This window comes from Pyrus communis, chromosome 4, assembly GCF_041283825.1.
Source record: "Pyrus communis isolate YQ-2024b chromosome 4, ASM4128382v1, whole genome shotgun sequence".
NCBI lineage: Eukaryota > Viridiplantae > Streptophyta > Magnoliopsida > Rosales > Rosaceae > Pyrus > Pyrus communis.
In genome coordinates, this window is record NC_142568.1 from 1461515 (window position 1) to 1533603 (window position 72089).

General features: G+C 38.9%; 2 protein-coding genes, 3 long non-coding RNA genes and 2 pseudogenes across 8 annotated transcripts in view; 2 read left to right on the forward strand and 5 right to left on the reverse strand.

The window, feature by feature from the left end:
• Window positions 1-1883, reverse strand: part of LOC137722499 (receptor-like kinase TMK4) — a 3696-nt gene extending 1813 nt beyond the window's left edge. Inside the window, exon 1 of the mRNA XM_068461515.2 lies at window positions 1-1883. This exon is cut by the window's left edge and continues 510 nt beyond it. Within this exon, the coding sequence (XP_068317616.2) occupies window positions 1-1753 (1753 nt within the window). The 5' untranslated portion in view covers window positions 1754-1883.
• An 8233-nt stretch (window positions 1884-10116) lies between these two features.
• On the reverse strand, window positions 10117-11127 carry LOC137723542 (uncharacterized). Of its 2 annotated transcripts, XR_011066936.2 has the most exons (3): window positions 10811-11118; window positions 10610-10671; window positions 10117-10540 (listed from the first exon to the last, which is right to left on the reverse strand). It is a non-coding gene; the product is annotated as an uncharacterized LOC137723542 (long non-coding RNA). The 2 variants fall into 2 exon arrangements; XR_015961363.1 differs by having other exon boundaries at window positions 10117-10671; window positions 10811-11127.
• Window positions 11128-17277: 6150 nt separating this feature from the next.
• Window positions 17278-19315, reverse strand: LOC137722481 (phloretin 4'-O-glucosyltransferase pseudogene; annotated as a pseudogene). The gene has a single exon (XR_015961364.1). The product of XR_015961364.1 is annotated as a phloretin 4'-O-glucosyltransferase pseudogene (transcript).
• Window positions 19316-28315: 9000 nt separating this feature from the next.
• Window positions 28316-30330, forward strand: LOC148697268 (uncharacterized). The gene is made up of 3 exons (XR_015961228.1): window positions 28316-28840; window positions 29359-29425; window positions 30270-30330. It is a non-coding gene; the product is annotated as an uncharacterized LOC148697268 (long non-coding RNA).
• Window positions 30331-35198: 4868 nt separating this feature from the next.
• Window positions 35199-37549, forward strand: LOC148697269 (uncharacterized). Its single transcript, XR_015961198.1, has 3 exons — window positions 35199-36047; window positions 36578-36644; window positions 37489-37549. It is a non-coding gene; the product is annotated as an uncharacterized LOC148697269 (long non-coding RNA).
• Window positions 37550-48547: 10998 nt separating this feature from the next.
• On the reverse strand, window positions 48548-50365 carry LOC137722858 (phloretin 4'-O-glucosyltransferase). The gene has a single exon (XM_068461958.2). It carries the CDS (start codon window positions 50211-50213, stop codon window positions 48768-48770), a length of 1446 nt encoding a protein of 481 aa, XP_068318059.2. The 5' UTR covers window positions 50214-50365; the 3' UTR covers window positions 48548-48767.
• Window positions 50366-69588: 19223 nt separating this feature from the next.
• LOC137722482 (phloretin 4'-O-glucosyltransferase pseudogene) lies at window positions 69589-71292 on the reverse strand (annotated as a pseudogene). Its single transcript, XR_015961365.1, has one exon. The product of XR_015961365.1 is annotated as a phloretin 4'-O-glucosyltransferase pseudogene (transcript).
• Between the last annotated feature and the right edge of the window lie 797 nt (window positions 71293-72089).

A 72089-nucleotide genomic window follows, 5' to 3' on the forward strand; every position in this document is an offset into this window, starting at 1 on the left:
TGCCTAATATGTTGTCCTCGCTAAAATTGTTTGTCACTTGTCTTAGAACTTGGATCGAAATCGCAACATTTCCACCCTCAAAAACATGAAGGTCACCACTGCTCTGGCTTTGCAGTTCACTTGTAACTCCATTGTACCCATTTGCGCTACTCATAACATCACTCTTAGCAATTTCTATCCCAGTTAATGGATTAGCCACCCTTCCAAATTTCTTATGCTTTTTACTAGCATAACATTTGTAGGACACAAACAATACTACCACAACGAAAATAACAACGGCAATAACTATACCAGCAATCATACCAGGGGATACCGAAGGACCATTTGATGCCTGAGCCGGACTCCCACTAGGAGTAGTTCCATTAGAACCAGTACCCGACGGAGTACCTCCCCCACCTCCAGTGCTCGGAGTTGTCCCAATCAACACATTACCAGTTGTAACTAACTTCACCGTAGATGGAAATTTCGGAATTGCCCCACTTAGATTGTTGTTGGAAACATCAAGAAGCTGAAGCTGAGTCAAGCTTAACAAGCTATCCGGTATCGACCCAACCAAATTGTTACGACTCAACACCAAATTTTTCAAAGATGTCAGATTGGCAAAAGCAGGCGAAATGGTCCCATTGAAATGCTTGTTGTCAAAATTCACTGTGAAAACCTTTCCCTGTGGATCACAAACAATGAAGCTCCATCCACTGCAAGGCTTGTTTCCTGTCCAAGAATCAGCAAGCAAAACCGGGTATCCGAAAGCCCCTGCAACCTCAAGCAGCGTGGTGACCAGCGGATCACAAGTCCCTGGAGTCGTTTGACAAAAGCTATTACCATCAACTGTGGATTTCTCCACAGTGGACCCGAAAGCCGGCATTGGACCCTGCAGCTTGTTGTTGTCCAAAGAAACGTTCTTCAAAGAAGATATGGACATCAATGTGGCGGGCACAATGCCAGTAAACTGGTTATCGCGGAGCTGAAGATCGAACAAAGTTTCACACTTTGAGAGGTCTGGGATCGGACCAGTGAATTGGTTTTTTTGAAGCCAAACCTGGGACAACTGGGTCATGTTTGCTAAGACTTCAACGGTGCCAGACAACCCAAGTACCTGATTGTTAACCCAGAGATTCTGAATCCCAGATCCAGAAAACGTTTTGGACAAAGGACCAGTAAAGTTATTGTAAGAAAGCCTTAGGTTTTGCAAGTTCGGAAACGAATCGAACACATCAGGCAACGACCCATATAAATTCACATTACTTGCAGCAAAAGTGACCAAGCTGGAAGCTTCAGTGAGTTCCGAGGGGAAAACCCAAGAGTCGAGATTGATGTTCTGGCTCATGCTCAAAATCTGCAAGCTCGAGAGGCCCGTGAAGCAGCCGGCGGGAATGGAGGTGAAGTTGTTGGTGTCGAGGTAGACTTCTTGGAGGGAAGAGAGGTTGGCCAAAGAAGGAAAGGCGCCGGAAAGAGAGTTGCTCTGGAGAGAGAGGGTGGTGAGTTGAGAGAGAGAGTTGAGATTTGAAGGCAGAGAGCCGGAGAGACCTTTGGAGGCTAAGTTGATGGAGGTGACTCTCTTTGAAGTGTCGCAGTTGACACCGTCCCAGCTGCAGTAGGCGGTGCTTGTGGACCAGCCTTTGGGTGCGGGGCTGAGGCCTGCTGCGAGTTTTGACATGACGTCGGAGTCGTCGGCGGCGGTGGGGGCGGTGGCGACCAGGAGAAGGAGAGAGAGAGCAAGAATGAGAGCTTGTAGGATTTTCTGCTTACCCATTTCTGGGTTTCTAGAGAGAGAGAGAGAGGGGGGGGGGGCTGCTTTTTTGGTTTGGTGTTTCTGGTTTTGGTTTAGAGAGGGAGGCGTTTTGTGCAGGAAGACGACGAAAGGAAGGATGCTGCCTCTGATTGCTACGGCTGTTGAAGCCTTAGGTTTTCTTCTTTTTTTATTTTTTTACTTTTTATTTCTTTTATCAATCTTCTTTTCTTTTTTAAACTTGTATTATAGAATGTATATAAAAACCCATTTTCAATTAATCCCTTCAAGAATGAGAAATGTAGCCGCTTAGTAAATACAAGACGTTTTAGACTCGGGTCTCCTGGATGATGAATTTATAGCTAAATTATTCTTTTACTATTAAGAGCTTGTTTGGAAATATGTTAAGAAATGAATGAAAGTGTTTTTTTTTGGTAAAATGTTTTTTAAAATCAATTTTTAGTAAAAATTCTAGTATATTTCTTCAAAAAACATATATCTGGTGTTTCTTTCAAAAATACTTAAATTACTTTAAGAACTTAAAATTAATTTTACCAAAAACACTTTCAGTAATTTTAAAAATAACGTCCAAACGAGTCTAAAAGAAGAATGAGAAATATTATCGTATATTAAATAGCAATTTTCGTTCTTCCATTAATAATAAGCTCTAAAAAAATTGAAGCTTTTTGCTTTTAGAAAGGTAAAAAAAAAAGGAACAGAGAAAAAGGTTGATGTGGGTCATACATGTACATATTGTCCGTAGATGAGAAATCCACAGACGCAAACTGATCCACTCTGGACTTGAAGAGGCAGTGGGTCCCCCACGTGAGAATGAGCTGGTGCTTCACTGATAACGCGTGGACCTCCCACCGTTTCAGGTTCACCAAAACGGCAGAAAATACGATCCCTCCGTCATCACACCGGTGGTTTATTCTTTCCGAAGTTTCGCGTTAATTAACGCCATTTGCGGATTGCTCGTTTGAACTTCACGTAAACCCCAAGCTTCCCATTTTTTTGAGAATTCTTTTGGTGTGCTGAAAGTACAATCCTGTATAAAAACACAGGTCATAATATTAACCAAAAATACTTCATGGTGTAATTTCGTTGAACACTTATTAGACATTTGTCAATTCCTGCCAACATATGTCAAAAACTTATGTTAGCATATGTCAACAACTACTATTATTTATAAAGGTTTGTAGATGGTGAATGCAGAATACTATAGAGTAATATTAAAGAGTGCCAAGACTTGTCAAATAAGGTATTTTATCGAGCATATGATGCACCTAATAAAGTCGCACACAATAAAAGAGAAAAGGAAGCAAAATATGATAGAAATAGGAGGAGGTTGTAATTTAATTTGTCTAAATTATTTATAGAAGTCAAACATAATACACAAATAAAATACATGGGGTGTTTGAAGTGTTAGGGTCAAGAACAACCATAGACCTCATGCTAGCTCCGCCACTAATAGAAAGTGTAGGAATTTTAGTGAACCTCTTTCTAAGCCAACTTATTCTCTACACCCATATCTAAACTACATATTATTGAAACCCTCTTTGTCAACCAAAAGAGAGTCAAAAGACCTTTTTGTCTTCTATCACGACAAAAATGTTAAGGACAGTAACGTAATTTTAAAGAATAAAATTTTGATTTTTTTTAAACCTTACCTACAGTTGATTTGATCATCTCCATTTAAAAATAATAATAAAAATAAAAAATAAAACCTCTGTTTGGGCCCAAAATGACGATTTTGGGCCAAGCCCATAATCACTTTCGGTCCAATAAGAAAGGCGTTAGGAATTTCAGTATATTCTCACCAAGGGCCCCACCCAATAGGGATACGGTCGAGTCCTATTAGGAAATGGTTTCATTTGGATAAGGGTGAGTGGCCGAGTCCTAGTATAATAAGGAATCATCAAAGGCCAATGATCCTCTAAATAGGAAAAGATGTCAAGAATCAAGGGTTGAATTTGGGTGATAATAAAGCTAGATTCAGAATCCCACATGAACCAGGAATGACCGAAGCCCATTTGGATTTAATCAAGGAATTGAAGTCTGAGTAGGGTTCTACTTCGACTATGAGGAATCACTAATATAAATAGAGAGAAGAGTACATCATTCAAGTCTCCCCAAATCAACACACAAAATTATGCTGCTCAAACTCTCGCTCTATGCGAAACCTTTCAAACATCTTGAGATTTTTATTTCCCTTTTTTCCCACCAACATACCTTCAGTTTGGATAAACAGCATTATGTTGGCAACTGGCAACACCTTCAGTTTGGGTAAATAGCACTGGAGCTGTAGAATCAGCCGACCGAAGAGCATTTTCAATTTGGATAAATAACAATGCTTCGAGATCCACTGGTAATCTATCCAAGTCTCGGCCAGCAAGGAATCTCTGAATCATTGTTAGAAGAGGTCATCTCATCAACCTTCTTGGTGAAGTGAGGTGTTACTAAGTTACGACATTCAACACATTGAAAGCGAAATTTGATATTGAACTTCGCAGAACTAATAGCCTTGTCTTCAGGCTCTAGAACCCAAAGGCCGAGACATGTTCCTTCATCGGCTGCAGTCACAAGATTCAGAAGTCATTAGCGTGTTCAATGCCACATCAACATTCATTCACTCCTCGACCAAGCTCAGCCAACGAGTTAGCACACCCCACATTCAACCGAATGACATAGTTAGCTTATTAGTTATTTGGCCTGTGCGCCACGTAGGCTAAGTAGTTTTTAGGGGCAACAACCATCTCTCCCTCTCTCCCCACTCCCACCTTCTCTCTCACTCTCTTCCTCTTTCTTTCAATTTTAAAACCAAAGGAAAAAAAATTCACATACTTTATGTGTCGGCATATACTAGTTATTTTTATTTAAACTACCAATATCTTTTTAAACCCAATTTTACTACCTAAACTGCCCTCACAAATCAATTCAATATGTAAGTTTATAATTATCAAATCTGTTATACATTTTTAAACACTTTGATCATTTTATCTATTGGTCGAAATTATTCATCTTTTGACTTCTAAAAATTTATGAAATTGTTTTGATTTTCAAATTTTTCAAAACCATAATAAGAGAGAAATTAAGAGAATATATTGTAGCAACCTCCCAAATCAAAAAGGAGAAACTGAAAAATCTCCTGTATAACTTTAAAAATTTATGTGTTGCTAGTACATGTGATTGTGTAAATTCTGATAGATTTGATTCCAGTAAAGATCGGAACTTGAACCTCAGCTCCAGACCAGCCATTTCTTCCTTCAATTCAACTGAGTTCTTTGTTGAAAACCCATAAAACAAGATCACTGATCCATGCCCTTGATTCAATTCGAACCAAGCTCTGAAACCATTTTAGTGTGTATTTAAAATTTGAGTGGTTGTTAGCTAAAGAAAATCAAAGAGAATTTGATCTTCAAGTTGCAGAAGATGGGTTAAAAAAGAAAGTAGAAAGCAAAATCAAAAACGGTTTTCTAAATCTTCGTTAGATTTTCTGGCATTCAGTTAAACAAACACACGAAGTGTGTGTGAAATAGCCGTTGCTAGCTCACACCTCAGCTCAGGCTAGAGATGTGAGTTGCACATGGACAACTTAGGCCATCTCTAATCAACCCGGCCAAAAGTCTAGTGGGCTCCACCGGGTCAAAACCACCAAATCAGGCTAGCGGGTTGGTCATTTCTAGCTAGCCACCAGCACGATAAGCCCAACCCATTTGCACTCCAACAGTAACCTGACGTCAGCTAACCGTTGTTAGCTAACGGTTAGCTGACGTCAGGTTGACGTCAGGTAGCCGTTGGAATTTGAAATTTTTTTTTGGACGAATTTTTTCTATAAATACCTAAGCCATTCCTACACCATTTCTCACATACTTTTCACCATCCATACTATCTTACCTCATTTTATTTCAATTCTTCACATTCTATTCTCTTACCTCTTCCAATAATCTTTCCTTTAATTTTTTCAATAATTTTTAAATGGCCACATCTGCAATGAAAGGAAGGGCTTGGACCTGAAAAGAAGATGAAGCTTTTTGCAGGGCTTATAAATGGGTCTTGGAAGATAATGTCAAGGGTAGTTCTCAAACAACTGAAGGTGTTTGGACTCATACGTCCAAAAAGTACTATGAGTTCTACAAAGGCACCACTAGACCAAATCCCCGAAACCACGAGAGTTGTTATTCAAGATGGAAAAAAATTTCTTCAACCAAGTTTGAATAAATGGCATCAAGTCGTGGTAAGGGCTGAAAGTAGACATGAAAGCGGAGCCAATTACTACGACGAAGTAAGTGTTTCACAAGTTATTTTAAATATTTAATTATATTACATTTAATTTCATAAATTAATTTCCTTTAATTTTTGTAATTATATTCTCTAGGTACGCCAATCGGTGAAATTGTATATGGAGGACATGAAAAAACCCTTTGGTCATCACAGTTGTTGGGAAATTTGTAAAGGGTGAGTGTTATTTGAAGATCTACCTTAAGAAAGATTTGGTCCTACACTGGTGTTCGGAAATGTTTCCACAAATGTAGTTGGGGATGAACAAGGATCTCCTATCATTCAAGAAATAAGGGTAGAAAATCCGTTTCCGGGTCAATCTTCCATACCAAGAACTATGGGATGAAACAAGGCCCTAAAATTGAAGGAAAAGGGCAAGGCAAAGGAGGATTTAGCCATTCGAGAGGAAATGGCGTCCTCATTGCGATTAATGGCAGAGCAAAATGCCATTGCGGCGGAAGAAAGGAAGCATAGGCACGAAGAACGGGCAAAACAAATACAAGAAGAGATGGATGATAGGAACATGCAAAGGAACACTTTGGCGTACACTCCAATGAGTAAGGCATATTTTGATAGTAAAAAGAGAGAAATTATGGCCAGACGGGAGTTGTTTATATCCAACTATGCTCCTACAATGGGGGATGAAGATGATGATTATGGTCTTTAAATTTAAGTTATTGTAGTCTTTAATATTTAAGTTGTAGTTTTTAAATTTAAGTGGTTGTAGTCTTTAAATTGAAGTTGTAGTCTTTAAATTTAAGTTGTAGTTTTTTAATTTAAGTTGTTGAATCTTTAAATTGAAGTTGTTGAATCTCTAAATTTAAGTTGTTGTACTCTTTAATATTTGAGTCGTTAAATTGAAGTTAAACAATATTTAACAATATGAAACTTAAACAACATTAAGCAACACAATCTCCACCCTAGTACCACTTGGGGGAGTTTTTCAAACTTAAACAACATGAAATTTAAACAACATTAAACAAAACATTTAACAACGTAAAACTTAAACGCCTACTCCATTGTTCTTTTAGCCCAAAGATGTGCAACAAGATCCTATTGTAGGTACTTGTTTGTGGCACGCGAACGTATCATCCTATGACACCTCATGTACTCGTTTAAAGAGATATTACTAGTTCTTGGATCCAAAGATAAATTAAACCCATCATATATTTTCGCACGAGCCCTCCTTGACCTATTTGGATCTTCTTGGTCGTCATCAGACTCTCCATCAATATAACCATCTCGCTCATCCTCCACAATTATGTTGTGTAATATGATACACAACATCATGATGAAAGTTCAATTCATCTCGACTTCACCCTCTTGTCAGTTCCTTAATGATCTTTTATTGTGCTTGTAGAATACCACAAGCTCTCTCAACATCCTTCTAGTACGCCTCTTGGTGTAAGGTAAACCACCTTTAGGCGTCATCCACAAGGTTTGCAATTGCTTGGACAAGTGTCCCATTTTGGGTAGATGTCATCTGCCAAGTAATACCCCATATTGTATTGACGCTCATTGATGTAGTAGTCAAGTTGAGGTGATTTACCCTCCGTCAGGTTATTAAAGAGGGTGAACGCTCGAGTACTGTAGTGTCATTTTGGGATCCTGGAACTCCAAAGAAAGCATGTCAGATCCATGTGTTAAATGAGGCAACTGCCTCCAACACAATAGTTGGCTTTCTCAATCTTCCGCTATATCCTCCTTGCCATCTGGTGGGACAGTTCTTCCACTGCCAATGCATGCAATCTAATGACCCTATCATGTTGGAAATCCACGATCTTCAGTTTTACGAAAAAGCCGAGCCAAATCTGCTTGATTTGGTTCATGGAGATACTCCTCTTTGTAAATCTAAACAATTGTGTGACGGTATGTGACAGAATTCAGCAAGATTATCAAGGCATGTAAACTCAAACATACCATATGTATCATCCATCGCATCAATTGGGAAGACATAGTCAAGCATTCGAAGTGCAATAGTAACCTTTTGGTGAGGTGAGAAACGAGGGCGGCCTGCTCTATCCATCTTGTGTCGAAAGTATGGATTGACATGTTGGACATCATGAAGTAAACGCTTAAAGACATGATGCCTCATTTGGAAGCGATGTCTGAAATTCTCTTCTGTGTACACCGAGTTGGAGTTGAAGTAGTTCATCAAAGTCTGATAAGCAATCTCTCTATTTCATGGTTTGTAAGAGCGACCAACAACAGAGCCACCCCATTGAGGTTGTTCTTCAGTTTCCTCACAAGCCATGACCCCAGCCATTGCTACCATATATGTTGTGTTGCACCATGCTTCATCTTCTTCATTGAACTCCTCATCTTCTCGCCTCATTTGCGCCCATTTATCTTCCAATTCAAAATTGGATGAGGACCCCCAGTTGGAATGCAAAGAGGATCCAAAGTTAGAATTCATCACAAACTTGAATTGAGAGAGATATTGGAGAGGGCAAAGATGAAGATGTGTGAATTCTACCCCAATATCCAGCCAATTTATTAACATTGGAAGTTGAAGATAAGAAGTGTCACGTAGATAAGAATCCTATCTAAAATTTGCACAACCAATTACATCTTGACACGTGGCACTCAAAATCCTATCTGAAAAATTATTATGATTACATAAAGATAAGAAATTTGGAGAGTTACTCACTTTAGTGACATGTGTCACTCGAAGTCCTATCCGAAAAATTATTGAGATTACATAAAGATAAGAAATATGGAGAATTACTCATGTTAACGACACGTGTGACCCGAAATCCTGTTCGAAAAATTATTGAGATTATATAAAGATAAGAAATCCGGAGGCTTATTCATTTAGAGACAAGTGACAATCAAAATATGTTCAAAAACCTTATTTTAATATGGTAGTTTAATTTAATTAACCATATCAATTCAATTAAAATAATAATATATATATTAATTATGTTTGGCTTATGGCCCTTTGGCTCCCTCGGTTGGAAATGATTTTTTTGTCAAAGGACTACGTTTGGCCTATGACCCATTGGCCCCCTCGATTGGAGATGATATAAAATATGACCTGACATTGTTCATTAAAATATAATTTCTTATAGGGTTATAGGGCTAATATGACCATTTGGCCCTCCTTAGGTTAGAGATGGCCTTAAACACCTCAGCTGCTATGACAATACATCCAACGATTACAATTGTTTTAATCCTAGCCGTCTATTACAACTAAGAACAATTACAAAGTATGAACAACTTGAGCTAAGAAATCCAGAAAACCAAAATTCTTCGGCCTTCGATTCTTCATTCCATCTGCAACAATGCTTACACTTCAACAGTGATGATGTTGTCGTTGTCAGACATGGTTGAAGGCAATGGGCTGGGAAAAAATTGTAGGATCATTATGTCGTTAGACAGAGGGCTCTCATACCATGTAAAACTTAGAACACTTAGGAAATATTTCACTTGAATCACACACCATCAAACTGATGGAAGCTGTGTATTTATAATGTATAGATTACATCAGGATTACAACATGTTTTCAAAACCCTATTTACACGTTGGGTATCAACACATTTGAATTTCAAACACCATAGATAACAAACACACAGGTAACAAACATTTGAATTTAAAGAAGACCTAACAGACTTCATCTTGGATAAGGACTGATAACAAACAGGAGAGTTTGTTTTCAACTGGAAGTCTGACTTGGTCACATGTCTGTGTTATGAATGATCAGCCAAACATGATTTCGTATATTTCTTGCTTCTCTGGTGGCATTATATATACTAATAACAACAATCATTATCCTTCTGCATCTCCCAGATTTATTTCTGCATGTGTTCCTAAATCACTAGAGATATATGTTAGAGTGCATGTGCACTACTACGAAACTATTTATTAGCGTCGTTATGATAACCGACAAGAAACATATATTAGTGTCGGATTTTAAGTAAAATTCGACAGAAAATGGATGCAGTGGTGGATATAATAAGCGATTGAATTGCCAACGTCAGGAAATGAATTTTCCAACAAAAAATACTCTAAAACCGACATAAATTGTGTCGGATATAACCAACAGAGAATATATTAATAATAAATAAATAAGAGCATTTATATCGGCTAAAACCGACAGAAAATACTGAAACCAACAGAGAATTTATTAATATGAATAAATAAAAGCATTCTTGTCGAATAAAACTGACAGAAAATATATTAATAATAAAAAAAATTATAAACCACTTTCTGCATTTTCCATATTCACTGCACTTTCTGCATTTTCCATATCCCCTGCATTCACTGCATTTTCCATATTCAACCTATGTTTCAAATCCTTCATCCGACAACATGTTTGACAGGGAAGAATTTGTATGGGCACACCAAAACTGTCACGGTTACTAGAATTCAGACTAATAGATTTCCTCGTCGAAGCGAAGAGAAGGAGAAGGAAATGAAGAAACTAACATCTACAAATTTATACACAACAAAAATTTACTAACCACATATTTACATTTTATAAGCATCAGCTCCTGTATAGCCCATCGACTTCACTAGAGGAACTAACACCTACAAATTTATACACAAAATTTTTTTACTACCAATGTAAAATCACCAAGAAATAAACCCTATATTTACCTCACGATTCACGGCAAAAGTTGGGCAGTATCGACCGATCATATATGCCATTCGGTTTTCATCTGAAACCGCGAAATTGCACAAAACCCATTAAAAATTAAACAGAACCCATTAAATTTGAACAAAACCCACTAAAATTTGAACAAAACCCATTAAAATTGAGCCGAAATTGAATAAATATTTTAGACAGAGTGTACGGACAGAGTGATAAAGGCCCATCTTGCTCATGGGGACGATGTCGCCTGGCTTGTAAGCAACAGATATGCAGGGCAGCACGGAGAAAGAAATCAACAGAGGGAGCAGCATGAGTGAGAACCTCGACCCCCTTCCACTTCCCGTCATCTTGTAATTTCTATCGCTTTGACTCGATCTTCTGAAGTTGGAGACTGGAGATTATCGGTGATGCAGTCGACGGGCAGAAATGTGAAGGAATTCTTATTTCGGGTTTGACGTTTGGAGAAAAGGGGGAAGGAAGGGGGAAAAGGGAAGGCAGGAAGAGATCGAGGGGTTTTATTCTGAAAAATTTTATTACTGTTAGTTAAAACCAACAAAAATATTTTTTAAAATATAAACCAATAGAAAATTTTTACTACTGTCAGTTAGAAAAAAATGGCGGTAAAAATCCTCCCAAAATTTTAAATTCTCTCTCAAAATTTTTATTCCCCCACCTCACCCCCACCACAAAATTTTGTTACGATTTTAAAAAATAAAATAATAATTTTTTGGTTTAATAAATAAATAATATGTATTTAAATAGAATCCGTTTTTTAAAATTAAATAAATAATTGTTTGGTTTAATAGATAATAACCCATGTAAAATATGCAATAAAGAAACAAAAAAATAATTGTACAATGAAAATGTCATCACACAAACTAAATATTGTCCAATCAATACTTGAAAAACATAAATAAAAATTTAGCACAAATTACTTTTCCCACTTAAAAATTTAGGCAAATTTAACGGAGATATGCATTCTATGAAACTAGTTTCAATGATCTAATTGTCAAACTTGTTTGTAGATACTACAAGATCGCATACGTAAAAAATCACAAAAAAAAAAAAAAAACATTCAGAGATTAAGTAATGAAACAAAAGTTTTGGACGGTTATAAACGAAAAATCACAATTTAACGGTTATTTTAGCTCCAATTTTAATGATTTTTTTACAGCTACACTCCTCAATCCTATAAGAATGCAATGAATAAATTTGATCTTTAATTTAAAATATTTACACTAGTGGATACCACAAAATCTTATTTTATACTTAATGGAAGTATAACATTAACTCTTAAGTGTTTATTTAATCTACTGTTTTGATGCGATACACATTCTACGAAACTTTTTTTCAATGATCTAACCGTCAAATTTATTTGTACACACTTTAAGATCGCATACGGAAAAAATCACAAAAAACAAACATTCAGAGATTAGGTAACAGAGCAAAAGTTTTCGACGGTTATAAACGAAAAATCACAATTTAACGGTTATTTTAGCTCTGATTTCAATTATTTTTTACAGCTACACTCCTCGTCCCTATAAGAATGCAATGAATAAATTTGATCTTCAATTTAAAATATTTACACTAATGGATACCACAAAATCTTATTTTATACTTAATGGAAGTATAACATTAACTCTTAAGTGTTTATTTAATTTACCGTTTTGACGTGATACACATTCTACGAAACTTTTTTCAATGATCTAACCGTCAAACTTGTTTGTACACACTCCAAGATTGCACACGTCAAAAATCACAAAAAACAAACGTTCAGAGATTAGATAACAGACAAAAGTTTTCGACGGTTATAAATGAAAAATCACAATTTAACGGTTATTTTAGCTCCATTTTTGATGATTTTTTACTTTGTTCGTGTCGGTTATATCCGACTGGGTCATGAGTGAAATCTTTTTTTAAACCATGTGTTTATTTATTTATTTATTTTTAATTAATATAACATTTTAAAATAATAAAATAGTGAATTTCGGTTGGTTATACGAAACTTTTTTCAATGATCTAACCGTCAAACTTGTTTGTACACACTCCAAGATTGCACACGTCAAAAATCACAAAAAACAAACGTTCAGAGATTAGATAACAGACAAAAGTTTTCGACGGTTATAAATGAAAAATCACAATTTAACGGTTATTTTAGCTCCATTTTTGATGATTTTTTACTTTGTTCGTGTCGGTTATATCCGACTGGGTCATGAGTGAAATCTTTTTTTAAACCATGTGTTTATTTATTTATTTATTTTTAATCAATATAACATTTTAAAATAATAAAATAGTGAATTTCGGTTGGTTATAACCACCATAATACTAAAATAATAACCCCCAGATGTGTTTGATATCAATTACATTGCATCTAGATGTGAAAATGTAAAACCTTATCTCTAAACAGAAAATTTATTTATTTTTTTTATATTTTTAATTTTTAAGTTATCTGTAATCTTAATGTAGAAGCTGATACTTTAATTTTTTTGTATATTTTTTAAATTATCTATTATCTTAATCTAGACCATGAGAGTTGTACAAACTGTAAGTTCTCTGATTTAGTGAGTAATAAAGTAAAATTATACAAAGGATTTACACAGAAAAAGATTTTGGAGACTTGTATACTTTTAGGTTTGGATGACATATTGAAAAGGAGATTGAAAAGAAAACAACTTGTGAAAATGCGGTTATTTAAGATAAATTTAAGAAAAATATTTTATACTTTACATATCAAATTGTGTATGATCTCCAATTCGATATGTCTCAATGTTGTTTAATTTATATGATGAATGAAAAATATATCAAGATTGGCAACGTTGATCTTGAGTTTATATAGTAGTTTAGGAAATTGGAAGGTTTGGGGATGTAAATGAGAAATGGTCAAGGAGGGAAGCCAATCAAGAACAAAAAGAAAAAAGCGAAAAATGTGTATGATTATCGTTTGAAGGGAAATGACGGAAAGGACTATAGGTCCTGCAGATTAGTATCCCACAGGTCCATGAGTGAAAAAAATAATATTTAAACCATGTGTTTATTTATTTATTTTTAATCAATATAATATTTTTAAATAATAAAATAATCAATTTCTGTCGATTATAATCGTCAGAATACTAAAATAATAACTGCTAGAAACTAAAATAATAAAATAGTCAATTTTTGTCGGTTATAACCACCATCATTAACTTAAAAACCGTCGGAATATGTTAAAAAGAATTAAAAAAAAAAAATTAAAAAATACTGGCGGTTATAATAATTTTATGGCGGTTGCATCCGACACTAATATCCACCAGGAATTTATGTTGGATATAACCAACAGGATTTCATTGTTATCCGACACTAACTGAATGATGTGTCAGATATCTTTTATTTGACATGATGGCTTATTAAACCGCCACCATCATCCGATACCTAAAGCTAATATTGTAGTAGTGGTGAGTTGAAAGGGTTGGTTTGTGAGTTCGACTTCCTATAGGGAGATTATATTCACACACCTCAAATTACTTCTCCCACACATTTTTAATTTTTTAATATTTTTCTATCAAGTGTTAGTGATGTGTAGAAAATATTAAAAAAATTAAAAGGGTGTGAGAAAAGTAATTTGGGGTATGTGAATATAATCTCTCAGTATATATACTTTGAGTTATAGTGTTGCTTCGTTGGTTAGAAAGGGCTGTAGGTTTACATATGTTCTTGTGTTTTATTACGTCCAAAACTAAGAGCTTTGAGCCAGATATGAAGCACTTGAGAATTTTCTTCAAGTGTGATAGGAAACTGAAGTTCCTGATCAGGTGCTGCTATATGCATTTGGCATCATTATTTAAAGGCTTTGCTAATTTTCTTGGTATATTAGGTCGTGTTTTCAGCACATTTTAAAATTTCTCCACAACTGAATTTTCATAAAGAAATTTCTCTTATATAAATGTGGGTTTTGAGTCATTCCTAGCATTTTTGTTGCAAGTTACATTAAAACAAAGTTACACCATATTTTTTTTTATTTTATAAAAGTATGAACTTGAGTGTAGAAGGGAGTGCACATTATTCTGACTAATATTCTTATTTGCAATAACAAAGGAGACAACTCCTCATGTTAAAAGAAAAATAAAAAAAAGTCATGTGCATGCAATATACATGACGAACAATACTTGGCTACTCAAAGATAAGTAGAAACTCATACTCAAAACTCTTAATGTTTTAATCGCAGAACTTTGTACTTATGATAAGAACCGTTCATACTATGAATCACATTATAAAGATTATCTCTGCAAAAAATAAATTAAAACTAAGGTCGTTTAGTCAATCTATTGTGCAAATACGTAGACGGTTCATAATGCTTTTACCAATACCGTTCATTTGTTTTTAAATAGTTTGATGACTAAACGACATTAGTTTTAATTGATTTTTTTGCAGACAATCTTTATATAGTGATTTATAATATGAACGGTTTTGATTATAAACACGAAGTTCTATGAATTGACAACGAATAATTTTGAGAAATTTTAAGTAGGAGTTTCTACTCATCTTTGAGTAGCCAAGTATTGTTCATATATGACATTACATTTCCAAAAGTCGACCAGTTGTGTTTACATAGTTGTCTAAAATTCTACATACTAGCATTCATGCACGCGCTCACGCGTGTGCAGAAGACATTTTTTAAATCACGACGTGCTACGCACGATGTGGAGCCAAAAATAATCACAAGGCGACACGTGGATTTTTGGATAGAGGAGGACAAAAATACCCTTGAGGCATACTGGGATTCCTACGCGCAAGCAGCAGACAATCATCCCTTAACCAAGTCAAAAGTGCCCAAAGAAGGTAACAAATTCAAAATTATTTCATCCTTCCTCATTCCATATTAAGACATTTTTTTAAATCACGACGTGCTACGCACGATGTGGAGCCAAAAATAATCACAAGGCGACATGTGGATTTTTGGATAAAGGAGGACAAAATTACCCTTGAGGCATACTGGGATTCCTACGCGCAAGCAGCGGACAATCATCCCTCAACCAAGTCAAAAGTGCCCAAAGAAGGTAACAAATTCAAAATTATTTCATCCTTCCTCATTCCATATTCTTTACAAAGCAATCATTCCATAACCTTCAAAACATTCCATAAAAATTAAGTTAATTGGTTAATTAATGGATTTATTCCCTAATTAATCCATTAATTACCAATTAATCACCCATTACACACCAAAAATACCCCGAAGGGGACCGACCAAGCTCTATATATTGAACCTCATTTTTCTCTAAAAAGCTAGGTCTTCACTCTTGCTAAAATTCTCCAAAACTCTCAAACATTTTTCTCTCTAAATTCTAACTTTGACATCGAATGTTCTTCGGCCAAAGCCTCCTCTTCATTTTGGGCGCGTGAGGCTTTTGGCCTTGACCTAAGGTGTTATTTGTTTTGTAGGTGCAATTTTGTCCAAGATCAAGGAGGAAGAAATTTGCATCCACATACGACTTACACATTTTAAATGTATTTATATGCGTGAATTGACAAAAGGAAAGTCAAATATCTGAAGTAAATGAATAATCTTATATCATGTTAGAAAAAATCCCTACAAACTAATTAAAACAGTTGAATTCACATAATAGAAAATAATATTTAGTAAACAATTGATTGAATCACATTATTGTTAGCTCATTGTGAGGCTAAGCCCACCGCCTTAGTGTAGATAATATCGTTCGTTAAAAAAAAAAAAATTTGACAACTAAGTTAATCACATTATTATACGTGTGTGAAAGATCTTTTTTATAATCAGCATTACCCCTCACAAACCAATCAAAGTAGCTGAATTCAAATAATAAAATCGATCTTTCAATTTCCATCTACATTATATTAAATTTACATTAAGAATAGAGAAAATAATATTTAATAAACAATTGATTGAATCACATTATTGCTAGCTCATTATGAGGCTAAACCCACCCTCTTAATGTACATAATATCATTTGTTCAAAAAAAAAAAAAAATCATCTGACAACTAATTTAATCACATTATTATGCACGTGCGAAAGACCTTTTTTTATAACCGTATTACATGCCTCTTAAATGCTTTGAACGTGTTTAAAAATAAAGAAAAATAATATTTAATGAACAACTGATTGAATTACATTAAAAATAGAGAAAATAATCTTAGATCATGCTCCACCTTATAAACCAACTAAAGCAGCTGAATCCGGATAATAAAATCGGCCTCTATGAATTTAGATTAAGAGTAGAGAAAATAATATTTAATAAACAACTGATTGAATCACGTTATTGCTTGCTCATTGTGATGCTAAGCCCACCCTCTTCTCCTTATTGTAGATAATATCGTTTATTAAAAAAAAAAAAAATTCATTTGACAACTAATTTAATCACATTATTATCCGAGTGAGAAATTTTTTTTTTATAATCGGCATTACACGCCTCTTAAGATGTTTTGAACGTATTTAAAAATAGAGAAAATAATATTTAATGAACAACTAATTGAATCACATTATTGCTAATCTATTGTGAGGTACTAATTATTAAAAAAAAATTGTACAAAAAAATAATTATTAAAAAAACACTATTAAAATGACGAAAATACCTCTGCCACATTTAATGCATTATTTTAGGTTGCTTTTGAAGTTTTTTTGATTGAGGAGTATTTCTGTCCAATTACTTTTTATGAAGCTTGTGATACCAAAAAAAATTGTATTCATTGAGCTATTCGCTTTATATACAAAGATACATAAGCTACTACCAAGCCAAGAAACAGAAACAAGGACAGCCATTCATTAAGATAACGTCAATCTATCTGATCCAAGAAAGCCTTTAGATTCTTGTCCGAAGACCCACCTTCACTCACAGCCTCTCGTGCCAAATCTTTCCATTTCTTAGCATTCCTTCTCATCTCTTCACCAATCTCCCCACTTCCCATGACCAAGTCCAAACACCTGTTGAGTTCCTCACCCGTAACAATCCCCTTCTCATTTGGTGTCACCCTCGCTCCTGTCTTCCAAGTGTCCTCTATCAACTTGGCATTCGTTCCTTGGTCCGTCCACTGAGGAAACGCCACGACTGGCACCCCCGAAGCCAAGCTTTCCAAACTTGAATTCCACCCACAATGTGTCACAAAGCAACCCAACGAAGGACTTGACAGAACCTCCACTTGACTGCACCACGGCACTATCTTCCCTAGCTCTTCCAATTCCTCTCTGCAACTCAACATCTCTTCTTCTTCCTTCACCTCATTATCTTCTCCATTCTCATCGACTTTATCTCTAATAACCCACAAGAACGGACGGCCGCAATCCAACAGCCCTTTGGCGATTTCCTCCATTTGGGCCTTTTCCAACACACAAATGCTTCCGAAGGACACATAAATCACCGACCCCTCCGGCTTCAAGTTCAGCCACTCCAGGTACGGAGAGTCCTTTGATTTTTGGAAAAGATCGCCTCCAAATGACTTGTCCGATGGATCCTTGGCGTCCAAGAAAGTGGTCGGAATCAATGGCCCGACTCCAATCAAATTGTACTTTTCAATTGCTTTTAAGGCTTCAGGCTCTAGTGCATCGAACGTGTTCACTAGAATGGTCGGGTGGGTTTCTCTCTCCAGCAGATCCATCTGTTCTTGAAACAACGGGAGGGCGAAAGTGTACGGATTTGTATCCACCATGAAGGAGGGAAGGTCTCGGCTTGTAAGAGATAATGGCAAACCTGGTAACTGTATTGAACATGGAAGGGCATCGTTCGTACCAGAACCAGTATTATCCCGGATGAGATCTTTGTACCCGTTAAAGTAATAGTAGTAGATGTCGAAAACCGTGGCTGGTTGAATCCAAAGCATTACATTTGGGAGGTGAAGTTCATGCGCCACGTTCGCGGCCCAAGGGAGAAGTATTGTGCAGATTAGGCAAGTGTAAGGGTGACCCTCGTTTGCACTTGAGACTACAAGGTCGGTGATGGCTTGTGCTCCGCGGCGCCGCAGCTCCGACATGTAGTGGTCGATGTTGTCACCGGGCTTAAACCCGTCGTCGTACCCATCAGAGAAGAGTGCGTAGGTCAATCCATCTGGAATTGAGTCATTGCCTATGCGGTGACGGGCGGAGAGGCAGGTAACGAAGGTGACCTGGGCACCGGTAGTGTTGATAAGACGCTTGGCGAATTGGAAGGAAGGGTTGATGTGGCCTTGAGCCGGATATGTGACAAGTAGAAAGCGGTGTTGCACCATGGCAAGCATATGCGATTGCGGAGGTGCGCGGTGGAGCGTGGAGTTGTTCGAAGTAGATTAAGTAGGTACGTAGTTGACTGGTGGAAAATTTGGTGCCGTGGGCTTATTAGCTTAGTGAAGTTGAAATTCTTGTGGGAGTACGTATTCAAGGTGGGGAATGTGGTGTGGGGATGGCGAGGCTTAAATAGGGGTTTGGGTGCAGAAATGTGACGCCTGTGGTGACGAATTGAAGGCGCTGGAGACAAAGCAAAGATGAGAAGGGCATTTTTGATTTGTGGTCTTCTCGAGGCATGCATATAATATTATGGGTAATGAAACCCTCATTACATATTTATATCATTATTTGTATCATCTTTATAATAATGATGAGATTTATATGTTTTGATGAACCCTACCTCTGAGAGATTTGTAGTATTATCCTATTTATATCATATTTTGTAAATTATATGATCTAATTGTTGATGACTTGATTATTACTTAAGCATTAATTAATGTGATTATTTTTCATTAATAACATCTTATATAATGTAAAATTTTAATTTAAAATTAATCTACCTAGCATTACTCTTTTAAAATTGGTTTCATCAAACTTCGTAGCACATCACGTGGTCTAATTCCAATCGAATGTGGTAGTACAGACAAATTAATCCATCACCGAAAACTGATAAGTACACATGCTAGAGTATGATTTGTTAGTTTAATTAATTATTATTTCGATTTGTGTGGTTGGCCGAATAATATATTAGGCCTCGTTAAGTCAGGCTTCGGAAGTGAGGCCATGAATAATTGGGTTCGTACTAAAGAGCCTACACGGTTCATTATAGATGTGACTTTGAGGTCTGGTCCTCAATACTAGAAAAAAACTCATACAACAGTTGAAGTTATTATAATTTTTAAAAGAATCCTTTATTTGTAGCCGTTGAATCAAATTTCAATAGTCTGGAAGAGTGAACTTGATGGACTACATGAAAGGGATCCGGAGAGGATCCCTTTCCAAACTAAAGTCCTAAAACTAAAAGAAGGACCAAATTTGTTTCTTATGGTCCCAAGCCGAAAGGAGGCGTGTTGAAATATCTCACATCGATATAATGAAAGAGAAAATAAGAGTTTAAATATCATAATTTTACTCAAACTAATATTGAGGTCTTTTGTGATAAAAATCTCACACATGTTAAACTGTGCAATTGCTAATTAACAAATTGGAAACAATATCGATAATGTTGGAAGTGGATTTTTATCCGTCTTTCTGATAATTTGACAAAGTAAACACACATACACTCCATATGTTGTAATTTAGTACGATATGAAGCGTAAACAAATAAGCAACCAAATAGTTTGGGTGAAATGGAATATGAAATAACCTCTACCGTGGGACTCATTGTCTATTTTATATAATATAATGCTTTAGATATCTTTCATCTTATCATTACATTATCCTAAATTCCTAATCCTGCTAAGATTCCTAGTCAGACTAAACTTCCTTAATTAAGCTAGATGGTTGTAGTATTGTCTTCAATCAAGCATGCGTGATCATTAGTGCATGAATTCGCTTTCTATTTCTCATTAAGTTAATAGTACATAACATGGACTAGTAGGTTTGACGTGGTAAGAGAGACGAGCGAATTTACTGACCACAAACTGATTAATACACATACAAATTTATGATTTCTCTAGTTAAGGGCCTAGGGCCCCGTTTATCATATGCCGAATTTGATTGGTCTAGCTGCATCACACTAAAATTGATTGGTCTAGCTGTATCACACTAACTTTCGTTTGTCAACAACCATTGATGACGTATCTTATAGGAGAGGTGAGCATGCCAAAAAGTACAAAAAGTGTGGCATGACCGTTGTCACACATTTAGTAATAGCTACTCTAGCAACAACACTCTTGCTCTGTGGCTATTGCTCCCTCTTCTTGCACTATTGTTGATCCTAAAAATTATCAAACTTATGTGACGCGCATGCCAAGTAACTAAGAATTAACAACGTCCTTCTTGCGGTTGATGCAGGTGTGCCACCTCACCGCCGAGGTGAATCAGGGCGAGTGAAATGAGTGTGGTGGTAGTGTCGATTGCGCTGATGGCTTCTAGACCTAGGGTTTTGCTAACTTGAAGACAAGGTTGCAAATCTCGCGGTGAAGTTCAATCAATGATTCAGCTTTCGTTGTGCGGAAGGGGTAACCTGAGAACACATCACTTCGCTGAAGCTTATGAGATGATCTCTTGAGACGAAAGAATAGAGAATTCCTTGTCCGCCGAGACTTGAATAGATAACCAACAAGGATAGGAGAATTGTTTAACCAAACTAAAGGTCTCCTAAGTCAGGCATGTTCTACGCCTCCAATGTTGTTTAACCAAACTGAAGGTGTTGCCGGTTATTGACATAGTGATGTTTAACCAAGCTAAATATTTGTCAATGGGGAGGGGTTAATGAATAATTAGATTTTTTTATTTTTTATTTTTTCAGGTTGTGGAGGGTTTCTCATAAAAGGGTTGATTTGTGTGTGAGCGAATACAGCCGAGGAAGGAACACCTCTAGACCTAGGGCTTTAGGGTTCGGCAACTTCAACTATATCCTTGAAAATATAAGTACGCCGAATAGGTATCAGGCTGTAAGGACAAAGATATTCAAAGGAAATTAGATCTTTATGGTGAATGTTGTTCGGCAGTTTGAATGTCGAACTTCCAAATGCACTTGCAAGTAACTACTTATAGAACATATCACTTTGTTGGGGGAGCTAATAAAGTGACCGCTTTCAGCGAAAGTATCAAAGACTCTTCGTTGGCTGAGACTTGGAGGTAGCCAACTAAACCAGAAGTAGTACTGCTCAACCAAATTGAACTTACTCTTAGGCCGACTAGTTCAACGACTCCAATGACTTTTACCTGAACTGAATATGTTTCCGATTAGCCAACCCAATGATGTTGCAACGAAGTAAATTTGTACTGACGAAGGGATTAGGATAATTGGTATTTTTCTTAGGATTGTGAGAAGAGTTTCGGACAGAACGAGGTTCTTTGTGTAGAGCGTTTGAGTTGTTTGTTAAGTTGAAGGGGAATTTTCACGTTGCAGAGCCTCACATATTTATAGGACAGCAATACTTTGGCTAACAGGTTCCGTAACCAATTCGAACTGCAGCACGCTCTTGGAGCTTTATCCCATTTTACTTGCTAAATATCCGATGCTTAAGTCCAGATAACATCTCATGAGAAATAATTCTCATTTGGGGTCATGTGCATGATGAGACCTACTTCCCTCCTAAGATGGGACTCTATCATTAGTTACATGGAAGATATCATATCCTTTGCCCTGACACGTTGCATGCATATCCACATAAGTTACAAATAACAAACCTATTTGATGTGCTTCTCACCGTGCCCATCTTAATGGTCATTTTGTTAGAATTTCTCTATCCTACATTGGTCAGAAGGCTTGAGAACAAACTTTTTAAATAGAATTACTTCACTCTAACTAACACCGTGACCTTTTGTGATAAAACCTCACACCTAACGAATTGAGCAGGTGGTCAAGTGGGGACAGTATCGGTGTTGTTGGAGTGGGCTCTCGGCCCATCTACTTGAAATTTAACATGGTGAAAGGGATTTTACCACCTGCCAAAGTAGGGATAAAAACAGACAAAATACTTGCAAGAGAACAAGGTAGTTGTAGTATAAACGGCTCAAGCAAGGTCGTTTCCGCAGGAATTGAATAAATAATTTATGTAAATACCAAATCTTAATTAATTATTTAAAAACAAAGATTGAAAAAAGTTGATTTTATAACCTAGAATATTAAAAATGAATTTTAAATTAAAACAAATAAATAACTTGACAAAGTAAAGAAAACAAAAGAAAATAGTTTTGAAAACCAAATTGTAAAAACCTAGGGTTCCGCTGTCCCCTTAACAATCCTATGTAGATTTGCTAATTACTTATGAATTACCCTTGCAACTTTGAAGGTTAGGTTTTCCTTATGCATATTCTACTTGTGGCATTCAAGCTAGAACGTATATCAAACATGCAATCCGTCTGTGGCATTCAGATCAAAGATAAACATGCATGACTCATTACGCTTTGGGAAAACCCTTTGAAAAACCATGTAAGCCCTAAGACGTGGCATTCGACCTAGGTGAATTACAACTATCAATCACAAGAAGCAATACTCAATTCCCTGATGGCATTCCGACCGAATTGCATCCGATTACTTATCTAAACATCCTAATGGTAGCTAAGCATTAAGATATATGGACAGTTTAAAGCACAGTGATTAATAATTCAAAGCATGCATGCATAATATCATAAACAATTAAATAAAAACTGCGTATTCATGCTAAGGCTCAAGGCATCGCCCTAGCAAACGAAAATTAGCTACGAACAACCATAAAACAAAATATTATTAAAAACATGGATAGAAAACACCTTGAAAATAAACTTGAATCGTCAAAATCAATTCTCCAAATAGTGCGTGCGTTCTCCTCCAATGTTGCGTAAAAAACCCTAATGGCTAACAAGCCTTATTTATACTACTCTAATTAAAATCCTCCTAGTAAAAAGTCTTAGAATAAAACGAGGAAACCTAATAACTTGGTAAATTCGTCCAAAAATCTGCACAGCCACGTTTTGGACCTAAATCAGCTCCAAACTAGCCCAAAATAGTTGAGTTTAAAGCTTGAACTATTTTGAACACTTCTCCAGAAGGTAACGAACCCATCTGAGGTCATCTTGGGCTCCAAAAACCTCAGTTTAAGCCCAGAAACGTCACTTTTCAGCAACGCGTACTGCTTCATTATTTTATCACTAGAAAATAACCGCTAGGTAGAAAAATCCCAATTTTTGACATAGAGATGGCAAGAGACACATGAACATCCTCCAATTTGAATCACTCCAAAATTCGTCCATTTGATCACGTTCCGCTCCAGAACAAGTCGAATGTCCTATGTTGAAAATATAAAGCAAAGTATCAAAATTCTACCAAAATAATCAATAAACTAATATTAAGAATAGGGTAAAATATATAATATAATATTAACTCATCAAAATACCCCCAAACTTAGCTTTTTGCTTGTCCTCAAGCAAAACAAAACTCAAAAACAAAGATAAAAACTAACAAACTAGAAACTTAACTAAAACTAAACTAAGACAAAATTTTCATCTTCAAGTTGCAATCCATGGAAAACGTTAAAAATCAGAACATCTTTTTAAAAGTTCCGACGAATCCCACCGCAGAGTCTAAGCCATTTAGAATCAATTAGAAAAGAATTCATGAACTTCCTTTGGTGTAAAGTGAACCAATATAACTAAGGAGACTTGACGAAACCCCTACCTTTCGTCCTATTTATTTAACACTTCACACACATAATAACTTGATATATATATATATATATATATATAAATAATTATTTTTTCATTTTTTTTTCTTCTAGTAATAGTGGTGGTCGTGCAATGTCAATTCCCTTAAGCTTTCGATCCAGCCCATGCAACGAGCTTTAGGTCAATGACTCCCAAACCATAAATTCATCATGTCTTATTCTCTGTGCTGCTTGGATCCCCACCCCCAAACTTCAATGTAATTATATTTTGAAAGAAGTGTGAGAGAGTGAAAGAGTGAAAGGGGTCCATTATCATAGAGGTCTTCTTAACATCCCCACTGTGAGTATCCCTGAACCTCATCCTGTGCTCCTTCTGTATCCTGTGCTTGCATTTGTGTTGAATTTGACTCCCATGAATATTCTTAATTTCTTATGAATGTGATGAATGGATGGTTGAATGCATACTGAGATGAATGGATGGTTCAATGCATGTATGGATCCATAGAGTAGTTGAGATTAGATCGAATCAGTACTGAATGCAGCTTGCAATCACAAATAAAAAACCTAATTAGATAAGTAAAGAAAAATAACAAGAATTAAAAATTGCAATTTTTTTTTTCAATTTTCTGATTTTTAATATTTTTTTTATTTTTTTATTTTTGTAATTAGGAATAAAAACTGGAAAATAAAATAAACGAAATAAAAAGACAAGAGTTAGAAAAATTGGGTTGCCTCCCAATTAGCGCTTTAGTTAACGTCTATAGCTAGACGGAGTGGAATGTTGATGATCATGTCACTTGTTCTTGTAGAGTCAACCAATCTTTGACAGCATCATCGGGCAATAGTAGGTAAGGATTGACTTGAATTGTGCATTTGAATTCATTGGTTGAATCTTTCTTGTCCACCCTTTTGTGTGAATTAGTCTTTGAAACCAAATAAAGTCCCTTCCAGCGAGGCTTGTGTCTCCCTTGAACTGACTTCAATCTAGTATTTAACACCCACAATTTATGTACTGGCCGAATTTCTTGACAAAGAATTTGGCTGTCACGAAGCTTTATCTTTTTTTCCTTGTAAATTCTAGGCTTCTTGTAGGACTCCATATGAATTTCCTCAAGTGTGATCGGTTGTGCAAGCGCACATATTGTTACAACATCTAAAATTTTCTCCTCACCACCCGTCTGCCTTGTATCCAAATATGTTTGAATATTCATGCATTCTTGCTGCTTAGTGGGTTGACTTGATTGCTTTGGAGCTTTCTCAGTTGCATCCCGTAGCGGCATATTAATGTACACTTTTGCATGTGTCTGCAGAGAATCTCGAGTGTGCTGATCTATTGTGGTCTGCTACAGCCTTTGGGAAAAAGGCATAGGTGGCTCAATCACTTGGGTAATAACAGATTCAGGGGAAAGTTCAGGGTCAGCTAGTGTTGTTTCCTTCGTTGGGCATGTGTCACTGGCTGATGGCTCTTCTATTTCATACTCTTCCATCCAATTATCGTTGGTGTTTTCCCATCTCAATGTTTGATCTGCTGAGCACTCCTTTGAACCTTGTGGGTTCGCAATTGGTTGATTATGGACATTGGAATTGGAATCGTTTTCTTGTTCTGCCAATTGATATGTGAGTTGCCCAATTTTCTGCGCAAGATTGTCAATTGAATTTATCATATTCTGCGTTTTTTGGGTACTGCTCTCCGTATACAACCTAGTGGACTCCTCCAATTTAGTGATCTGGTCCTCCCAAGAATGTTTTTGTGACCCACTGAGTTGCTCAAACGTCTGTTGATTGCTTACCCACATAGAATTTTGATGCACTGGCCATGATGGATTCTAAAAATTTGAGTAGGAAGTGCACCTAGGCTTTTGAAAATTGTTCTTCATATTGATATGGTGCTGCACAAACTCTGGAAAAAACTGCCGTTGAGGACAATACATAATATCATGCGTATTCAAATTGCAAAGAGCACAAACTGTAGGTACTTCTTGTGAGGCTCCAAACCAAACCATTGCTGCAATGCTCTTAAAACCAGCAAATTATTACCTAAAATAAAATAAAATAAAACCAAGTAAATAAAAAGATATATACAAAAATAATTAACTAAGAGTTGATAAACACAAATTATTTAAAACAATCCTCGGCGATGGCGCCAATTTCTTGATAGGGATTTTACCACTTGCCAAAGTAGGGATAAAAACACACAAAATACTTGCAAGAGAACAAGTAGTTGTAGTATAAACGACTCAAGCAAGGTCGTTTCTGTAGGGATTGAATAAATAATTTATGTAAATACCAAATCTTAATTAATTATTTAAAAACAAAGATTGGAAAAAGTTGATTTTATGATCTACAATATTAAAAACGAATTTTAAATTAAAACAAATAAATAACTTGACAAAGTAATGAAAACCAAATTGTAAAAACCTAGGGTTTCGCCGTCCCCTTAACAATCCTATGTAGATTTACCAATTACTTATGAATTACCCATGCAACTTTGAAGGTTAGGTTTTCCTTATGCATATTCTACTTGTGGCATTCAAGCTAGAATGTATATCAAACATGCAATCCGTCTGCACAACCACGTTTTGAACCCAAATCAGCTCCAAAATTGGCCTAAAATAGTTGAGTTCAAAGCTTGAACTATTCTGAACACTTCTCCAAAAGGCCACGAACCCATCTGAGGTCATCTTGGGCTCCAAAAACTCAGTTTAAGCCCAAAAACGTCACTTTTCAACAACGCGCACTGCTTCTTTATTTGATCGCCAGAAAATAACCGTTTGGTAGAAAAATCCCAAATTTTGACACAAAGATGGCAAGAGACACACGAACGTCCTCTAATTTGAATCACTCCAAAATTCGCCCATTTGATCACGTTCTACTCCAGAGGAAGTCGAATGTCTTATGTTGAAAATATAAAGCAAAGTATCAAAATTCTACCAAAAAAATCAATAAACTAATACTAAGAATATGGTAAAATATATAATTTAATATTGACTCATCACATGGTATCAAAGCTAGGGGACGGGCCCATACATCCACGTGAATGGGTGGGTCCCCATTGGCCTCGTGCGAACGAGTTAGCCCTGGTTTGGCTTCACGTGGTTGTCGATGTGTGGAACTTCACATGTGACCTATAAAATGGGGTCTCACGTGCGGGGGAGTGTTAGAATTCCTCTGTCCCACATCGGTCAGAAGGCTTGAGAATAAGCCTTTTAAATATAATTACCCCACTCTAACTAACACCGATGCCTTTTGTGATAAAACCCTACACCTGACGGATTGAGCAGGTGGTCAAGTGTGGACAGTAGCAATGTTGCTGGAGTGGGGACACATCCTCAAATGCTCCTTGTGCTTCAAAAGAGAGTCCATAACTCCTGGAGCTTTATTTCTCCCCTGAGTCCATCGTCAGTGAAATCATGGTACACCAAGGAAAGAGGATCCTCTCCGGATCTTCTTGGTGGGGATCTTAAGGATCCTCACATCCTAACCGTTTATTGTACATTTAGTTTTAATCAGGTACTATTTATATTTAATTTTAAATAAAAAAATTCAAATAATTTTTAACTGCGATGAATGACTAAGATGTGAGAATTCTTAAGATTCCCACCATTTGAATCCAGATGGAATCCAAATCTTAATAAATGATAGGATGAGACAAAATTGTAACTGTGTTGGAGAAAAAGTCTGTCAACTTCGCTTTTGTTGCACGCGGGACACCTTGTGTAATATTGGGTCCAGACAAGTTTACTCTAAAAGACAAAGAGTGAAACTGTGAATAGCAAGAGTGCCTCCTCAACCGGTTTACCATCGGCCACATGTGATCATTTGCATGTCTTATGATCAGGGCCGGCCCTGAGAATTTGGGGACCCTGGGCGAGCCTTCAAAGTGGGGCCCGAAAGTTCTCGGACTCTTTGCATATTGGTATGTAGTAAAAAGAATTTGCCAATTACATAAAAAGTCTATTTCTTCATTGAATATTATTAAAAATTAATATAAAAATGAAACAGATATACTAACATTACTTAAATATTACATGTCACATGTCTTTAGACGCAAATACACTAAGTGTTTGCAGTCAAGAGTCTAAGATTGAGAGTGAAGAGCAATAAAACTTGATGATCAAGAGAGTAAAAAACAATAAAACTTGATTGACAAATATAATAATTCAACAACGCCAAGTGGTTCTCTTGTGTTGTGACATCCCGTCCCGGGATTATTAAAACGTACGTGTGAAATTACAATTTTACCCCTAGTGTGTTTTTCGTCAAGTTGTGGGGTTGTTTTGTGTGTGGTGGCATGTGTTGGGCCACACACACACACCTGCACACTCTCTGTCCTTCCCTTTCCCTCTGTCTCTCTCTCCTTCTGTCTTCTTCCTCTTCCCCGAGTCCTCTATCCTTCTTCTTCTTCCTTCGACGTACGGACGAACATCAAAACCACCCAAATCCTCACAGATCGAGGAAACCAAGGACACATATGAGCTCGTGAGGTCGAGGCAAGCTCAGCCATACCCTTTTCAGGTGAGAAACACATCGTTTTCACGTCGTTTCGACGATGGCCGATTTGAGTACTGTTCATGCAATAGTTATGCTTTGAGTTTTAGGGATTTCTGAGCTTGTGGTTGTGTTTGTGAGGTTCCCAGGAGCTTGGGAGTAGCTCGTTGGTCGAATTTGGACGTCAGGATCCTTGGTTGTGGAGTTGGCCGGTTTTGGGAAGCTTGCACAGGTATAATCTAGTGAGTTTTAGACCTTAAAATGTGTATGGTTGTGTTCTTCTAGTTTAGGGCTTTAATTTGGTGCAAGAAACGTGGAAAAAGGTGGAAAAACGAGAGAGTTATAGCGATTTGCAGGTTTTCCGGCGACGGTGCCGGCGACGGCGTCGGGGACTGGCCGGAGAAGAAGTAGGAATATTCCGTTAAGTTTAACGGAATATTCCTGATGGCAGGGGTTAAGTCTAACGGAATATTCCGTTAGTTGACGGAATATTCCTGACGGCGTCAACTGACGCCGTCAGTGTGCAATGCACGTGGCCGCGCGTGGGGGCGCGTAGGGCCGTGCCTTGGCCGGCGCGTGGGGGCGCGTGCGTGGTCCAAAATTTTTTCTAAAAATATGGGCGTGATCCTGAGGTTGTGTAGATCGCGTTGGTATATTCATTTGTCCATTTTGAGCAATGTATGAGAAGTTATTACGAGAAACGGGTTATGTGCTTTAAAGTTAACGTTTTTATAGTTGTTTCGCATCTAGGTGACACGTACCCAGAGGACGAGCGTGCACACGCGAGACAGGGGGGCTACGACCCTTCTACATACCAGTGAGTGGGCTTTTGTTTTCCGTATATACCTATATACATATTAATTCCCAGAAATTAGTATAAATGCTTCGTTATATGCCATTTCTTTTATATATAATTGGTGGTTATGCATGAGTAGTGGCATATACGTTTAATTATATATTCAATTATGCATATGTCATATATATTTATATGTGGGTGCTGTGGAGGCATAGGTAAGTGCCAGGTAAACGTTATTTAACGATTGCATTAAATAGTGGTTAGAGATGCTTAGAGAGCTCATAACCTGCACCCCCGGTGTTAGTGCTTCCGCCCAGAGTAGGGCACAATCCTTCACGTGTTGTTCACCTCCCGCACCATACGCTCAGCTTGGATCCAAGCTAGGTGCATAGGCTTGTCGTACAGACCACAGTAGGTGGTTCCGACTCGTAGGTGACTCGCGATTATTCGCACAGCCTTCACGTGATCGTAGCACTAGAGCGTATATATATGTTACACCCAGGCCTGTCGTACAGACCACTTTAGGTGGTTCCGACTCGTGGGCAGGTTCAGTTATTGAGTTTGAGATTTGAGCTCTATATGCAGCCGTACAGGTCACATTAGGTGACTCCGGCTGCCAGAGGTTATGTTATTGATATGATTTATACCTGAGCACTTGCATATCATTATGAGATTTTGACATGGCATAGATTGAGCATGACTGGCATACCCTTAAGCATGTTTGGTATATCTATACATACGTTTATATGTTTATTTTCTGGGAAGTATACAGGTTTTACGGCGAGGGGTTAGATTGTATTTTGCTAAATGGTTTTCAAAAAGCTTTGTTTTTGCCCACTCACGCTTTTGTTTTGCGCCCCTCCAGGTTCTAGTTGCTTAGCCGTTGCGGTGGTTTCCCTTGGGAGCTTTTCGGCGTTCTGACAGACACTCCACATTGTAGGGTCGCCTTCGGGCGTACTGTCGTTGTCGTTTTATTTGGACTGCTATAGACCTGCTCTGAATTTGTATCACACTAACTAGCACTTATTCTAGTACTTGTATGCTAGTTTTTAATTATTCGTACTCTTATATTACTACTTACTAGCTTTCGCACGTGCACATGGCTACGTCACCTTTGTGTATCGGCCATCACGCTCCGATCTCGGTCGGGGTGTGTTAGTTTGGTATCAGAGCCAGGTTTGGCAGTCCTGTGTCCTTGTGAGTATTCTAATAACTTTGGTGTCTTCTGTCAGAACTATGCCGCCTCGTCGGGAACCCCGTCGCTCTTCTGAGCCTAGTTTCCCCGATATTACTCAGTTGGGGGAAGCTTTTGCTACAGCCCTTCAGGCAGTGATGCGCCCTCCCCAGATGACTCCTTTAGAGACTATGTACAATTTGAAGCTGGATAAGTTTAAGGGCAGTGAGGGACCCGAGAGCGCAGAGCGCTGGCTAGAACACATAGAGAAGACTTTCCGGGTGCTGCATAATCAGGGGAACTTGCCTATGGAGAGGTGGGTCGAGACGACCGCTTGGTTTCTAGATACGGAGTCGGCAACTTGGTGGGAGCAGGAGCTTCGTAGGTTGACTCCGGATCAGAGGATTGATTGGAATGTTTTTACGGGGTTGTTTAGGAGAAGGTATGTGCCCCCTGAGTACATTGACCGTAAGAAACAGGAGTTTTCCGAGTTAAAACAGCGGAAGATGTCAGCGAATGAGTACTACCGTAAGTTTACGGACTTGTCTCGTTATCACCCTGATGTCGCTGGTAATCCGGCGGAGATGCTCCGTCTTTTCCGTTTGGGCACTAGGAAGAAGTGGCGTTCCATGGCGTCTACTGTCCACAGCGAGACTTATCGGGACTTCTATGAGATACTGTTGAGGATCGAGGACTCCGAGAATATGTCGAGCGATACTGATGAAGAGAAGGACGGCAACCAGAAGAAAGATGACAAAGGCAAAGGTCAGGCATCGCTCGGGACCCGCCAGACTCAGAGCTTCAAGAGAGGTGGAGCTAGTTCTAGTTCTTCGAGTGGTGGCTTCAGTGCCACTGGACAGGGTCGTGGAGGTAGATTTTCTGGTGGCGCTAGAGGCCAGAGGCAGGGCGATGGTGGTCGAGGTAGAGCCCCTATTTGCCGCAGGTGTAACAACCGGCATTTCGGCGAGTGTCGACGTGGTAGCAGTGGTTGCTTCACGTGTGGACAGGTGGGACATAGAGCGGCGAATTGTCCCCAGGGTCAGCAGCAGCAGAAACCGCAGCAGACCTTTATGCCACCACCTGCACCGCTCCAGCAGATTCAGGGTACTAGTAGCTACGGCCAGACGAGTCGAGGTGGTGCTTACCATTATCAGGGTGATGCTGTTCCTTATGCTCCGGGGCAGTATCAGTATCCCCAGGATCCCTATTCCCAGGGTGGCTATCCCCAGTATTCAGGCGGCTATATGCCGTATCCTCCAGCTCCAGCGGGTGGTTCTCAGTGGTATCAGGGAGGACAGTATTAGCAGGGGGAGATCACCACTAGCAGTGCAAGGTCTTCGAGACAATCAGGCCAGCCCAGTCAGGGGCGTGGTGCTCAGGGACGCGGCGTTCAGGCGAGCCGAGGCCGCGGCGGGCGTCAGCAGGGATAGGGGCGCCTTCACAATATTTCTCTGCAGGACGCTCAGAACAACCCAGACTTGATTATGGGTACGTTAAACATTCTTGGTTGTTTTGCTAGAGTCTTAATTGATTGTGGAGCTACACATTCCGTAATTTCTCATACTTTTGCTCAAGTAACGCAACCTCGCCCCACACCTCTAGGGTATGATTTAGAGTTTGTTATGCCTAGAGGAGAAAGTTGTGTCGTGAATTGTGTGTACCCAGGATGTCCAGTGATCGTAGAGGGAGTTGCTTTGTCAGCCGATCTTATCCCGTTAGATATTGTGGACTTTGATGTGATTCTGGGCACGGATTGGTTGCACTTCTATCGTGCCAACATTGACTGTTACGGGAAAGTAGTTACGTTTCACCGACCTGGACTACCTGTGGTTACTTTCGTGGGTGAGCAGAGTGGGGTGAGACATGGCGTTATTTCGGCGCTTCGAGCGAAAAAGTTGTTAACTAAGGGTTGTCAGGGGTATCTGGCTCATGTGGTACTGGATGAGACTGTTACTAGTAGAGTAGAGGATGTGAGAGTGGTCAGACACTTCCCTGATGTATTTCCCGAGGATTTACCGGGGTTACCCCCAGATCGAGACGTAGAGTTCACCATTGAGTTGATTCCAGGTACAAATCCTATTTCTTTAACTCCTTATCGTATGGCTCCCGCGGAGTTGAGGGAATTGAAAGTTCAGCTGCAAGAGTTAGTGGATAAGGGATTTATCCAGCCTAGTACTTCGCCTTGGGGCGCTCCAGTGTTGTTTGTGAGGAAGAAGGATGGAACCTTGAGGCTGTGCATCGACTACAGGCAACTCAATCGGGTGACGATTAAAAACCGTTATCCATTGCCTCGTATCGATGATTTGTTCGATCAGCTGAGAGGTGCTTGTGTATTCTCTAAGATTGACCTGAGGTCTGGTTATTATCAGCTGAAGATCAGTAGGGATGATGTCCCTAAGACGGCGTTCAGGACTCGTTACGGTCATTACGAGTTTCTGGTTATGCCATTTGGGTTGACGAATGCACCAGCCGCCTTTATGGATTTGATGAACCGAGTATTCCAGCCTTACTTAGATAGATTTGTCATTGTCTTCATTGACGATATTCTGGTGTATTCTAAGTCGAAAGCGGAGCATGTTCGACATCTTACTTTGGTGTTGAAAAGATTGAGGGAACACCAGTTATATGCTAAGTTTAGCAAGTGCCAGTTCTGGTTAGACCAAGTTGCGTTCTTGGGGCACGTCATTTCTGCTCAGGGTATTTTGGTTGATCCTCAGAAGGTTGCAGCTGTGGAGAGTTGGGAGCAGCCGCGAACCGTCATCGAGGTGAGAAGTTTCCTTGGTTTGGCAGGGTATTATCGGAGATTCGTTAAGGATTTTTCGGTGATTGCCTTGCCGTTGACGAGGTTAACGAGGAAGGATGTTAAATTTGAGTGGGATGATAGGTGTGAGCAGAGTTTCCAGCGGTTGAAGCATTGTCTCACTCATGCACCTGTTTTGGCACTCCTAGACGATAGCGGTGATTTCGAGGTTTACAGCGATGCTTCCTTGAATGGTTTGGGATGTGTATTGATGCAGCATGGTAGGGTGATTGCTTATGCTTCGCGGCAGTTGAAACCTCATGAGTCGAATTATCCTACACATGATTTGGAGTTGGCTGCTATCATTTTTGCGTTGAAGTTGTGGAGGCACTATCTTTACGGAGAAAAGTGCAGGATCTTTATAGATCACAAGAGTCTCAAGTATCTCTTTACTCAGAAGGAACTTAATCTTCGTCAGCGGAGGTGGTTGGAGTTGCTCAGCGATTACGATTGCACGATTGATTATCATCCTGGTCGTGCGAACGTAGTGGTTGATGCACTTAGCAGGAAGTCACAGGGCCGTATTAATGCGTTGTACGCTAGTCGTGCTCCTCTTTTGATGGACTTGCGTACTACGGGAGTAAGGCTAGAAGCCGAAGATCGAGATGTGGCATTACTTGCTAATTTCCAAGTTAGGCCGATACTTGTTGATCGGGTGCTTGAAGCCCAAGTAGCTGATCAGGAGACTCAAGAACTGATTCAAGCTCGAGAGCAAGGAAGGAGGCGAGACCTCAGAGTTCGTGATTCGGATGGCATGTTGATGCTAGAAGGTAGGATGTTCGTGCCTAAGAGTGTGGAGTTGAAGAAAGAAATTCTCGATGAAGCACATATCTCGGCTTATGCCATGCATCCAGGAGCTACGAAAATGTATCATACCATTCGACCATTTTATTATTGGCCGGGTATGAAGAGGGAGATAGCCGAGTATGTGAGCCGATGTGCTGTTTGTCAGCAAGTTAAAGCAGAAAGGAAGAAGCCGTTTGGGTTGTTGCAGCCGCTTCCCGTTCCCGAGTGGAAATGGGAAAATATCACCATGGATTTTGTGTACAAGTTGCCGCGTACACAAAACGGCTTCGACGGCATTTGGGTGATCGTTGATCGACTCACTAAGTCGGCTCATTTTATTCCAGTGAGAGAGAAGTATTCTTTGAGCCGTTTAGCGGAGTTGTTTATCTCGAAGGTTGTGAAGTACCACGGTGTCCCTGTGAGCATGATTTCGGATCGAGATCCACGATTTACATCGAAGTTTTGGGTAGCTTTCCAGGAAGCTTTGGGCACGAGATTACTTTACAGCACGGCGTATCATCCACAGACAGACGGACAGTCAGAGAGAACTATTCAGACCTTGGAGGATATGCTGCGAGCTTCGGTGTTGCAGTTTGGTGACGCTTGGCACCAAAGGTTGGATTTGATGGAATTTGCTTACAACAACAGTTTTCATTCGAGCATTGGCATGGCGCCATTTGAGGCCTTGTATGGCAGAGCTTGTCGCACACCGTTGTGTTGGTCAGAGGTTGGTGAAAGAGTTTCAGTGGGTCCAGAGATTGTCGAGGAGACTACTCAGAATGTTCAGGTGATTAAGTCTAACCTGAAAGCAGCTCAGGACAGGCAGAAGAGTCTAGCGGATCGGCGTGCTACGGACAGAACATATGAGGTCGGAGATTGGGTATTTCTGAAGCTTTCACCGTGGAGAGGTGTTGTGCGGTTCGGAAAGAAAGGGAGGTTGAGTCCCAGGTACATCGGACCATACATGGTCACAGAACGAGTTGGTGAGGTAGCTTACAGGTTGGAGTTGCCTCCGGAGTTGGCTAGAGTGCATAATGTTTTTCACGTGTCTATGCTCCGACACTATGTTGCTGATCCATCTCACGTGATACCTCCTCAACCGCTTGAGATTAACCCAGATTTGACGTACGACGAGGAGCCGGTGACGATACTAGATTGGAAAGAGAAGGTTCTGAGGAACAAGACAGTGAATTTAGTGAAGGTTTTGTGGAGGAACCATTCAGTTGAGGAAGCAACGTGGGAGACAGAAGATCGAATGAGGGATTTGTATCCTCGTTTGTTCTTTGACCACTAGGGGCTGTTACTTGGTTGTTTTGAATTTCGGGACGAAATTCTATTAAGGTGGGAAGGTTGTGACATCCCGTCCCGGGATTATTAAAACGTACGTGTGAAATTACAATTTTACCCCTAGTGTGTTTTTCGTCAAGTTGTGGGGTTGTTTTGTGTGTGGTGGCATGTGTTGGGCCACACACACACACCTGCACACTCTCTGTCCTTCCCTTTCCCTCTGTCTCTCTCTCCTTCTGTCTTCTTCCTCTTCCCCGAGTCCTCTATCCTTCTTCTTCTTCCTTCGACGTACGGACGAACATCAAAACCACCCAAATCCTCACAGATCGAGGAAACCAAGGACACATATGAGCTCGTGAGGTCGAGGCAAGCTCAGCCATACCCTTTTCAGGTGAGAAACACATCGTTTTCACGTCGTTTCGACGATGGCCGATTTGAGTACTGTTCATGCAATAGTTATGCTTTGAGTTTTAGGGATTTCTGAGCTTGTGGTTGTGTTTGTGAGGTTCCCAGGAGCTTGGGAGTAGCTCGTTGGTCGAATTTGGACGTCAGGATCCTTGGTTGTGGAGTTGGCCGGTTTTGGGAAGCTTGCACAGGTATAATCTAGTGAGTTTTAGACCTTAAAATGTGTATGGTTGTGTTCTTCTAGTTTAGGGCTTTAATTTGGTGCAAGAAACGTGGAAAAAGGTGGAAAAACGAGAGAGTTATAGCGATTTGCAGGTTTTCCGGCGACGGTGCCGGTGACGGCGACGGCGCCGGCGTCGGGGACTGGCCGGAGAAGAAGCAGGAATATTCCGTTAAGTTTAACGGAATATTCCTGACGGTAGGGGTTAAGTCTAACGGAATATTCCGTTAGTTGACGGAATATTTCTGACGGCGTCAACTGACGCCGTCAGTGTGCAATGCACGTGGCCGCGCGTGGGGGCGCGTAGGGCCGTGCCTTGGCCGGCGCGTGGGGGCGCGTGCGTGGTCCAAAATTTTTTCTAAAAATATGGGCGTGATCCTGAGGTTGTGTAGATCGCGTTGGTATATTCATTTGTCCATTTTGAGCAATGTATGAGAAGTTATTACGAGAAACGGGTTATGTGCTTTAAAGTTAACGTTTTTATAGTTGTTTCGCATCTAGGTGACACGTACCCAGAGGACGAGCGTGCACACGCGAGACAGGGGGGCTACGACCCTTCTACATACCAGTGAGTGGGCTTTTGTTTTCCGTATATACCTATATACATATTAATTCCCAGAAATTAGTATAAATGCTTCGTTATATGCCATTTCTTTTATATATAATTGGTGGTTATGCATGAGTAGTGGCATATACGTTTAATTATATATTCAATTATGCATATGTCATATATATTTATATGTGGGTGCTGTGGAGGCATAGGTAAGTGCCAGGTAAGCGTTATTTAACGATTGCATTAAATAGTGGTTAGAGATGCTTAGAGAGCTCATAACCTGCACCCCCGGTGTTAGTGCTTCCTCCCAGAGTAGGGCACAGTCCTTCACGTGTTGTTCACCTCCCGCACCATACGCTCAGCTTGGATCCAAGCTAGGTGCATAGGCTTGTCGTACAGACCACAGTAGGTGGTTCCGACTCGTAGGTGACCCGCGATTATTCGCACAGCCTTCACGTGATCGTAGCACTAGAGCGTATATATATGTTACACCCAGGCCTGTCGTACAGACCACTTTAGGTGGTTCCGACTCGTGGGCAGGTTCAGTTATTGAGTTTGAGATTTGAGCTCTATATGCAGCCGTACAGGTCACGTTAGGTGACTCCGGCTGCCAGAGGTTATGTTATTGATATGATTTATACCTGAGCACTTGCATATCATTATGAGATTTTGACATGGCATAGATTGAGCATGACTGGCATACCCTTAAGCATGTTTGGTATATCTATACATACGTTTATATGTTTATTTTCTGGGAAGTATACAGGTTTTACGGCGAGGGGTTAGATTGTATTTTGCTAAATGGTTTTCAAAGAGCTTTGTTTTTGCCCACTCACGCTTTTGTTTTGCGCCCCTCCAGGTTCTAGTTGCTTAGCCGTTGCGGTGGTTTCCCTTGGGAGCTTTTCGGCGTTCTGACAGACACTCCACATTGTAGGGTCGCCTTCGGGCGTACTGCCGTTGTCGTTTTATTTGGACTGCTATAGACCTGCTCTGAATTTGTATCACACTAACTAGCACTTATTCTAGTACTTGTATGCTAGTTTTTAATTATTCGTACTCTTATATTACTACTTACTAGCTTCCGCACGTGCACATGGCTACGTCACCTTTGTGTGACGGCCAGCACGCTCCGATCTCGGTCGGGGTGTGTCATGTGTTCTTTCTAAAATCAACATCATACTAGCGAATCAAATTTTAGAATAACCTAGTTTAACAATAAATTATTGAAAAAGAAAATTTAAATTCAAAGTTTTGGTTACCTCGAATTACAATCTTTAGGACCAAGTGATAGTTGCTTAAACATTCAATAGAAATGGAAAGATTGGGAAGTTGAAAGAAAAAGGATTACAAAGTTATGATTATTTTGGTTTTTGTTATTTTCAAAAGCAAAAGAAAAGAAAAAATGCATTTGGACATGGGGCCATTAATTTCACTAGCCTCTTGTCACACATGTAGATGTGCGACAATTGGCTTTTGTATGTTTTTTATTTAAGAAACTCAAGTTTTTTCTATTTATACAATTTTTATTTAAAATTTTTTTGAACATAAATAAGAAGTTAAACATAAACCACCCACTCATGTGAAGTTTTTTTTTTTTTTTTTCTTTTCTAAAGTTGAAAATCTTAAATTCATTCTAAATTAATATTTGTTGAATTATTTTAACTCCTTTTAATTCTTGTAATTTTAAAATTTTTAAGGGGCAATTTATGATATTTTAAATGTTTCACTATTTTGGGGTGCTCCCTTTATATATATATAGATAGGGAGTAAATCTCACCCTTTCTATGACTTTTGTTTGTTTGTTTTTGGAGGTTACTTTCAAAAGCAAAAGGAAAAATAAATAACTTTGGCCCATTGGGACCATTAATTTCATAGATTTGAAAGAAAAAAGCAAAACCTAATGCCTAGAAGGTGTTTCGAAATGCCCACCCCAAAGAAAACGGAGTGGAATCGTTTCCACTGCACCAACAAAGTAATTGTGATTTTTTTTATGTTTTCTATATTTATATCTTATATACAGGATGTATAAAAAAAATTGGGACCTCCCGACCTTGGGGGCCCTAGGCAACTGCCTACCCCGGCTACCCTTAGGGCCGGCCCTGCTTATTATGCTAAAAGCAAACAAGAATAAAACAAAAAAACCCGAAATTTTCAATAAGATAGCCACGTGGCACTGCATGGTTGCCTCTTGGTATATAAGCCAAACTACAGGAAAAAATAACGTCATCCATGATGATATTTGAAAAATCAATGATATCTAAAAAATCAGTGATATCTGAAAAATCAGACTGCAACCAAAATTTACAATACATGTTTTAGCTTGTCGTTTGCTTTGCATATCACGAAAAACATATATACACCTCACAGCAAATGAAATTCTAGCCCGTGTATATTCATTCTGAATAATACCAAAGAGTTCAAGAGGCTACATGAGGGATTTAACTAAGCTGAGCAGCTAAGCACTCAAAATTAGCTAAGGGGATGAAAGAAGGGGAAAATGGTTAGGATTATGACAAGTAAATAGTGCAGTTCTTTTCTAATGTAAAAAATAAATACAAAAATAGTTATGACCATAATAAATAAATAGTTCGTTGATCATTTTCTCGCATAAACGATTGATCCTGGAACATCTCAATAATCAAATCTAAAGCTGAAGAGGTAGATGTTGTGATTCTTCATCAGTCCTAGCAAGGTTAATGCGCCTAGAGGAAAATAATTTTTTATTCTCGAGCAATCTATCGCTTACCTCCAAATTTGTCAATTTTTCATTTATTCTTTCTAACTTACCTTAAAAATAATAACTCATGTATTTCAATTCATTTCTCTCTACCAAATGAACCTGTAGTTACTTGAGAAATGTTAAGAAAACTCTTTCAAATTGGGACTCTTTATGCACTATTTGTCACTTCACTGTTTAATATCAATTCTCATGTCAACATTATAAAATATTATCTTAAAATATGAGGTAACAAAGAACTTAAAAAAATTACTTTTGAGAGAATCTGTTTTAGCATTTCTTATAGTAACTTATTAAACCATTAAGTATCTTTGAGCTAATTTCGGAACAAATGTGAACCTTAATTGTGAGGTCGACTACTGTCAGTTCATTCCTATACCTTTGTCCTTGGTCGACGCTCAAATTATTTTTTCCAATTAAATCCAAGTATAAGTGACTCGAGCAGAGTTCCTGTGGTATTTTCTCTCTTAATTTTCCTCTTTCCTTTCTTTTTTCAACGAGGGCTTTGGTTTCTTCTGTGAGATAGAGGTTGTTGATAGATAGATGTCTCTTCCATTTCTTTTGAGAGTATTTGATGCCAATAATTATCCACTGAGGTTCTTTTCTGGATAAATGGGGCCCCAATTTATCCAATTTGATAATAGATTGACAGAAACTAACATTTGGGATCTGTTGAAGGATAAATATTTCAATGTGCCGTGAACACAATTTTGTATATTTATTGTTAAAAGTGGTTGGAGTTTTTTTTCGAAGATCTAACTACCTGTCTTATGACATTTTGTGTATGTAACTATATTTCTGTCACATTGAAAAGTCTATCATATTAGTCTAGAGCCCAGAGCATTGTCGGTATGAAAAAATGGACGAAGTACCACAATAATCTAGAGAATTAGAACCAGATCTTATGGGTTTAAATTTACAAGCGTGTTTAAATTTTAATTTTCTGTCATTCAATGGAGTAGTGGGCCTTCAAATAATAATAGAGTTCATGGTCAAAAATGCAGATTCATTTATTTTAGGGAGGCTTTAAATTCTAGACTGAAAATTAATACTTTAAGTTCATGGTCAATAATAATAGACACTTAATTAATAATTTAATCATCTACAACCACATCATTTAGTTTGCAAATTTGATGTAAAAAATTTGGTTTCTCTATATTACCCTTCTATATGTTTGACATTTTATGAGATTTATGATCCCATATTGTGTGTATAATATATGACATACAAATGTCAAATTTAAAATCCCTCTTTACATTACTATTAGAAATGGCTACAATAAAAAAATTTCAAAAAATTTGATTGAATAAATGAATAAAAAGTAACAACGTAATAATACAAAATAATAAATTGGTACATTTTAAATATAAAGTTTTACAAAAAAAAAAAAAAAAGGGTATCTTTTGCATATAACAAAGTGGTACATTTATAAAGAAGAATGGTACATTATAAATAACTTATCGGTGCAAATAAAAGATTAAAAAGTTATGAGAACAAATGAAGTTTTAAAAAATATGGGCTCAAAAAGAAATTAATATATGGGTACAAATTAAAATTAAAAAGAAAACTAGTACAAATTAAAAAAAAAAAAGGGTTGCAAAATAAAATAAAGTACAAATTAAAAACAGAAATGTATGATTTAAATTTTAGTCATAAATTAATATAATATATCAAATGCAAACACCAAATGAATATATTTTAGAAATAAAATTTAATTATGCTGCCATGTATATTTTATTGTTGAAATAATGATGTTCACTAAAACCTAAGAATCTTGATAAAAATTAAATTGCAAAAAGAAAAAAAAGGTTTTATTCTAAAAAAATCAATGAAATAGAAGAAAGATGGATGAAAACCTAATTTCTCCATCAACTTACTTCAAGATAATAAAATTGAAAACTATGTTAACTATGTTGGCATGTGATTTAGACAGACTACTAAGAATCAAAATCATGTGTTTTAAAAGGGAACTATTTTTGCACTCTAGAAATCTCATTCTAGAGTGCATTTTTCTTTCTAATTATAGAAGGTTTGAAGTGTAATATAAGATTTTTGAAGTGCTAATAACAATTCCCTTTTAAAATTCTTTAAATAGAAATCGCAAACTTGGTGTCAAATTCATCAATGGACATCAATGGTAGAATACTTCATTAAACAAATCCAAATAGACACAGTACAACTTGCAACTAGCTAGCCTATGGAAAGGATTATCATACATAAAGGATGCCACTTCTGTAAACAAAGCATGAGTAATAGTTCATCTCTGCAACATTTACAAAACAGTAAATAAAGGAAATACATAAAAAGGTTTCAACTCAAAAAGAAAAATCCTCCTTATATGCCCAAGAGTGGCTAGTACAGAAAACCTAGAGACTTAGTTGAGGGATGACATGTTGCTAATGCCTAGAGATGACCAACCACCCATACAGCCAATTTCGTACCATAAAATAGACCTCTAGATAGTATCATATATAGACTTTCAAAAGCCCCAAATAATAAACAAAGCTAAACCACAAACATACAACATTATAACACCCATCACAAAACTCAGATTTATCACCAATTAACCTACTGTTCGATTGGAGCAAATTTATGGCTTGAAAGTGACTCTTCTAATGTGATATCTTGCTTTGCTTCTGGTTCTCTCGTTTTCACTTCTTTGGCATGCCACTTCTCCTATAGATATTCTTCCCTTTTCTGCATTCAGATTTATTGAGTATGTCGGCCTACAAATTTGTCTTCCCTTCTTGATATGTTTTTACCTAATATTGTTGGATTTTCCTTTGTTGTTTTGTAGCTTGTCTTGTAGGTTCGTACATGTTAGGTTTTATTTTAGATAGGGTTGGTCCTATGTCATCCCTCTTTTTCTTTGTATTTTCTTCTTCAAGAGGGGTAAGGGTATATGTTCCCCTTCTCTCTCTCTCTCTCTCTCTCTCTCTCTCTCTCTCTCTCCTCTCTTTCTCTTTTCAAGAGGGATAAGGTGCATGCCCTCCATTTTTCTTGTATTTTGTTTTTTTTTTGTTTTTTTTTTTTTTTTGCTTTATGAGGGGTGTGCAACTTCTTTTTTGTCATGATAATAAATTTTCCTCATACTACCAAGGTTTTCCAAAAAAATAAAATACAACATAATATTTTTTTTATAAGAATTAGAACTTAAGTGCAGATGGGATATCACATTACGAGTGTTTGTCCCTTGACGACTTTAGCTGGGACTTAGATGATCTCATATTAAATAAAAAACAAAGCCCATTTAGCGAGTCGCCTTGTCAAGACTGGCTTAAACATGATGTATTTGACGGGGTCAGCTTTAGCAAACAGATGGGTGGTGTAAGCATACATGTAATGTCTGAGCTTCTGAATGGCGAACACCAAAGTGAGGCACATCTTTTCTATTGGGGAATAGTTCAACTCAACATCCGTGAGAGTTCGACTGAGGTAGTAAAGCGCTCATTCTTTATAGGATTCATTCTATTGTGCCAAGAGTGCTCCAACTGAGCTTTCCTAAGCGGCAATGTACAATATGAGGGGTTTCCCGGGCACAGGCGCCCCCAGGATAAGCAGACTTGATAAATATTTTTTTATGCTTTCAAAAGCATTGTGGCATGCTTCGTCCCATACGAACGGAACATCTTTCTTTATGAATTGACTAACCGGTTAACAATGCCCTGCGAGGTTAGAGATGAAGCGTCTGATGAAGGCTAGCCGTCTTTGCAGGCTTTTCAACTTGTGCAGGTTTCTTGGCTCAGGCATGCTTTGAATGGCCTTGATATTTGATTGGTCCATTTCAATACCACGGTGCTTGACAATGAAGTTGAGGAACTTTCCAGAGGTGACGCCAAATACATACTTTAACGGGTTTATCTTGAGGTTGTATTTTCGCAGCCTTTCGAACACTATTTTGCAAATCCTTCAAATGATCTGATATTTTCTTTGTCTTGACCACCACATCATCTATGTAACATTCTACATTTTCGTGTAGCATGTCATTGAAGATTTCTACATTGCGCGTTGATATGTAGCTCCAGCGTTCTTCAGACCAAAGGGCATCACCTTGTAGCAGTAGATACCTTTTAGAGTGCGAAAGGCTGTTAGTTCTTCGTCTTCGAGGGCCATGCGAATTTGATTGTATTCAGAAGAGTTGTCCATGAATGACAATGCCTTATGGCCAGTGGTTGCGTCTACCATGATTTCAATGATTGGCAAGGGGAAGTCGTCCTTCGGGTAAGCGTCGTTGAGGTCCCAAAAGTCTAGGCAAACACGGATTTGTCCAGATTTCTTAAGGACAATGACGATGTTGGAGATCCACTTGGGGTATTGCACATCTCGAATAAAGCCTGCATCGATTAGCTTGTCAATCGACCTCGATTTGTGGGATGAGCTGGGATTGATAGCGTTTTTAAGTTTGCTTTATCAGTCGCGATCCAGGCTTGACTGTAAGATGATGCACAACGATGATAAGGTCAAGGCCGAACATTTCTTTGTAGGTCCAAGCAAAGATGTCTTTGTACTCTAATAACAGCTGGTAATACTCGTCTATCTCGTCCACACTTAATAATGTACTTACGAAGATAAGCTTTGGTTCCTCGCTTGTGCCTAAGTTGAGTTCCTTGAGATCATCAACCATGGTTTGTCCCTCATCTTTGAGCTGTGGTGATGCAGCAGTGACATCTTCCTCGAGGATTTCATCTTTTTTGCCTTCTTGGATCGTGATGTAGAAGACATCTTGGATCTCCTCTTCAGTACTGTCATTTCGAGCTTGTTGGCATGAAGATTGTTCGGTGTAGATGACAGTACGCCTTCTTACTTTCAGTGGTCTATTTGTGTCAACCTCTAAGATTGCTTGGTGTTTCATCCTTGAAGGAATTAAGCTTTGAACGTTGCCTTTTTCTGCTAGCCCGTCGAGCTTTTCTTCCTTTGGCGTTGTCTCACTTTTTCTAGAAGGTTTCTTATTATCTTCAAGTCTTTCCGAAGCTAACCGTCGTGGAGGAGAGCTAGCCGTGTTGCTTTGTTTCTTAGGTTTTGACAACCTTTCGAAAATAGAGCTTTGGGATGTTGGCGCGTTAAGCCTCTTAAAGACGGAGGTTCGGTCTTGACCATCAATGCGATTAAGCATTGAAATTCTGGGTCTTGAACGATTCATCCTATTGAAGACTGACGTTCGAGGGGCGGGTTTGGGCTCTTCTTGATCTTGTTCAATGCTCACGCTGACGTATTAAGCGCTAGCGTTTTTCGCTTTGTTTGAAATCATCATGGGTGCATTTGGTGTGAAGCCAAGTCCAGCTTTATTGTTGTCAACTCCGTAACCATGCTCATTCAACTTCTTTTGAGTCTTGGTGAGGTTACATTCTTTGTCATTGACAGTGTTTGAAACCTTCTTTCCAGGATTCAAAGAGGAAGTGAAGTCATACCCAGCCTTCGACGTGAGTTTGTAGGTGTTTGGATCAAAACCTTCCTCAGTCCTCTTGGTTGGAAGAAAGCTTGATTCCACCCCCTTTGGCAGAGCTTTTATCAAGCCTTGTGGTAGTCTTGCAACCTTAGCGTCGCTTAGCTGTGTCAGAGGCAAAATTGTATTCGTATTGAGCAACTTCACATTATCTTTGTGCCACTATGTATCGGCTTTTCTTGCTCCAGTTTAGAATGGGGATTGACCATTCTTTCTTCTTAACATCGGGATGTATCAGAATATGGGTGTGTTCGGTCCTTTTGAAGGCGTCCTACTCCTTTTGGTTGTTGCAGGTTTAGCAGGCTCGTCATCATTTTTGCTTTAAGATGGCACAACTTGCCCTTCTTGCTTCTTGGATATCGCTTGCCTCACCTGCTTTTTAGGTGCTGCTTTGCCCGTGGATTTGATCTCTTCTGGAAGAGCTTCAGGCACCATGTCTTCATCCATGTAGAACTTCGCATCTGCAAAGTGTGATTCAACTTCGGTGAATGGCTTGGTATCACTTTGGATCACATTTACTCCGTCCTTGTAGAATTTTAAGCATTGGTGGAGGCTGGATGACACTACTCCATTCTCATGGATCCAAGGCCTTCCTAAGAGCAAGTTGTAGGAAGTTCTTGCATCAATCACGTGGAATATCATGCTTGATTTGAGTTTACCAATGGTCATCTCTACTCGGATCATGCCTATCGCCCTTTGTCCTCCTTGGTTAAAACCCTGGATCAACAGACGACTTAGGGACAGTTCATCCACCTTGATGCCGATTATGGTCATTGTTGACTTTGGCATAATGTTTATGGCCGACCTATTATCTATAAGCATGCAGTTAACTTTATGCTCCCTTACGTACCCCAAGATGAAGAGGACGGTTGTGAGGCTTTGATCCCAGTAGTAAGTCTTCGTCAGTGAAGTTGATTGCGTGGCACATTCATGTGGCTGAAGCTTTAAGCCTTCGTCGTTGCTTTCTTGCACTTCGTGGTCGTCGGGACTTGCCAAGACCGCTGCTAGTGCTCTTCGCATTTTTTTTGTCAATCGTAGGGCTTCCTCGATGCTCAAGTGTGTTAGCAGGCCTTTTTCGGGCATGAGGGTATTTTCTCCTTCAATGGCGATAACTTTGCCTTTTGAGGGCTTTTTCATCTCTACTTCAACCATATGACAGGCGACGGTAGTGCACTGTTGGAAAAAGTCCTTCGGGAAATACTCGTGCAAGGAGACGAGAATGGGTGACTCTTGGTTCATAGGTTTCCTAGCAAATGTTGGCTTATCAGTCTTTATGTTTCTTTTAGGCTTCCTCTTGTTATGGCGGTGGTGATTTCCTCTTTGTTCCACCTTTGGCTGTATGGCTTGTGGTTTTGGCTTCCTTGTCTTTTTGTAGGTTACCAATGTCCATCATTCTTCATCATCGGTATGTGCATCTTGGTCACTTGCCTCCAACGATGGTTGTGCAGAAGATGCTGTGCAGCTTAAGCATTAACAGGAATGGTCAGGTGTCACTTGGAGAGGCACATGATCGAATGATCCAAACACAATTGTAGTAGTATGCGTTACAGCCGTGTCTTCAAGGTCGAGCTCGATTTGCCCTTGTTGTGCTAGTTTCATAATGAGTTCTTTGAGGACGAAGCACTTGCCAACATGATAGCTCATAATATGATGGTACTTGCAGTACCTAGGATCGTTTACGCAATTCATCTCTTCAGGACGCTTGCATTCGGGTAGCTCGATCACTTTCTTTTCCAACAAGTCGTCTAACATTGTAGCCATGTCAGAGTTAGAAAAAGGGTTCGTCTTCTGCTCCAGTTCCCTCAAGGTGTTTCTGTACCTGTCTTGGGTGCGAGAAGGCTCACCTTTCCTTATCTCCTTTGCTTTGTTTTTAGAGGAGATCTTGATGGGCATGGAGGAGGTCTTGATGGGGGTAGTGTTGACAGTAAAAGCTTCTTTGGCGGGCTTCTTCCCAGTTTTGTCTATATTTGGGGCGAACACCTTATCCTTCTTGAACTCGGTGATCAGCTTCTTCTTCCCGTGATTGGCGATACTCAGCTCCATGTCATGGGAACGAGTTGCCAGCTCTTCAAATGTTTTTGGTTTTATGCCTTGGAGGATGTAATGTAACCCCCAGCATACCTTGAACGCACATCTCAATGGCGGAGGTTTTAGAAAGCTGATCTTTGTAATCCAGACTTAATGAATGGCATCAATTGATGTAGTCGACGACAGGTTCATCCTTCCACTGTTTCGTACTGGTCAACTCCAGTATGCTTATAGTGCGGCCCGTGCTGTAGAAGTGGTTGAGGAATTCCCTTTCTAGCTGATCCCAACTGTTAATAGACTCGGGCTCGAGGTCAGTGTACCAGTCATAGGCGTTACCTTTCAGTGAGAACACAAACTGCTTGACGAGGTAGTCTCCTTCTGTCCCAGCATTGTTGCAAATGGGCGACATGTTGCTTTGGGTTTCCCTTTCCATTGAAATGTATGAATTTTGGTGGCTGATAACCCCTCGACATCTTCAAAAAGTCAATCTTCTTGGAGTAGGGCTTTGGGTACAGCACGGAGTCATGTGAGCTTCCTTCATACTGTGTCTTGATTGTGCTTGCGATTATCTCCTGTAACTGCTGGATAGAGAAAGATCTCATGAACGCCGTTGTTTGGTCTGGCTTTAGCTTCTCTTTGACTTTCTCCGCTAGACGCTCTTCTTCTTTGTCGACTTCTTTCTTTAGTGCACCAACCTTTGGGTCGACTTTCACGTCGGGATGTGCATCTAGTTGGTTGACGAGTGTGGCAATTTGCAAGTCTTTCTCCTTCATATTCAGTGTGAGCTTTGTGATTGCTTCATTCATTTGAGCTAGCTACTCCTCGATTGAAGTTGCTCCGGTGGTCATGACTTGCATGGCTATGCTGCCGCTCGAGTAGGCATTGGAGAGTAGGGACTCTGAGTACTTCCTCGGGCTTTCCTCTCTTAGCACCCTTAGCAAGGCCAGGGTGATCATAGGCTTGTGCCTCAGTGATTTTGTTCCTTCAACAAAGTTAATGCAGGGGCAGAAGCCGTGGCAGAAAGAGCTCTTGCCTTGCTTCGGGTTGTGATGCCCGAAATATCACCACTTACGGCGAGGATGTTCTTGTTCTTCGTTTTGGTTGCGGGAACAACTTGATCCTTTCTTGATGCCATTTGTGCTTTTTGCGGATTTGAAGATAAAGATGAGAGGTAGAGATAGTCCCACCGGGCGTGCCAAATTTGTAAACACGAATTTTCCTAAAACAAGAACACGTGTACAAAATAATATTTTGTATTAATTTTGGGGTTACAATCTTTTTTACAATTTGATCCTCTGATTCTATTTTCGTAAGTGTAGATCTGTGGATGGACTGTTGATCCAAAGGGCCGTTGGGGCTTGATCTTAAGATGAACGGATGATGAACGATGAACACTTTCTTCAAGGGCCGTCGGGGCTTGATCTTGAAGGTTGAGGGAACGAAGAGGGCTTTCTTGATCCTTCGGGAGTGCTTGAGAGCGTTAGAGTTTCAAAGCTTCAAGGTTTTAGTGTGATGTGAATTGATGAAGTGAAATGAATGAAATTGGCTTCTATTTATAGACTTTTTCAAGGCCTAATTTTGAATATGATATTAAGAAATAAATCATTTTTGCCAAGTGTTGACACATGTCATATTTGATGACTTTTCTGATTTCTTTCGATTTTTTATTGAGTCACACGCTATATGTAAAATTTATGTGACACATAAGTGTTGAAATTTTAATTATTGGTCAACATTTATTTCACCGAAATTTTGATGTCCACAATCATATATATATATATATATATATATATTTATATATATATATATATATTTAAGCATAAACATACATTTATTTACATGAAGTATAATAGATTTAATTAAATCCACCTAGGCGCCTGCCTAGATCCTGCCTAGCAGCATAGGCGCTAGGCCCCAGCCCACCGTCCAACTAGTGCCTAACATCTTTTAGAACCTTGATCTGATCCAAGAAAGCCTTGAGATTCTTGTCCGAAGAGCCCCCTTCATTCACAGCCTCTCTTGCCAAATCTTTCCATTTCTTAGCATTCCTTCTCACCTCTTCACCAATCTCCCCACTTCCCAATACCAAATCCAAGCACCTCTTGAGCTCCTCACCCGTAACAATCCCCTCCACATTTGGTGTCACCCTCACTCCTGTCTTCCAAAAGTCCTCTATCAACTTGGCATTCGTCCCTTGGTCCGTCCACTGAGGAAACGCCACCACGGGCACCCCTGAAACCAAGCTCTCCAAACTTGAATTCCACCCACAATGTGTCACAAAGCAACCCAACGAAGGACTAGAGAGAACCTCCACTTGACTACACCACGGCACTATCCTCCCGAGCTCTTCCAATTCCACTCTACAACTCAACATCGCTTCTTCTTGCTTCGCCTCGTTATCATCTCCCTTCTTGTCGACCTTATCTCTAATAACCCAAAAGAACGGAAGGCCGCAATCCAACAACCCTTTTGCGATTTCCTCCATTTGGGCCTTTCCCAACACAGAAATGCTTCCGAAGGACACATAAATCACCGACCCTTCTGGCTTCGAGTTCAGCCACTCGAGGTACGAAGAGTCCCTTGATTTTTGGACAAGATCGCCTCCAAATGACTTGTCCGATGGATCCTTGCCGTCCAAGAAAGCGGACGGAATCAATGGCCCGACACCAATCAAGTTGTACTTGTCAATTGCTTTTAAGGCTTCCGGCTCTAGTGCATCGAACGTGTTCACTAGAATGGTCGGATTGGTTTCTCTTTCCAGCAGCTCCATCTGTTCTTGAAACAACGGGAGGGCGAAATTGTACGGATTTGTATCCACCATGAAGGAGGGAAGGTCTCGGCTTGTGAAAGATAATGGCAAACCTGGTAATTCAATTGAACATGGAAGGACATTGTTCGTACCAGAACTAGTATTATCCCGGATAAGATCTTTGTACCCATTAAAGTAATAGTAGTAGATGTCGAAAACCGTGGCTGGCTGAATCCAAAGCAGCACGCTTGGGAGGTGAAGTTCATGTGCCACCCCTGCCGACCAAGGGACAATTAATGAGTAGACTAGGCAAGTGTAAGGATGACCCTCGTTTGCACTTGCGACTACAAGGTCGGTGATGGCTTGTGCTCCGCGGTGCCGCAGCTCCGACATGTAGTCGTCGATGTTGTCACCGGGCTTAAACCCGTCGTCGTACCCATCAGAGAAGGGCGCATAGGTCAATCCATCTGGAATTGAGCCATTGCCTATACGGCGATGGGCTGAGAGACTGGTGACGTAGGTGACATGCGCACCTGTGGTGTTGATAAGGCGCTTGGCGAATTGGAGGGAAGGGTTGATGTGGCCTTGAGCTGGATATGTGACGAGTAGAAAGCGGTGTTGCACCATGGCGGCGTATGCGATTGCCGGAGGTGCGCGGTGGAGTGTGGAGTTATTGGAAGTAGAATAAGTAGGTATGTAGTTGATTGTTGAAAAATTTGGTGTTGTGGGCTTATTAGCTGAGTGAAGTTGAAATTCTTGTGGGAGTATACATTCAAGGTGGGGAGTGCGGTGAGAGGATGGCAAGGCTTAAATGGGGGATTGGGGGTAGAAATGTGACGTCTGTGGTGACGAATTGAAGACGCTGGAGACAAATTTGCCAAGATGAGAAGGATACTTGTGGTTGCGAATGCATGCATAATTTATGGATAATGTTAAGGAAACCATCTATTTAAATTATATGACGTAGTTGTTGATGACTGAATTATTATTTCAGTATTGATTAATGTGCTTATTTTCTATTAGTCCACATCACTTGATTTTTTTATTTTTTTTATTTTTTTTTATCATTAAGTAGGATTTTGATTATGAAAATAAAAGGACATAGTCATCTATTTAGGATTGTCCAAAGGTATATTAAATTCAATCGTTGAAACCTGTTCAAGAGGTTTAATATTGTCCAAAACCTAGAAGATAAATAACTACTGAATAGGCTTAAATCTTGATAAAGTAGAGGGAAAAGAAGAATAAGGAGGCAAGCTACTAAGCAAAATAAAAACTTCATCTTGAGAACAAATATGTGAAACGATTGGTGCAAATTTTTAAGATGCAGACTTCAAGGGCACGTATTGATTTGGTAGGTTCATGACGAAGAATACATGAAGGCATGCACCTGGATGTGGAGGGTAATGGACATTGCAGCATGTTGGCTAGCTATATGATTGATTTCGTAGCTAGAGATAGAGGAGGAAAAGAATGTAGAGGTCTCTTGTGGCATGCATAAAAGAAGACAACTTAGAAGCATTGTTCTAAAAAGCAACATAGGTACTACGCAGAGGCTGGGCGTCCCGATTAGGGCTTGTGAGTTTAAAAAATCAATGAAGCCTTTAGGCGGTAATTGGGCGGCTGCATAGGCGACCCGAAGCCTACGCAGTTTAATTTATTTATTTAATTTTTTTTAAGTTAACGATTTGAAGATAATGTACTTGTAAATAACTCTAAATATATCTTTCATTTTGTGTATTCAACCTGTTGCTTTACATGGTATCATTCGCATGTCTAAAAACCTCCATGGTAAGCTCCATTATTTGGCAGTTGCAGGAGTATACTTCGAAGATATGATATTGCCATATTAACACTTAACGGCTTACCAGGGAAGTACAATACTAAAAGATCTATCATTAGAGGTAGAGAAAGCGTTATCTCTATCAAAGACTTGAGATCCCAATTGCTTGCTGAAGAAGCAATGGTTGAAAACATTGTTGTTACTCCATTTCTCTCTGCAATGGTTGCCAAGAATTCTGAGTCCAGTTCCAAAACTCATCTTTCTCAGCCCAAGAGTATTTTGGTAATCACAATCAAGGATTTTATGGCAATTTGAGTCAAGGGTATTCAAGTAATCAATCTCATGGTTTTTCTGGTGGGGGGAATCAGGCTACCTACTTCAAGAATAACTATAACAAGAACAAGGGCAGAGGTAAATTAAACTATAATTCTAATTTTTGCATACCTCTGCTTTTGGCATTCTTGGTGCACCTCCAACAAATTCAGCTTGCCAAATTTGTGGAAAATTTGGACATCTTGCTGATACATGCGGAATCAGAAATATTGATAATGCAGTACTTGAAAGGTGTCAAATATATGGCAAGAATACCCAAATTCCTTCATTTTTTTCCTTTACGCTTTTAGAAATCTCAAACCTTTCTTTCCCAGAACAACCTTCAAAGCTCATTCTCTAACCAGAAAAACCTTTAAGTTCAGAAATTTCTTCAAGTTCTCAACAATGGCTTCCAACACCTTCATCTCCAAACTTTCCGACGAATGCGCCAAGTGCTAGGACTTCATTGACCGGAGCGCCATCAAAAACCTACGATTCGAAGGTGATTTGAGCACTTCTTACTAGATCTTGGGACCACTATTCAAAGACAATGTCCCAGCGTCTATTACCAACCTCCTCGAAGCTCACTGCTTGGAACCCTTGTTTCAAGGATATGACTGGTCGAAGTGGGAATTGACCAAACCTCAGGGGGCCTGGCCTTCAACTACTACGACCTAGGTAGCTTGGGTCAAGAGGATGGAGAAGTTCTTCAGCAAGGAATGGAAGACTCTTGGCATTTACGATGCTATCATGCTTTCGACCATCGAGATTGCCATGGACAAAGAACTTCTCATAGCAGCTCTAGGTTTTTGGTGCTCGGCCACCAATACTATGGTCCTCCCACTCGACCGTATTGGTCCCACTATTCTTGACGTCTTAGCCATCCTTGGGACTTCCCTTTCAGGTCTCCCGATTGATATTGCCCTCTCTGGGTACCAATCTAACCCCAACCTCAAGACACTCTTCGAAGAACGCGCTATCGAGTCGCTAAAGAAGAAAAACCAAGAGCCCTCAAAAGAAGAAGTTCAAAAGTTGCATAAGAACTTTTTCAACTACAACCCCCTCATCCAACACTTCACTGGTTGAGGAGAAGAAACCCTTAGGAAAGGAGAACACGAAGCCTTCCTATTCTACTAGTATAACAAATTTATTTACTGTACCAAGTCGAATGAATGTTTGGTTGAGAACATGCCGGTCGTTGAAGCCCTAGCCAGTGGTCATATCCTTGCTTTTAGCTCGGCCATCATCGCCAACGTCACACATTGCCTAGTTGAGAGGACGGTCAACAAGATTGACCCACACTAGATGGCCCACTTTGGGTTTTTCAACTCTGGCTACAAGTCTATTTCGCCACCCTCAGGCCAGAAGTCCCCAACTTTAAGTCCTCTGAAACACTAGGTCTTCAATTAAGCTCTAGACTCGCTTATCCTCACTCGGCTGAGGAAGTTTTTAAATACTTTTTCAGCCTAGAAGACCTTTCCGACGACGGGTTTCTAATCTGCCGTCATCAAGAATATCCCCCTTCTATCAAGCTTCCATCCTAGGCATGAAGTGAAGCCGAAGATGTTGACCTCCGAAAGAACTGGGGATCGTTTGTGTTGACTCTCAACCTTCCTCTCGGTTGCGATGCTAAGCGGGCAAGTTGGGAAGTCTACCAATCCTACTTCACCACACGGCAAATCGACTACCTCCAAGGCTGCCCAATGCCTCTACTCACCTCCTATTCTCTGCTAAGCCATGAATCCCTCTCTGGTTCTTCAGAGAAAAAATACAGGGAGGCTGAGCAAGAATTTCAGGAAAGGTGCAAGAAATTCCGCCTCCGACCAAACATCCCTGAGATTCTTAATATTGCCACCTTTGTTAACTGGTGGGCTGTATACACCCAAGACTTTTTTGGGCACGCCGGTCGAAGACGTTTTCAAGAAGATTTTCTGCGACCGTCCACAGAAGTCTCCCGCACCAAAATCCAAAGAGACGGCTCAAGGTATTTGTCTGCGTCTATCATTTCACTTTGGCCGTTTGTTCAAACTCTCTTATGTTTTGATTTTAGCTTTTTCAGGCAGTCATAAAGATGCAACAGCTGCGGCCGTGGCCAAGAAAAAAACTACCCTCTTGCTAAAGAAAATCGAGACTGCTCTACCGACCTTGCGGAGCAAACGATCTTGTCCAGAGGCCGAAACGGCTAACGATGCTCCCCGTTCTAAAAAACAAGTCAAGAGGTTGGCAAAAAAAAAAAGAGCGGGAAATTCATGTCATCTCCAGCCAAACATCAAGAGCAACTGCTGAGTTTCCTGGCACTCCTACCGTTCGAGCCTCGACGAATATACAAACAAAACCTCCCATCATTAAAGCACATGAGGTTCTTCCCGTTCAGCAAGTCGTGGTCGAGCCAATCGTTGATCTGGTGGTCAAGGAACTTGCAACTCCAGGGCCGGTCATTGCTATTGTTTTGGAGGAAACAACCACCTTGGTTGAGAAAAATCTCCCTCCGAATCCAAAAACAAAACTAGTGGTCGTTCTGGAGGAAAGGGTATGATTATGTTGCTGGCTAGATTCCAAATACTAACAACGCTTATTTCAAGATGACGACAGCGAAGAAATCCTGCTAATGAGTGCCTTCGACCAACTAAACCCCTATTACTAACCCTCTAGCTGTGGTTGAGGCGACTAACTAGGTTAATCATTTTGCAGCTGATCATGGAAAAAGGCCACTTGTCGAGCCTGAAGCGACAGCAGAGACACCAATCCATCAGCAGGATCAAGACCTTGGCATTCATCCTCAAGAAGTTACTTCGACTTTTGTAAGGCTTGATCCATTTCTTTCGTTAATTTTACTATAACAAGTCTAAAACGAGAAAAATAATAAATGTCAGGTGCCCAATTATTCATTTCATCGAAAATTCTATGCGCCAAAGGGTGTTATCTATATTTCTTGGCCATCTCAGTGGCCGTTGAACGTAGATAACCTTCATCGGCCCCGTGAATTGAGAAGCAGTCTTAAACATTGGGCTCGGCCATTAAGCTTTCTGGGTTCGAGCAATGAACCAGGGGACATGGTTGAAGTTTCCTCTTGGCAGGTCTAAAACAAATTATCTCTACTATCTTCTTTACGATTTTCCTTTTGCCTAAAATCTTTTCATGTGCAACCTTTATGGGAAGTCCAGCTCGACTCTCTCCTTTCGAATACTTCTGGAGTAGCCTAGTCATCTGTCGTGTCGGCCGAGCCTTCGACGATCGCAGCCGAATCCCATGCCTTCACCAAGTTGCAGAACTCCTATCCCTTTCTGCCTCACAAATCCTTCAATGTAAAAGCCTTGACTCAATAGGAGAATGCCTAAACGATCTTGCAGTTGGTGGTTTGCTGAGCACCGAAAATGTCGTCCACCTATCCAATCTGCTGGAGCGGAACTGGTAGTACTTTACTATTTTTGAACGGGCTCTCCGGGCCGAGGAAGACCTTAAGGCGGCAAAGATTGCTCATGAAGCCAGTCGGTTGGAGGTTAAGGCCATAAAAGCAAAGAAAACGCGACTGGCGGGCCTTGATCGTTGACAAGCTCATATTTATATATATTTTACATCAAATTCACTTGCCTTTTCTTAGTTAGTTCCTTATATTTTTGAGCTATTTACTTTGGTTTTGTGTGTTTTGTAGGATTTGTCAAGCAAAGAAAAGAAAAATAGCACAAGTGAAATTTTAAGTAACAAATTCGTCAAAACTGCCTGTGCACGTCAGCTAACTTTGGAAGCCATTTTCGGACAGCTCAGAATGAATTAGAGAATGAGCCTTATATGGTTGGAAAGCTACGGATGTCTATTTTCTGGACCATTTCGCGGATTGTTAATATCATTTTTCTAGAAGAAGTTATGGCCGTTTTAACACTGAAAGGTTTCCAAGAGGCTGAGCAGTTTGTAACTGACAAGAAAGCATTGAAAGCAATAAATCCAATAAATCTAGTACCCAAAACTGATGCAATCAAGAACAAACCAGCTGACACCTATTCAAATATCAGAGGAAATGGAATTAAAGATGAGGATTAAGAGGGAGTAATTGGCATAAAGGCTACCCAAGGAGTTACAATTGTTTTACATTTCCTCTCACTTATTGTCATCACTAAATGGCTATTAGTGGGTGAGTTAAGGAGAAGAAAATGATGCAGCAAGAATTGGTTTAAAAGTAGCATTGGGGAAGGAAGGAAAGAGGAGGCCTCAGTCGATTTCTTTCGGTTCTATTTTCTCAATCTCATGTCTATGTTTTGTTTTAACTTAAGGATTGTGTAACTAAATTTTTAGTAGTTAGGGGCTGTTTTGAAGCCCCGAATATGATTGCAAGTTTGTTATGACATTTTGTTTGAATTACTTTTATGAACGGATGAAAATTGATTCACTACTTGTCTCATTGATGAATTCTTTATGTGATTTCTACGGATGCATACTTAGTAAGCATATCTAGGATTCTAATGCTATGAATATGTGTGTGCCTGCCCTTGTCGAATGAGGACCTACATATGTTCTAGAGTAGTACTTGTTAATTGCAATTAACATGTGAACCAATTTCTAGGATAAGTAAGACAACGCCAGTACTTACGATGCCTTGTGATGACTCAAACTCTTTTCGTTCTTAATGATTTCTACTTGTTAAATCTATGAACACACCATTCTAGATTGCATGTTAGGGACTAAATTAAGTTGAAAATGCCATTCTCTTAACATACCACATAAGAAAGAGTAATAGGTTGAGTTCTAACATTGAGCCAACTTGAGCATCTTCATCCGAAAATAAAAGGAATTTGAATGAAACATAACATGTTTGTATGATTATTTGGTGGTGGATAGCAATTCCCCTAACTCGTTTTTCTTAATTTGTGAACTACTTAAAATCTGTTTCTGTTCTGTTTTTGTTCGATTTAATTTAAATAGCAAATCAACTCCAAAAATCCCAAACATTTGTGTGATTGTAGCTCCGTGTGTCTAGAAATTTCATAGACCTTAGATAAGTGTAAGTCGGTCTAATAATTATTTTTCGGTGGCTGGCCAGTAGGGACAGCAGCCCAGTTTTTGTGACACTTTAAGTAGTTAGATAAAACAATCTTCTGCGGGAAAGACCCTTATTTTCATATGCTACAATTGACAAATCTTATTGTTAATAAGGAAAATCAATAGGACATTTGTGTGCTACTTTGTGGTGTGCTTTTAATCCTATCAATCGTCAAATTACCAAACTTCAATATTAAATTGCCGAGCTTCAACAGCAAAGGTCGGCTGTTGCTTCAAAACTCGAAAAGGATTTTGAAGTGAATAAGGCTCGATTAACAACTTCGCGGCTGGCGTAAAGCAGATCCAGCAACTTTAGCTTAACAAAAGGACGAGGCAAGCCGAAGTCACCATGGGCCAAGTACGGTGGTTGGAACTGAAGGCCGCTCTTGAAGCCTTCATTCCTTCAACCCTTTAGGATTTTGGCCTTAAGAATCTTTTGTATCATCACTTGTACGCCCTTTTGCAAAATTAATGCAATGCTCTTTTATTCTAGCGTCTCCTAAGTAACTGGGTAGTATTTCTTTAAAAATTTCTCGTTGATCAGCAATTTGTGAATTAAACCTGTCCGATCCTTGAGGTGGTATGCCCCATTGCAGAGAACTTTGTGAAAGACGAATGGTCCTTCCGAATTCGGTGACCATTTGCTGAACCTAGGGTCTTTAATCCCCACGGGCAGCACAGTTTGGCAAACCAAGTCTCTGAAGGAAAATTTGTGAAAAACAAGTTCATTTGAGCAACATCAACAACATGCAATTAACAATTAAAAGGCGGAATCATGTTTATATGCACTCAAAAACAAAACTTAACCCATGAACTTCAAAGCCTAGTAGATAGGTGAACCAAGACTCAACTCAAAATAAAGTGAGTTGAGAAATCAATACCTTTGTAGATTCCTCCTTGCATAAGCAAAGGCTAATCACCCAAAGAGAGGGCCTTCATTCCTTGCATCTTAGATCCATGGATTTGGATGAATGAAAAGGTTTCTCCAAGTTCCCAAAATTGAGAACCTCTAAGTCTCCACACCAAGGTAAGATTGGAGAAGAAATGAGAGACCTTGAGAAAGTAAGATTGCTAGATGTTTCTCCTCAAGGTGGCCGGCCATTTCTAGAGAGAAAGGAGAGTTTGTTCTCATCTTTACTCCTTAGAAAACCCTAAGGATGAAATGGCTATAAAGATGTCTTTATACCACCTCACAATGGAGTGGCAAACTTGCAATTAAGCCAAGTTCACTACCCTCCTCTAAATGGCCGAATTTAAGGGGATTTATTGGGCTATTTGGGCCTTTGTGAATCATTATTCATTAAGTTGTCATACAACTTAAGTCAATGGACTTGACGTTCGAAGCCCATTGGGCCTTAAGGTCCAAAACTATCCCGAGGTCTTTAACGAACTTATTCGTTTGACTAATTAACATATTAATTAATCCTTGCCATAAATAATTAAACCATTTAATTATTCTTACTCATCTCCGTTGAATCTTCAATCTTTACCTTACATGGTGTACGATCCATTAGGTTCCTTTTAGCGAGGCAGTGGGCAATTCAAACTCTTTCAAATCGATTGTGAATTGAAACTTACTTTCAATTCTTCGGTTAGTGATAATACACTTTTAGGGCTTCCACAAACCATGGTTGACGCCTAGCAGCATGTCATGGTTACCCAAGCTAATCAGAAGAGGTGGAGAACCTATTCAGTTTTAGGATTACAAATGCAATACGGTATTTCTCTAATACAATACTCTTGACCATATTGTTTGGTTTGATAGTTTATTCATGTCTACTATCCAATGTGAGTCTTGTGCTTATATGATTACCTTGAATGTGATCTGGAACGCATTCCAACATCTCATTCATACTCTGGCCAGAGATTCTAAATCATATCATAGAGTATTCTCCCTCAAACAGTTTGAAGGTTAGAGATCCCTTGTTGCGCATTCACTTGCCTCCATGGCTAAGTGGCTTAACCCCAACGATGCCGTGGACACCCTCCTGATGGAGTGACTTTGACATAATCAAAGATTAAGGACCTAACCACAAGACAACTGTGATGCCTCAGGTCAAAAGACTAATTTGCATTATCCCAACCATGAGTTCTCATGTGACATGAATATGAGAACTCTTCGTTGATTGTGTTCAGTGAACTCATTCTCTATTGAGCACCTACGTACTTGTCTTGATGTCACACACACCAATGACTCGAGACTAGTCACTCTCCCTGAGAGAAGACATAACACGTACTGATCTTAACGGACTGTCAATGCCCAATTGACAATCCTATGATCAGGAACGTTTAGGATGTGTCAACGAAAGAATGGTCTCATGAATCTAACTTCTTTAGATTGCATTCTTCCAATCACATATTCCTTGGACTTATCGTTTAAGCATATAACATTTATATGAGACGGCTCAAACAATAATCTTTGCCCTTTACATTTAAACTACATTAGTTTGAAATGTCCGTAAAGTATCATCATATGATTGGTTTTAGGGCACATTTCCAACAATCTCCCACTTGCACTAGAGCCAATCAGCTTAGTCATCAGTGATGATACCTCTTCTGTAATTCATTTCATAAATGGCTGAGTAGTAGGCCTAAACAATGGATATCTATATGTTATCCATAGAAGCAACCTTGAGAATAACGACGTCACCATTATACATGATTCTCAATCATGTGGTTCAGTCTCTCATTTGAGTTCGGACCTTGATGAGACCTTGATTCCCTGGCTTGAGCTATTGCCCCATTAGTGTCATACACTTTCTGGTTGGAACCGAATGGAGAGTTCATAAATGAACTTTCCCATCCAAACAACAATGTTGTAAGCTTCTATATGGCAATATATTTTGCATACATGATGGAACACATTAAAGTCATTACTTTTAACGTTTCCATCCAAATATCTCTTTAGTCATAATAAAGAGATATCTCATTATCACTTCATTCATAATGAAGAGATATTCTATGATGGATTAGATTCATAATCTAATACATTTACGCTTCCATTACATTACTCTAATTCTTCCTCATTCTTTGAGGAATCCATCCTTAGTATTTCTTAAATACCTAAGGATTCACTTGACAGTTGCCATGGTTCTGATCCTGGGCTTGCACTGATATCATCTTGTACCGTTCTAGGTACAACTTATATCAATGTTTTCATACAATATGAAATACATAAATCACCTTTCTGCATAAAGGATTCTATTTACGCATTATTTCTTTGGGAGTCAAAGGGTACATTCCCTTTGAGAAGAACAACTTCCTAGTCTCACTAGAATTGTCATTCTAATTGAAGCTTATCATCATATGAGAAACTTCCTAGCATCTCTTGTCTATTTTAGGGATTGATATAATCCAATTATATCTTGAAATCTATCATTATAGATTTCCATCCCATGTATATAGACTATGTCTCCCATATACATTCTATTATAGAATGTTTAAAGTCATAACTTTAACGATGAAGAATTCCTTTCATTTTCAAAATTAATATATATCATGTATATATATTCAAATTTAGGAATATGATTAACTCCCACTAAACTTTTGTAAACCTAGTAAACAAAAGATTCATTTACATCTTTATGAGAAATCAAACGATTTGATCCTTTTTCTCATAAGATGCTTATAGCTCCCACTAACTTGCTGAGATTCATGATGGATGGATCTCTACAACTTATATGTCTTGAGACGATTTATAAATCCTTCTCGACTACCTTGGAGCTTGTGGTGTAGGAACTAGGTTGTTATATTTGTTGATCATATCAAACAAATATTGCTTATTAGCACACAACCCCAAATCTTAACATGTTTAAGATTTGTCTTTCTTTCCAACTACATCTTATGGAGTTATGAAAATTTTGGAAGATCTTCTAATTGACAATCATATTGTTTTAGAAGTATATATATCCTATATATGGGTAATAGATAACATCCAACGAACTAAATTTTATTCAAGTTCGTTCTTCTCCTAATGGAGAAATTCATTATCTTATGATGCCACTTTCCTTGATATCTTTCAAGGAAACTCATGTAAAGTGTTATCTTTCCTTGGATCAAATCCAAGGAGGTAAATACTTTAGACGTCTTACTCATCAACTTAGATTTCTTGAATTCTTTGAAACCTTTTGCAAAGTATTCGGACTTGTGTTTATTCAAAATAAACTATAGTCCAACCGAGAGTGATCTTCGGTGAATGTCATACAACATGAGTAGTATTATGTTGTGGACAAGTGCCACTAATATCTTAGTGAATTAACCTCAACAACTTTGTGATTCTTTCTTCTTTCCAAAAGAATAAAGATTCGAACATTTCGCCTCTATACAATTTTAACAAGAAGGTATTGGATCCGGATCTAACGATCCAAAGCATCCATCTATGACCAACTCGTAACTTATGTTTTAGAGGTATCACAACTCAGTTGGGATTAGTCACTACCTTGCAACCTTTTGGGTTTTAAGCATCATCGTATTCTAAACAGTTAATACTACCATATCATCTCTACTATAGAGACAATTAATTTCCTTAAAATTGGAACATAAAGACAATCTTTGGTTTTTCCAATTTCTTTGGTAGTTCATATGAGGAAGTAAGTACAATCCGCTTTCGCAGAGATCTATATTCGATTCACGTTTGGAATGTGAAGTACTTTCTCTTCTCTCATTAATCTTCTACTTTTTATTAGCACACTTTTACAACAATTGTAAAGCATAGTTACTAATACAGAATCAAACATTCAAGTAGAAGAACCAACTGTTTTGAACTATTCAAGAACATTTTACAATACCTTCGAAAGGTGCGTTCTTGACACTTGCAAGACATTTCTTGCAAATACCCCTTCCAATGTCCATCCTTTCATAAAGAAAGTTTGTTCCCTTGGAGTTATTTTTGCTTTCTTCATTTGACTTCCCTTTTGACTACAATAGTCATGGTCCCTAAACTCCCACTATCTCTCTTGAAACTTATTTCAAATGTGTTATACACATCAAACGATTTGGAGAGCGTGCAGTTATTGTTCACTATATAGTTTACAATAAACTTAGTGAACCATTAGGATAGGGACACAAAGGTGAAGTCCTTGCCTAGTTTCCGTCTCGTTAAGTGGTTTAACACTTCAACACTCAATGATTCAAAATCATCATAAGTCCATATAAATGGACTATTTTTGTCAACCAACCATTATGTTCTAAACATAATAACAAACTTTCAAGAGTTGTTCAAGGCAACTCTCATTTCTTCATACAACAATTTGTAAGTGAAGAATCATGGCACATAAAGTGTCCATGCCCTTGTGCTTTCTTCTCAAGTTCCTTGTTCATGTAACAAAGAAACAAGCACTAGTGTTTGCGTTGTCCTCTTTATGATAGACTTATCTAACATGTTCTTCCATCGATACATTATCAATAGGAAGATTGTGAGGATGAGACTACTTAGTTACATCTACAAGCCATTAAAGACAATCTATGGGATTGTAGAACTAAGTCCGGAAATTAAAGCATTCGGCTTTTCTTTGTCAAGTTTTGGATAGCGTTTGCAAATATATTGGTAAACAAATACATAACGAATATAAATTGATTGATTTTAAGCTATTTGATCCGGGTCTTTAAATCAAAATAGCACCACCCACTATTTTTGGCAAATTTCATATCCCTCATCGGAATTCGAGAGTTTTGGAGGAAACTCTTAGTAGGGTATGGGAGGCTCACTATTACCAAGCCCACCTCACAATGATATGATGTTGGCTAGTAAAAATAATAATGAGAGAGTACGCTTACTCATTTACATCTAATGTAAGAACCCATCTTATTTGGCCTCTAGAGAATGTTGCCTCACAATGATATGATATCGGCGCCATTGCACTTAGTTAAGTTATTCCCACCATGCTTAGTTCATGAAGGGGTTCAAGAATAGCCTCACAATGATATGATGTTGGCCATCCTCGTTGCCTACACTCACCTCATCATATGCGTATAGACTCCTCCTGAGTGTAAGCATGCACTTTGTACTCCCCCATGATAGGGTGAAGCCGGTGTACAAGTCACAAACGATTGGAGCCTACCACGGTGGAAGGCCACGAAGAGATATTCAAAGCATCTCTCGCTTATCAACTTAATAATGGTTTGTTGAGGGTTTTAGGTCTCATCACATATAAACATACATTTTAATCCAATTAAAACATTTTGGTCCTATTACAACTATTGGTCCATATGATTGATTTAGTAGTATATAATACTCCCACTATGCTTTTAAAACGGTTTTTAAAGCAAGACTATATGGTACTACTAACATAAGATTTGCATTCATTGATGGACTATATAGTTGCCTTAGGGCCTTAGGATGACTATGAACCTTTGATTCGATTCAACACGAGCCTAGTGTTGAATCTCGGTCTAGGGATGGTGATTGATTTTAGTTACGCGTTTAATCACATTAAGGCGTGTTGTCTTATTGGGCGTTGGACCCAACTACTCCAATTTCATGGATATCGAATAAAACAAGAAAGGAGTACTTCAAAGTAAATAAGAGCTTATGCTCTTTTACAACAATTGATCAAATCAAATTACTTTAAAGTAAAGAAGAGCTTATGCTCTTTTACAACAATTGATCATATCAAATTACAACCAAAATTTAATCTACACATTCCCATGGTTCAAACAAATTTGAAACGGCCTTTCACATAGCTCAATTATAGTAGGCTTAGGTTCATAATCACCCTTTCTTTAATTAATTAACGCTTTAACTAATTAAACTTGAATGCAACATTTTCATTTGGTTTTTGTATCCATAGAATTGATTTAAATGGAGCTAAATGAAATGAAAATCCAATTCTCATTTAAAGAGACAAAACAATTTTTGTTCTCATTTTGTTTTGGGCCAAAATGCTATGACCTCAACTTTTGGACCATTTTGCAAAACTTAAACTTTTGGGGTCACTTTGTAAAAACACAAAAGTCCACTACTTCATGTAATTACAACTAGAACCCAAAAAATTTCCACAAAAGCTAAAACTTCATTAAAGGAGCAAAACAATTTGTCCTTTTAGTGATTTTGGACCTTTACGTAAAAACGTAAACTTTTGGGTCAAATTACAAATACACAAAAGTATCAAAACTTTATGTAATTGCATAAAAGCCCCACAAGGACCCTAATTGAGTAGGGTGGCCGGTTTTGAAGCAAAGTATTTAAAAAAAATTTCAAAGTTTTTGTAAGTGGGGTGGGTGAAATAGAATAAATCATTACACACCTACCCACTAAAATTTCTTTAACTTTTCAAAATAAATATCTAATATATTTAAACATAAGAAATATTTCAAAACAAAAACTTTATGAAATAAATCAAAACTTTGAATCAAAACACCAAACCTTTTGTTCTTGGCAAGAACATATCAAGAACAATGAAGAACATTCATGAAAACCCATAAGAGCTCCATGAACATTCTTCACCCAAAAACATCCCAAAACCACTCAAACTTAAGGGAAATAACATACAACCATACTAGGGTACATAGGGGTTCCAAAAGTCACTTTAAAACACTTTTAACAAGTCAAACAAGAACCCAAAAATCCACCCTTTGGATTTGGCCGAATTTCCCCAAAAACATGGCACCAAATTTTAGCTCCAAAATTCATGCTCATATGAACTACATCTACAACATTTGAGATGGCAAATTTTCTAACAAAATTTACATTCAAAAAAGCAAGAATAAAGCTTGTAACAATTACGACATTCAAATCACAAACTATGAACTACAAAACCCAAAAGTATTCACCAACTACTAGACCTAGGCTCTGATACCACTTGAAGGAAAATTTGTGAAAAACAAGTTCATTTGAGCAACATCAACAACATGCAATTAACAATTAAAAGGCGGAATCATGTTTATATGCACTCAAAAACAAAACTTAACCCATGAACTTCAAAGCCTAGTAGATAGGTGAACCAAGACTCAACTCAAAATAAAGTGAGTTGAGAAATCAATACCTTTGTAGATTCCTCCTTGCATAAGCAAAGGCTAATCACCCAAAGAGAGGGCCTTCATTCCTTGCATCTTAGATCCATGGATTTGGATGAATGAAAAGGTTTCTCCAAGTTCCCAAAATTGAGAACCTCTAAGTCTCCACACCAAGGTAAGATTGGAGAAGAAATGAGTGACCTTGAGGAAGTAAGATTGCTAGATGTTTTTCCTCAAGGTGGCCGGCCATTTCTAGAGAGAAAGGAGAGTTTGTTCTCATCTTTACTCCTTAGAAAACCCTAAGGATGAAATGGCTATAAAGATGTCTTTATACCACCTCACAATGGAGTGGCAAACTTGCAATTAAGCCAAGTTCACTACCCTCCTCTAAATGGCCGAATTTAAGGGGATTTATTGGGCTATTTGGGCCTTTGTGAATCATTATTCATTAAGTTGTCATACAACTTAAGTCAATGGACTTGACGTTCGAAGCCCATTGGGCCTTAAGGTCCAAAACTATCCCGAGGTCTTTAACGAACTTATTCGTTTGACTAATTAACATATTAATTAATCCTTGCCATAAATAATTAAACCATTTAATTATTCTTACTCATCTCCGTTGAATCTTCAATCTTTACCTTACACGGTGTACGATCCATTAGGTTCCTTTTAGCGAGGCAGTGGGCGATTCAAACTCTTTCAAATCGATTGTGAATTGAAACTTACTTTCAATTCTCCGGTTAGTGATAATACACTTTTAGGGCTTCCACAAACCATGGTTGACGCCTAGCAGCATGTCATGGTTACCCAAGCTAATCAGAAGAGGTGGAGAACCTATTCAGTTTTAGGATTACAAATGCAATACGGTATTTCTCTAATACAATACTCTTGACCATATTGTTTGGTTTGATAGTTTATTCATGTCTACTATCCAATGTGAGTCTTGTGCTTATATGATTACCTTGAATGTGATCTGGAACGCATTCCAACATCTCATTCATACTCTGGCCAGAGATTCTAAATCATATCATAGAGTATTCTCCCTCAAAGAGTTTGAAGGTTAGAGATCCCTTGTTGCGCATTCACTTGCCTCCATGGCTAAGTGGCTTAACCCCAACGATGCCGTGGACACCCTCCTGATGGAGTGACTTTGACATAATCAAAGATTAAGGACCTAACCACAAGACAACTGTGATGCCTCAGGTCAAAAGACTAATTTGCATTATCCCAACCATGAGTTCTCATGTGACATGAATATAAGAACTCTTCGTTAATCGTGTTCAGTGAACTCATTCTCTATTGAGCACCTACGTACTTGTCTTGATGTCACACACACCAATGACTCGAGACTAGTCACTCTCCCTGAGAGAAGACATAGCACGTACTGATCTTAACGGACTGTCAATGCCCAATTGACAATCCTATGATCAGGAACGTTTAGGATGTGTCAACGAAAGAATGGTCTCATGAATCTAACTTCTTTAGATTGCATTCTTCCAATCACATATTCCTTGGACTTATCGTTTAAGCATATAACATTTATATGAGACGGCTCAAACAATAATCTTTGCCCTTTACATTTAAACTACATTAGTTTGAAATGTCCGTAAAGTATCATCATATGATTGGTTTTAGGGCACATTTCCAACAGTCTCCCTCTCCGAATGTTTTTTGTCTGACTTGTTTATTATAGGCTTGCTCGGCAATCTTCTTCTGTGCCACCAATAAATTATAAGCGTCAAGTCGAATTTCTTCCAAGTCCTCTAACTCTTGTCTTATGGGCCAAGTTAGGAGTTGTTCTCGACCCGGTAGTATGTTTCTAGAATTATCATGGGCTGCTTGGTTAAGATCGGCCAGTTCTAGTATGAGGCAGATTGATAGGGTGAGTCGAATCCTAGTATAATAAGGAGTCTCAATGGAATGAGGATGCTGAGATTTGAGAAGTGAATGTGGCTAGATAAAGAGGTTGGTTTAAAGTCCTAATAGAGGAAGGATTAGCCGAGATCTGGTTAGATTAGGATGAAGAATCCTGATTCGAGTGTAGTTCTGGTTCGGTCATATCGAGATTGGTTGCTATAAATAAGAAGGGGGTGCATCATTCTAGGCCCCCTCCAATTCAACATACAAACTGCCCTACGCAAACTCTCGCTTTACGTGAAACCTCTCAACAACCTTGAGATTTTTATTTTCTTTTTCCGCCAACACATCTTTAGTTTGGATAAACAACACTATTGTCGTAGAATCAGTCCCCCGGAGCACCTTCAGTTTGGATAAACAGCACTGTATCAAAGCCGATTGGTTATCTATCCAAGTCTCGGCCAAAAAGGATCTTCGAGTTCTTGTTGGCAAAGGTCATCTCATCAGCCTTCTCGGCGAAGTGAGGTGTTACAGATTACTGGGCTTGGCACATTGAACGCCGAGTTGTTTTATGATTGGATACTTACAAGTAGGTTTTAAAGTTCGGCATTCTGACGGCCGAACCACGTTTACCATCAAGACATACATCTCCTTTGAGTACTTGTGTTCATATAGTTTGATACCGGTTCGGCGTGCTTATACTCTTACGAATATAATCACCGTGACCGAACTTGATGCCGACAATCCGTGAACTTCACAAGACTAGCAGCCTTGTCTTCAGGCTCTAGAACCCGAAGGTCGAGACATATTCCTTCCTCGGCCGCAGTTGCAAGATCAAGAAGTCTGCAGCGCGCTAAACGCAACATCAAATCATTTTAGGTACATTAATTCAATATACTATATTTCGGTACATACATTTCGGTACGTACATTTTGATACATACATTTCGGTATTGACATTTAGGTACATTAATTCAATATAATACATTTAGGTTCATTATAATATATTTCGATACAAATATTTAGGTACAAAAAAGTTAATTTTTTATATTTCGGCACAATCATTTTTGTACACTTATGTGTTTATATATTTTTGTATCACAAATTTCTTTTAATATTTTCTCATTTATGTTCAGTTATAATTAAAGAACTAAATATGTGCATATTAATAAAATTAAAATTTAATGTGGAGAGATTAAATAAAAATATACAGTAAATAACAAAAATTGAATATAAATTTTGATAAAAGTACACTTCAAGGAATTAAATTGAACATGTAATCTAGCACTAGATTTTATTTTAAATTTTAATCTTTTACAAGAACTAATGTTAAAAAATTCCAATAAAAAACTCCAAATGGTAAAATATCGAGGATTTGACAGTCCTCGCTCTCACGTTGAGGCAGAGCCATAGGGAGAGAAGGGTAGAGAGAGGATGGAGAACCATAAGCAGATGGAGAAGGATGAGTGGGGCCATGGTAGTGGAGGTGGCGAAGTGGCTGTAGTTTGCTGCTCTGTTTCTTCTTCTTTGAAACCGCTTTCCTCTTCCGGTTCTCCACCCACAAACTCAAGCTTTGAAACTCTGCAATTCAACTTTCAACCCTGTAATCGAGAAGAAGAAAGGTAACAAAAGAGATGAAAATACCAGAGGGGCGGATTTAACTCGTAGGGTCAATTTCTGACGATTGAAGATGCGGCCACACCTCCTTAGAGCTTTGTGGCTTCCCCACTGATCAGCTATAGAATCTGGTTTTCGGTGTTCCACATAAACCCAAGGGCAAGATCTAACTATAGGGATCATCACATCACATAAAGCTCAGTGTGAATTGCGAATTTTCCTACTAGCTAATGGTAACTAGAGATTTTGCACGCGAGCCTGATGGTTATCTTGTTCGTAATAACTAGCAAAGTTCATCATTAAGGTATATATGTGTATTCTCTTATAAAATAAAAAATAGTAAAATACTAAAAAAAAAGTGAAAGTCATACAACGGGGTCATAAAGTAATTTCCCTTTTACAAATGTGGTTTTCGAGCCATTCCAAGCATTTCTGTTGCAAGTTACATATGGCTATTTAAAAGATGCGTAATAAAATGAAGTTTGAAAGTAAGTCTGCTTCCTTTTCACGTTTTTGTTATTCCACTTTGGCCTGAATTAAGCAGGTTGGAGATTTCACTCCTGATCATGTACATGGTATTTTGGATAAGCAACTTGTAGTCTCCCTTGTAATTTTGACTGAGTCCTGTAAAACTCCTACAATTTCTGTTCTTTGGCATCCTCCTCCGTTTTATAGGGTCAAAGTGAATACAAATGGGGTGAGATTAAGGCATTGAACTTCTTTTTATGCGAAGCTTCATGTTGCCATCTTTGTTGTAGAGTTGGCTCACACGTGGGGTTGGCAAGATTAATTAACTTTCCTAGTGTGATTTCTTGCTTTGCTTATGGTTCTTTCTCTCCTATTTGGTCGCTCTAGACTCGTTGGAAAATAGTATTTTCCAGTTGCGGCACATGTTATTCCGCTGTTCTCATAGATTTCGAGAAAGGAATGCAGTTGCTGATAAATTAGCCAATTTAGGACTTCTCTCGTCTTCACTTGTTTGAAATGCCACTCTTTATAGACATTCTTCATTTTCTGCATTCAGATTTATTAAGTATGTCGGCCCACAGGTTTGTCTCCTCTTTTTGATATGTCATTTTCTTTTTTACCTAATCTTTTTGGATTCTCCTTTTTTGTTTTGTAGCTGATCTTGTAGGTTTTTACCTTTTAGGTTTTATTTTAGAGAGAGTCGGTCGTATATCCACCCCGTTTTTGTTTGTATTTTCTTTTCGAAGAGGGGTAAGTATACGTCCCCTCACTCTTTCTTGTAATTTTTTTTAAAGAGGGATAAGGTGTATGTCCTCCCCTTTTTTTCTAGTAATTTGTTTTTCTTATTTTATGAGAGATATATTTATGTCTCCTTAACTAAGTGCAACTTTTTTTTCATAACAATAAACTTTCCTCGTACTGCCGAGGTTTTTCAATTCTTTCTTGTAATAGCAAAGGACACAACTACACATTTTAAAAGTAAAGTAAAAAAGTATTTGTCCATGCAATAGACATTATTACGAAAGTCGACCAGTTGTGTTTACGTAGCCGTAAGCAACTACCAAACCAAGAAATAGAAAAGGGCCAGCCATTTTCTAATCTATCTGATCCAAGAAAGCCTTCAGATTCTTGTCCGAAGACCCCCCTTCACTCACAGCCTCTCTTGCCAAATCTTTCCATTTCTTAGCATTCCTTCTCATCTCTTCACCAATCTCCCCACTTCCCACGACCAACTCCAAACACCTCTTGAGCTCCTCACCCGTAACAATTCCCTCCTCATTTTGTGTCATCCTCAATCCTGTCTTCCAAGTGTCTTCTATCAACTTGGCATTCGTCCCTTGGTCCGTCCACTGAGGAAACGCCACGACGGGCACCCCCGAAACCAGGCTCTCCAAACTTGAATTCCACCCACAATGTGTCACAAAGCAACCCAACGAAGGACTCGAGAGAACCGCCACTTGACTACACCACGGCACTATCCTCCCGAGCTCTTCCAATTCCTCTCTGCAACTCAACATCTCTTCTTCTTTCTTCGCCTCATTATTGTCTCCCTTCTTCTCGACTTTATCTCTAATAACCCACAAGAACGGACGGCCGCAATCCAACAACCCTTTTGCGATTTCCTCCATTTGGGCCTTTTCCAACACAGAAATGCTTCCGAAGGACACATAAATCACCGACCCTTCCGGCTTCGAGTTCAGCCACTCGAGGTATGAAGAGTCCTTTGATTTTTGGAAAAGATCGCCTCCAAATGACTTGTCCAATGGAACCTTGCCGTACAAGGAAGCAGACGGAATCAATGGCCCGACTCCAATCAAATTGTAATTGTCAATTGCTTTTAAGGCTTCCGGCTCTAGCGCATCGAACGTGTTCACTAGAATGGTCGGATTGGTTTCTCTCTCCAGCAGATCCATCTGTTCTTGAAACAACGGGAGGGCGAAACTGTACGGATTTGTATCCACCATGAAGGAGGGAAGGTCTTGGCTTGTGAGAGATAATGGCAAACCTGGTAATTCTATTGAACATGGAAGGACATCGTTCGTACCAGAACTAGTATTATCCCGGATGAGATCTTTGTACCCGTTAAAGTAATAGTAGTAGATGTCGAAAACCGTGGCTGGTTGAATCCAAAGCAGTACGTTTGGGAGGTGAAGTTCATGCGCCACGTCCGCCGCCCAAGGGAGGAGTATTGTGTAGACTAGGCAAGTGTAAGGGTGACCCTCTTTTGCACTTGAGACTACAAGGTCGCTGATGGCTTGTGCTCCGCGGCGCCGCAGCTCCGACATGTAGTCGTCGATGTTGTCGGCGGAATTAAACCCATCGTCGTACCCATCAGAGAAGAGTGAGTAGGTCAATCCATCTGGAATTGAGTCATTGTCTATGCGGTGACGGGCGGAGAGGCAGGTAACGAAGGTGACATGGGCACCGGTAGTGTTGATAAGACGCTTGGCGAATTGGAGGGAAGGGTTGATGTGGCCTTGAGCCGGAAATGTGACAACTAGAAAGCGGTGTTGCACCATGGTGGCGTATGCGATTGCGGAGGTGCGCGGTGAAGCGTGGAGGTGTTGGAAGTAGAATAAGTAGGTACGTAGTTGATTGGTAGAAAATTTGTTGCCGTGGGCTTATTAGCTGAGTGAAATTGAAATTCTTGTGGGAATATACATTCAAGGTGGGGAGTGTGTTGAGAGGATGTCAAGGCTTAAATAAGGGTTTGGGGGTAGAAAAGTGACGTTTGTCGTGACGCATTGAAGACGCTGGAGACGAAGCAAAGATGAGAAGGATACCTGTGTTTTGTGGTCGTCTTCTCGATCCATGCATAATATTATGAGTAATACTAGGTCATCTATACTTAAATAAAAATACTGTGCTTATCACATATTTTTATTGTGTACCATTATTTGTATCATCTCTCTAATAGAGATGAGATCGTACCAAATGGCTCTACATCTATTAGAAAGATGATACAAATATGTGATGAGTGTAGAAATCATGCTATTGAAATCATACTACGTGATTATTAGTGGCACATCACATAATTTAGAAATTTAATCTAAAAAAGGTGATATCCCTGATTTACTCTTTTCAAATTCGCTTCATCAAATTTCTTAGCACATCACGTGGACTAAATCCAGTTTGATGTGGTCAGATAGACAAATTCATCACCACAAAACTAATCAATACACATGCGAGTGTTTGATTTGTCTAGGTTAATTAACTATTGATTCAATCTGATTTTTCTAGTTTAATTAATTATTCAAGGCTGAGTGTTTAACGCCATGAATAATTGAATTCGAACTAAACAGCCTATACGGTTCATCGTAGATGTGAGCAACTCGACCTTGAGGGCTTGTCCTCAATACTAGGAAAAAAGAAAACTAAGAACAAAGACACAATCTGATGGTGGCACGGTCCTGCACCCAAAACTACAAAACTAAAACTAAAAGAAGGACCAAATTGTTTTCTTGTGGTCCTAAGCTGAAA

Coding starts and splice junctions, on each gene's coding strand:
- LOC137722858 (XM_068461958.2), bottom strand. CDS start 50,213: ATGGTGCAACACCGCTTTCTACTCGTCACATATCCAGCTCAAGGCCAC.